Genomic DNA, 72,089 nt, shown 5'->3' on the forward strand with positions numbered 1-72,089 from the left:
GGCCGCATACATCCCAGTAGAAAACTTCATTTCGGTGACAAAAACAACAAAATGAAGGATCCCCAAGTCGAGCACATGAAAGCACGTGCAGTGTGCACCAGCGAAACAAACACGTCTTACCGCGTGGAGCTCCAGACTGGGAATCTTGAGCTATGGGCCTGGGCTGGCATGGCGGATTGAATTATCGGCGCCATGTCAGTTTGGGTGGTTTGCTCTTTGTTGTCGCTAAAGTTGATTTTCCGCTGTCAGCTTTTTTTATTAATGGCTTCATTGATCCTTGTGTGGATTTCTCGACCACACTGACTACTCTGTTTGTAATGCGATTTGACCACTGGGAGGGGGGTTTGAATAGAATTAGCTGGTTTCGTCCCGGGGGGGGGGGGGGGGGATTGAAATGGAAACTAGTCCAACTGTAGACGTATCCTGGCTGTTTGGCTCTGCGTTAAACTCAAATAGCGTGTCCAGGTTTACAAGTGCTTCCTCATCGCCTTTGATGAATGTTTCACCATTGGCGAGGCGAGTATGGAAGATAACCTCGGTCACGTTATTTTGGGTTTTCTCCTCCTGAATGGTCGCTACCGCCTGTTGCCAGTAAAAGTACTGGTAAAGAGTTGGGTTGGTCTGATTAAATAGGACTTTTCTAATTCCAACTAATTTGTTGGGCATCGGTGATGCGCCATGTTTAGTAGATCTCCTTGCCCGTTTAACTGCCCTAAACTGTGGGTTTTTCTTGGCTAGTGGTTGGAATTGGTTACTGGTTTTGATCTCAGGGTTAACCGTTTCTACATCTGCTTCTCCATCACTATCACTTTCCTCATCGGAGATTATATCTACTGCTAGATCGAGGGAGCCTCTACATTAGGTAGAGCTCCGTGGGGTGTTGAGGTTTCCTAACTTAGTAGCGGAGTTAAGCGCTAGCTTGATGGCCAAGTCAGCGGCCCTAAGTTTGGGACAGGTTGGAACGAATTCCACATTCTCGTCTATTTGGTACGTAACCGCACCGACGGCACAGGCTTCCAAGGCGGCCGCCCGTGGTTTGGTGGTCGTGGTCCTAGTCATTGGGGTTGGGTAGGTGTGTGTGTGTGGGGGGGGGGGGGGGTCTAGGTGTGTCCGTCATTTTTAACAAGGTTTCTACATTTGGTATAAGACCATTCATATTCTCGGGTTGTGGTGGGCTAGGCCCGGCAACCTGGCTAACTATGGATTGGGTGTTAGTGGCTTCCATTTCGATTGGGTTTTAATCTAAAAGTTTGGTACAGTATGTTAGGAGAGTATACAATAGATAGGCTGGCTATTATGCACTAGAGAGCGTAACACTAAAATATATGCACTTGCAAAAATACAGAGAACTACAGATAATAATAAATGTCTAAACTGAAAAGAACAAGTATACAAAATTTCAATGGAAAATGCTTACCTTGATCCTTAGTACAAGAACTGCTCCTACTTCTATGTCCACCTAATCCGTGCCTAATATATCGAAATCGCCCGATATATCTAAAATCCTATCTATTTATTCAAAAATCTCAGAGACAGCGAATATCGCCTGGGGGCACAACGCGGTACCTCACCTGTCATGTGATAGTTCCACAACTCCCAGGGACGGTATTTTCTTCTTAGATGGCCGGACTTACTGTCACCAGTTCGCTAGAAATACCCCGGTCGTAAACCGCACTACCTGAGTTATTACGTAACTACTGGCCACATGGCCTCCACACCTGGTCTAAGTGCATATTGGGACGCAGCTCTCCACGTCGCGCGGGGGGTATTACGTAACCAAGCTGCACACGGCCCTCTAAAACAATTAACATCGCCACAGGCAAAAAGATAAGAGCATGTTCCGTCACAGTGATATTTTAAACAAGTTAATATATTTAATATGTAAGTTTAATCGTAGAAATATTTTATTAGTCGGAAACATCTTACAATGCAGCAAACTCAGGAATGTCGCTTTAATACATACCTGTTTTAGTTTTAGAAGAACTAGGATCATCTAGATCATTAAGAATAAACGTCAATCTCAAGTCGCGAGATTGACATTGATGGGGATATTCTTCTCGTGACGGAACAAGAACCTTTACGTGACCACTGTCACACCCAGTAATGGCTGATGGACGATAGATTGCCAAAAACTGAGTCAACCTGGGACCATCACCAGCATCAACGATTGTTCAATTTACAGGCAGCAGGAGTCGGGGGAAAAGAGGGGGACTACCCCATCCTTACGTCAAAAGTATGGTCGCCACAATAATCCTGTGTCTTCTGTACTTTTATGGCATATTATTAAGCATTGGTGTGGCTAGGGGACATGCCCAACATTCCATCCTCCCGCCCCACAATCAAATATATTCTCTTCTTTTTTTTCTTCTTCTTCTTCTTTTTTTCAAAAACGTTTTATAATTCAGAACCACTGGAACTGAGAGATATGCCTCTCACTCACTCTTTTTAAAAATAAATTTTGTAGCACTTTGTTCATATAGATAGATGTAAAGTAAAGTAAAGTTTGTTTTATTTAACGACGCCACTAGAGCACATGATTTTTTATCTTATCATCGGCTATAATAGGTACTGGCTTCGGATCCCAGTCGAGGCATGGGATTTTTAATCCAGATACCGACTCCAAACCCTGAGTGAGTGCTCCTCAAGGCTCAATGGGTAGGTGTAAACCACTTGCACCGATCAGTGATAACTGGTTCAACAAAGGCCATGGTTTGTGCTATCCTGCCTGTGGGAAGCGCAAATAAAAAGATCCCTTGCTGCTAATCGGAAAGAGTAGCCCATGTAGTGGCGACAGCGGGTTTCCTCTCAAAATCTGTGTGGTCCTTAACCATATGTCTGACGCCATATAACCGTAGATAAAATGTATTGAGTGCGTCGTTAAATAAAACATTTCTTTCTTTCATTCCATAGAAAGCCTCAACGCTTTCTCACCGGCAGCATGCTATCTAGAATGACCTATATATCGCTACTGCGGGACGTATCTTTGTACTAGTCACTATAATAACCACTATATTCTAATAATCATGCAAGACACCAATTGACTGGTGTATCAAAGGTCATGGTATGTGCTCTCTTGTCTGTGGGAAAGTTCATATTAAAAAATCCCTTGCTGCTAATGGGAAAATGTAGCAGGTTTCCTTTGATGACTATGTGTCAGAATTACCAAATACCGATGATTAATAAATAAATCAATGTGTTCTAGTGGTGTCGTTGAACAAAATTATCAACTGTTTAACATCAAATCGGTGTAGTGGGCGGAACGTAGCCCAGTGGTAAAGCGCTCGCTTGATGCGCGGTCGGTTTAGGATATAAAAGATCCCTTGCTGCTAGTCGAAAAGAGCGACAGCGGGTTTCCTTCCTCAATATCTGTGTGGTCCTTAACCATATGTCCGACACCATATAACCGTAACTAAAATGTGTTGAGTGCGTCGTTAAATAAAACATTTCCTACCTCAGTCAGTAGAGCGCTCGAATGAGGTGCTTGCGTCGAGATATCGAATCTTCTCTGAATTACACACCCTCCCTCGCCCCGGTCCCACTTAGTGCCCCACGACTGGTATATCAAAGGCCCGAGGTATGTGACATCCTGCTATTGGGGAAACTGCATATAAAAGATCCCTTGCTTGCAATGTAGTGGTTTTTCTCTAACGACTACATGTCAGAATTACCCAATCTTTGACATCCAACATAGCCCATGATTAATAAATAAATAAATAAATGTGCTGCAGTAGTGTCGGCGAAGGGTGGTATCAATTATTGATCTGATTAAAATCGACTCCACTGGTCTGTAATTGATTTCAGTCAGATTGGTTGGGGTTCCCTGTAGTTTATGGAAAGAATATTTTGGAAAAAATATGTTCCTATCAGCGTCTATCATGTGTCGATGTACGCAGAGCCGGTTTAAGGATCCGCCAGGCATGTAGCACAAATAACAGTGGACCCCCTTCCCAGGATATATATATATATATATATATATATATATATATATATATATATATATATATATATATATATATATATATATATATATATATGCAATCCCTTCGGGGAGAGGGGAAAAATGACCTGGGCAAAATAATTGTACACATCACCGTGGGGCCCCTTGAAGCGCGGGAATCGTAGCATGTGCTACATGTGCTACTAGGAAGTTTGTTTTGTTTAACGACTAGAACACATTGATTTATTAATCATCGGCTATTGGATGTCAAACATATGGTCATTTTGACACAGTCATAGAGAGGAAACCCGCTACATTTTTTTCCATTAGTAGCAAGGGATCTTTTATATGCACCATCCCACAGACAGGATAGCACATACCACGGCCATTGATATACCAGTTGTGGTACACTGGCTGGAACGATAAATAGCCCAATGAGCCCACCGACAGAGATCAATCCCACCACGCATCATGCGAGCGCTTTACCACTGGGATACGTCCCGCCTTCTGTGCTACTGGGATAAACCGGCTCTGGATGTACGATGAAGTGACAGACTTTACACCCGAGGTGCCAGTACTTATGACGGGTACCACCAGGATATGCTCATCTTTCGCGAACACTTAATGCCATCACTGTTTTGACAGTGATTAATGAGTGCATGTCAACAGTATTTATTCCCATGAGCTCTGTCCTGTGCTAGTTTTGAAATAGTAAATTAGTCTGGGAGTGGCAGTCTTCTTTTTGGCGGTGCAGGAAGGATGTATTGTAAGTAAAGGATCTCATCGGGAGTGGCAGTCTTCTTTTTGGCGGTGCAGGAAGGATGTATTGTAAGTAAAGGATCTCATCGGGAGTGGCAGTCTTCTTTTGGCGGTGCAGGAAGGATGTATTGTAAGTAAAGGATCTCATCGGGAGTGGCAGTCCTCCCATATCACTGTGCAGAGGTGCAGTCATAATCGCTGTTTTTTGTTCAGAATAAGTAACAGTAACAATAGCCCTCTTTCAGATTCCACTGCGCATGTGCCCGTTGCGGGTTAACTCCAGGCAAACCGCGAATTTACGCGAGATCTCGCAAAAATAGACCTGCGGACAAGTTGGGGGGCATAGACAATGGGAGGCCACGTAATAGGAATGTGAATATCTCCATGATTAATTATTCTATCAGTAGAGAACCCAAAAATTCTGTCGATATCCAACAAGACTTATTGGAGACATTTGTGAATTATTGCTTAACACGAGATAAAAAATATTTTGTTGTTAACGCCCGACAAACCATCGGTTCAGATTCGTACGCAATAAATATCGGATATGGGCTGAAATAATATTAATGTGTGCGCGCGTGTATGTATGCAGATATTTATTGTATTTAACATAATTTAAATATTTATAAAGCATTATACAGATAAATACATTCAGGATTCTTATCGGGATTTCTTTTCACCAAGTTATTTAAAATTTTGTTCGATATTTGGAATAAAATTAAATGATACATATGAAAGTTGAGCTATGGTATATAAAACATTAGAATCAGGCCCGTAGGAACGATGTCTGGAGTTGGGGGAGGGAAGGGGAGGGGGCATAATCTGTAGTGGAGGGACACAGTCTAGTTGGGGGGGGGGGAGCAAAAGCCATATTTAAACCCGGTTTATAAAAGTGGGGCTATAGTCCCCCACCCACCTCCGACTTCTTGGTTGCTGCCGACCTGAGAATGGTCAGATGTAACTGTATTGCAGCTATTTAAATTCGAAGCAAGATTATTTAACCCAAGAAAGATGTAAGTTTTATTTATAACAGATTAGACTATCCGACAGCTTGATAATATAGCTACAAACTCAGGATGGTCTCTTTATTATAAACTCAAGGTTTATTATGCGCAGTCATAATGTACTTAGTTTGAAGCAAACATATTAAGTACCATGTCAGGCCCGTAAGGGGGGGGGGGGGGATCAGGAGGATCGGACGATCCCCCCACGCAGGATTGAGAGTTCCGGTCAAATAAAAAACAAAATGGGATTTTACATATAAAAGTCCTTGTCCCCAAATGACCAGGATAACGTAACGAAAGTTCGATCCTCCTCAGTGGGCCCGTTTGATTATTTCCCGTCCCAACCAATTATCCATCAAAGGACGTCGTGTATGCTATCCTGTTTGTGGGATGTGAGAAGTATGCCATGAATCATTTATTATAAATACATTGGTACGACTGAAAACAAACGGTTTCTTGTCGTGGCTCTGTGACCAGGCCATTTTATATGCAACTTGTTAACGTATATTTCGCACCAAACGTTCGTGTATTATTCTCGAGTGTAACCGGCATATATATATATATATATATATATGGGACACCCCCCCCCCCCCCCCAGTCTACGGCTCCGCGCCTTCGGCGCTCGCATTTCACGAGTTCCGTTTACATGAAATTTCGATCCCCCCCCCCCCCCCCCCCCGCGCTAATCATGCTGGCTACGGGCCTGAAGTTATATACACTATTCATAAGTTAGACCGATCGTATCGGGTTGCATGGGTCTACCACTTTGGAAACGTTGCTGCACTTTATGTTATGTATAATCATGTACGTTATAAAAACGTGTGATACTTGCATACCATATCGATATATAGGACTTCTCCCTATACTTGTAAATGTGCTGATGGTATCGCTAACGATCTCGACCAATGTTCTCAGGTATAAAATACAAAATAGTAACCAAACACTATTGTACATAAAGATATATGTTTACTTCAAACTGATCTTCATGTGAAGAAGAAGATGTCATCTTCTAAATTCTTCAAAACAAATAATGCAAACAGCATGTCAACTTTAGTTTACATCATACATGTGATGTCGAACTTTGAGCCGTGTTTTTCGGTTTCTGACGTCATGCTAAGTTGTAGGTTTTCACGTGTGACGGCTCATATATGTTTTAAAACTTCGTAAATATCGGATATTATTTCAAGTGAAGTTGTATGTATCTGATATAAATGATAGTGAAAATAAAATAAAATAATAAATAAAATAAGATAAATAAATAAGTAAATAAATAAATAAGTAAATAAATAAATAAATACATAAATAAATAAATAATTTGGGGATAGACATGTAACACTGATTAGTAGTTGTACGACTGTCTTTTTTTATGGAACGGTAAGGGGAAAATAGAGCTGTGATAAAGGTCTATGTGAGTTAGGGGTTTTGTTGGGGTTTTTTAGAGGGAAGGGGAGGCATATTTTATTAAATTTTAAATACTGATACATGTGGAGAATTAAACATCACTGGAATCCGCGTGAGTATTTAACTACAATTCTAATTGTTAAAAGTAAGAAACACATTCCACTAAAGTTAATTTTATTGCATGAATCTTTTAATTTTGCGTTGTTAAAATACCCTTGACAGGCGGCTCCAGAGACTTCGTATAAGTTAATGTTTCACTGCTTTTGGTCTTAAACCATTCCGATGTAAACTTTAGTAGACCGTTTTTCGCAGCCATTTTAACATCTTATACGAAATATGTACGTTAGTCGCTAGAGATTCACAGCTCCTACGAAGCTACTCACGACGCTCATGACAACTGTCAATCATGCCCCCCAATTTGTATATAGCCTCGATACCGTCCAATTCGGCAAGGGACGGTACTCTTTGCGCACATGCGCAATGGGAATGTGACAGAGGTCTATTGATCTAACGTAAGACACCGACTCGCCAAAGGAAAGGAATGTATTTTTAAGGACACCTCAGCACATTTTTAATGACGGTTAGTTGACGTCCAACACATCGTTGTTTTGACATTGGCAGATAGAGACAGACAAACCCAACATCGCAATATGGCTTGCTTCTTATCAATAAAGCAGCCAAGGATCTTTTATATGCACTTTCCCAGACAGGACAGTACAAACCAAGGTGTTTGATCGATCCTGCGACGTCCCGCTCCGGTAGGCGACATATACAACTAGTGATATCCGAAATGTTTACAGAAGGCTGTGTAGATTCTTAGATAGACGTCAGTTACAACTAGTGATTCTCCGAAATGTTTACAGAGGGCTGTGTAGGTTCTTAGATAGACGTCAGTTACAACTAGTGATAGTCCGAAATGTTGACAGAGGGCTGTGTAGGTTCTTAGGTTGACGTCAGTTATAACTAGTGATAGTCCGAAATGTTTACAGAGGGCTGTGTATGTTCTTAGATAGACGTCAGTTACAACTAGTGATAGTCCGAAATGTTTACAGAGGGCTGTGTAGGTTCTTAGGTAGACGTCAGTTACAACTAGTGATATTGTAAAATGTTTACAGAGGGTTGTGTAGGTTCTTAGATAGACGTCAGTTACAACTAGTGATATTGCAAAATGTTTACAGAGGGTTGTGTAGGTTCTTAGATAGACGTCAGTTACAACTAGTGATAGTCCGAAATGTTGACAGAGGGCTGTGTAGGTTCTTAGGTTGACGTCAGTTATAACTAGTGATAGTCCGAAATGTTTACAGAGGGCTGTGTATGTTCTTAGATAGACGTCAGTTACAACTAATGATAGTCCGAAATGTTTACAGAGGGCTGTGTAGGTTCTTAGGTAGACGTCAGTTACAACTAGTGATAGTCCGAAATGTTTACAGAGGGCCGTGTAGGTTCTTAGATAGACGTCAGTTACAACTAGTGATATTGTAAAATGTTTACAGAGGGTTGTGTAGGTTCTTAGATAGACGTCAGTTACAACTAGTGATATTGCAAAATGTTTACAGAGGGTTGTGTAGGTTCTTAGACAGACGTCAGTTACAATTAGTGACATTCCGAAATGTTTACAGAGGGCTATGTAGGTTCTTAGATAGACGTCAGTTACAACTAGTGATAGTCCGAAATGTTTAGAGAGGGCTGTGTAGGTTCTTAGACGTCAATTACAACTAGTGATACTCCGAAATGTTTACAGAGGGTTGTGTAGGTTCTTAGATAGACGTCAGTTACAACTAGTGATAGTCCGAAATGTTTACAGAGGGCTGTGTAGGTTCTTAGATAGACGTCAGTTAAAATTAGTAATATTGCGAAATGTTTACAGAGGGCTGTGTAGGTTCTTAGGTAGACGTCAGTTACAGCTAGTGATAGTCCGAAATGTTTACAGAGGGCTGTGTAGGTTCTTAGATAGACGTCAGTTACAATTAGTGATATTGCGAAATGTTTACAGAGGGCTGTGTAGGTTCTTAGGTAGACGTCAGTTACAACTAGTGATAGTCCGAAATGTTTACAGAGGGCTGTGTAGGTTCTTAGATAGACGTCAGTTACAACAAGTGATAGTCCGAAATGTTTACAGAGGGCTGTGTAGGTTCTTAGACAGACGTCAGTTACAACTAGTGATAGTCCGAAATGTTTACAGAGGGCTGTGTAGGTTCTTACACAGACGTCAGTTACAACAAGTGATAGTCCGAAATGTTTACAGAGGGATGTGTAGGTTCTTAGACAGACGTGAGTTACAACTAGTGATAGTCCGAAATGTTTACAGAGGGCTGTGTAGGTTCTTAGGTAGACGTCAGTTACAACTAGTGATAGTCGGAAATGTTTACAGAGGGATGTGTAGGTTCTTAGGTAGACGTCAGTTGCAACTAGTGATAGTCGGAAATGTTTACAGAGGGCTGTGTAGGTTCCTAGATAGATGTCAGTTACAACTAGTGATAGTCCGAAATGTTTACAGAGGGCTGTGTAGGTTCCTAGATAGATGTCAGTTACAACTAGTGATACTCCGAAATGTTTACAGAGGGCTGTGTAGGTTCTTAGATAGACGTCAGTTACAACTAGTGATACTCCGAAATGTTTACAGAGGGCTGTGTAGGTTCTTAGGTAGACGTCAGTTACAACTAGTGATAGTCGGAAATGTTTACAGAGGGATGTGTAGGTTCTTAGATAGACGTCAGTTACAACTAGTGATAGTCGGAAATGTTTACAGAGAGATGTATAGGTTCTTAGATAGACGTCAGTTACAACTAGTGATAGTCCGAAATGTTTACAGACAGCTGTGTAGGTTCTTAGATAGACGTCAGTTACAACTAGTGATAGTCCGAAATCTTTACAGAGAGCTGTGTAGGTTCTTAGATAGACGTCAGTTACTAAATTCAAATTATTCCTCTCAGATTACATCATGTCAGAATTTACACATTTGACATCCAATAGCCGATGATTAATAAATCAATGTGCTCAAGTGGTGTCGTAAAACAAAATAAACTTTACGTTTACGCGAGTTACGGTTTGAAGTAGCCAAAGTACTCTGACTGTAAAAGGGCTAGACGGACATTTCGAGTTATACGCCCATTACCATCAGATATCAATCTAGATATATATTCTGCGCAATCGATACCTACCAATACAAACGGTAGTCAAAGATTCCCGCTCTAATACAGTTCAACAATCCTATGTTTGACGTCAAAATGCCTTTACATCGGTCATTTTCGAGGTTCTAGATAAAAACAAAATTCACATATTAATCACTAATAAACACACTACTGGAAGAAACCTTCAGCAACTACGAATTTAACCAGAACATTATTGAAAGAGGGGGGGGGGGAGAGGTGCTGTCGGGTTTCTTCCTGTCGTGTGTGTATTATTGGTTAAAGGGACATTCCCGAGTTTGCTGCATTGTAAGATGTTTCCGACTAATAAAATATTTCTACGATTAAACTTACATATTAAAGATATTTTCTTGTTTAGAATATCAATGTCTGTACATTCAATGTGTTTCTGGTCGTCTTAATATTTGTAAAGAGCCCAAACTGGATTCTGTTTTCAAATAATTTCGTACGTACGAAAAAATTACATTTTAGGAAATAAAATGAAATTTAACCTAGTAAAAATATGAGAATGATGAGAGACGCGTTTAATATACAGCCACTAATATTTTATGCAGAAAAAAATATGTTTGATATGTAATTACAATCGTTACAAATTCTGTTAGTCGATAACATCTTAAAAGTTGCAGCAAACTCAAGGGGTGTGCGCAACCCTAACATTCTCTGTACCTGTTACCCATTAGAACAAAGAAATGTAAAGAAATGTTTTATTTAACGACGCACTCAACACATTTTATTTACGGTTATATGGCGTCAGATATATGGTTAAGGACCACACAGATTTTGAGAGGAAACCCGCTGTCGTCACTTCATGGGCTACTCTTTCCGATTAGCAGCAAGGGATCTTTTATTTGCGCTTCCCACAGGCAGGATAGCACAAACCATGGCCTTTGTTGAACCAGTTATGGATCACTGGTCGGTGCAAGTGGTTTACACCTACCCATTGAGCCTTGCGGAGAACTCACTCAGGGTTTGGAGTCAGTATCTGGATTAAAAATCCCCATGCCTCGACTGGGATCCGAACCCAGTACCTACCAGCCTGTTGACCGATGGCCTAACCACGACGCCACCGAGGCCGGTCCATTAGAACATCAAATTGTCTTGGTTTAAAATGTGCTGAGCTGTCATTATTAAACGGATATCTTGCTTGGGACGGGTTCGACCCACAAACCGTAGCGAGCGCTCTCCCACTGATCAACACACCCACTCCTAGGTTTTCAAGGCGGACATAATAACAATAATAATAATTATTATTATTATAATGTCATTGTTCGAAATAAGCACTTATCCGTTTGTCCTGACAAGTGATAATCTGCTGGGACAAGCAAAATGGACCTTAGTGGTTGTCTAGTGGACAAGTGTAAAAATGTATAATGCTATTTCATTTTGAGTAATCAAAAACATTGTCCTTCCTCTTGAATAAAACTAACAACTTATTTGGACAAGTAAAAATATTGATTGACCAGTAGATTTGTAGATGTACTTGTCTGGTGGACTAGCGAAAAATTCGGCTTAGTTCTGTTCTATCACTGTTATTATATGCATAAACAATTTAATTGTGAAAAATAAATAAACAAAAGACATAAACAAAAGACATATTGCTTAACAAAACTTTATTTGCATTTCATCCGTACTCTTTACGCAACGTTCACCATCCACCACGGTTGTCCGTGACACGTTAACATTGCCAGTCAATACCAGTAGCTATAAGACAATTGACAATTATACTGTCCACACAATACTAGAAGGAAAAAGAAAATTCCCATTCACCTTTCAGACCGATTCCGCACCCCAAAATAAACAAATATATAATCGCTTAATCACCCCACCCCGCCACCACCACCACCCGATGATTTGTATTATAAGTTACATAAACGCGGGCCTTAAAATATGACATTTTTATATGAATTTGATATTTTGTTTAAAATTCATTTTCCCCAACACAATAATAAGTTTTTTTAGTTTTTGTAATCTTGCAACTGGTTTTGCTAAAATAAAGTAACTTTCTGAGAATAATTATTTATCAAGAATGGATGATATTCAAATAAACACCTCGATAACTGTTTTGACAGTGATTCATGGGTGCATTATTGGAATAATCATTAGGAATGGTCTTATACAGATATATTATAGACGATAACGGTAAGTTTAACAATGAAATCAGATAAGAGAGCAGGGTTAGATTCTGTTGTACAAGTCGGTACAAACACTCACGGTGCTGGGGGGGGGGGGGGGGGGGGGGGGGGGTTAAAAAGAAGAAAAAAAAGGACAGATGTTCTTTTTAAAGCTAATTTCGAACCCGGTTTATAACACCAAGTCCTGCAAAGAGACATTCCTAACTTTGTAACCAGGGCCCATATTTTAAAGCTATCTTAACACAACGATATCGTAAAGCTGTCGTAGGGTAAAGTGTGTCGTAGTGATATCAAAGCTTACGATTGTTTTACGATATTGTAGCGCGCACATAGCACATTAATAACATTTCCAATAATACTGTTACTGTTACTTTGTATATTCAATATGGTTCTGTTGTCTGGTGCTTAAAAACGTTTAGAGTCTAGACTCGAGGCTGAAATAGAGTATGAGACAGTAACGTCATGATAACGCCATACAAATTGTATGCGTGTGACGTCATTAGAGATTGAGTCTGGACTCTTAACAGTTTTATAAGCACGGGGCCCGGTCTGCCAAATATTTATAGCTGCTCAAACTGGGTTGTTTGTTTGTTTGTTTGTTTGTTTGTTTGTTTGTTATTAAAATCCAGAGTGATCTACTATAAACATAGCCGTAGTATGAACGGAAACATATGTGACATAGGCCTACACACTCATATTCTGAATAAAGGTTTATTCGATAATAATAAAAAAAGACCCATTAGCTGATAACATGGCAGTAGTTACAAAGACAAGAATGTCCCTTTTCAATGACTTAAAACTTTTTCTTTTTTTTAAAAACCTCTTGTGATTTAACACGTACCCAGTTTTGTTTACTGAGAGACTGTCGTGTGAATATGTCAAGTAACAAAAACAACCTATAAAACAAAACAAAACAAAACAAACAAACACAACAAACACAACAAATTCAGAAAACAAAATTAATGATGAACCTGTTTCCAACTAGTTTAGAATTACCTTCAAGATTAATGGTAAAAATGTTCTTGAAATATAAAATATGAACACTCGCTGAACGTCATACGTAATACATTGCAGGACCGTAGGAAGGAGGAGTGGGGGGGGGGGGGGGGGCATAGTCTCTAGTCGGGAAGGCTGGGAGTACCAGCCAAATTTTTATCTTTATTTACACCGAGTAGGATAAAAATAAAAAAATAAAAAATAAAAAAAACAGAGAGAGAGAGAGAGAGAGAGAGAGAGAGAGAGAGAGAGAGAGAAAGAGACAAGCAGAGGTCCACCGAGCGCACTCCACCCCATCCCCCACCGCCGGTACGGGCCTGCATTGTATGTATGTGTGTGTATATATATATATGTGTGTGTGTGTGTGTGTGTGTGTGTGTCTGTATGTCTGTCTGTGTGTGTGTGTGTGCGTGTGTGTGTGTGTGTGTCCGTGTGTGTATGTGTGTGTCAGTCTGTATGTGTGTGTGCGTGTGTGTGTGTCCGTGTGTGTGTGTGTGTGTGTGGTGTGTGTGTGTGTGTGTGAATACTGAGAAACGTCAGTGTATTCTAAGTGTAATACTGAGTTCAAAAGTAAACTAAACCATTTGGACAAATAGTTCACAATACAATAACAAGACAGTATATAGATGGAGTATTTTTAACAGTATATAGACAGTGTAATGTTAACACAATAATAGAATACAGATGATATACATTTAACACAGAGTTTTTGCCAGAGGGTAAAATTAGATATTGAAATTTAATGGATATATTTTCATAATTTTTATATACTAGCAGATGATAGTAAAACAACTGATGTTTAAAAGATTGTCCAGTTTCAAAACATTTCAAACACATTTTACCACGGCCGTTGGGTCTGTAGGTGTATTATTAGTATCAGTCGATGGAACACTCATGCGCAATACGCTTTATTGGTTATGTATGTATGTATGTATGTATATATATATATATATATATATATATATATGAAGATAGGTAATACAGCGTAGATCGCACGCTTGTTCCGTCGACTGGTACTAATCATACACCTAGAAACTCCATTTCATTTATTTCATTTCAACTTATTTTCGTGCTTATATCCAATTAAGGTTGAAGCACGCTGTCCTAGGAACACACCTCAGCTATCTGGGCTGTCTGCCGAGGTAGTGGCCTTACACCTACCCATTGAGCCCTTAAGAACTCGCTCTGGGTTGGAGCCGGTACCGGGCTGCGAACCCTGTACCTACCAGCCTGTAGTCCGCTGGTTTAACGAGCGACGCCACCGAGGCCGGTTTAGAAACTCCCACCAGTACCCGGAACGCCCGTGCATTTAACCACTTAGTAGGGATATTATGGTCTGCTTTTATTACGTAGCCTCAAATTATACTTTTCAAAAGAAGTAGAAGAACTGTAATAAGAATTTACAATTGCCAAAATTTTAAGGTATATTAACATGTGGGGAATGGTTATATGATGATAGTGAATTAATTGGGCAAACATTACAACCGGTAGTTCGGTATTACAGTAGGTTTTATGACCACCAAGATCTTGAAGGACGATTGGGGTCAGAAGTGAAATTTGAAAGTTGACGGTTTTTTATCAGTAAATCGGAAATTCAAACAATAAAAATGACTAAAAACAAAACAATAACAACTGTATGATCAACACAATGAAAAAGATTGACAGAAATAATGTTCCACAGTGATTAATCGACCTTCCTGGAAATTGTCAAAATCGAGAATGCGTGATGCACATGATAAACAGACCTGAACGTTCTTTACTAGGATGTCTGTGGTCAAAAGGTATGTTCGGTCTAATAGTTGATATTAACATTAATATTTCAGGTTCCCCTACTTTTTTTGAAGAGTATATTTTCTGGCAGAAAGCCTCTAATAGTATATAACCGGTGCATTATAGCTGGATGATAAAATGCATATTACCATGGAGACGAAATAGTATCAGTGCAAAGACGGTGTATTTTAACAGTACACAGAAGAAAGAAGTTTAACAGTACAGACAATGATCTGTTCACACATACAGTATAAATAGTATGTGTACAGACATCTATGACATAACAGTTTAAACAATATAATTTTAACAATACACAAATTAATTTAACATTAGACAGGTGTTGTTTTTGGAAACAGTACACAGTATAATTTTTAACAGACTGTATAGAGTATCATCTTAACACAGCATAGACATTATAATTTCACTTGTACAGTATAATCAGTTAGCACAGACGGTGTATACAACATAATTTTAACAATACACAGAATACGTTTAATATTAGACAGGTGTTGTTTTTGGAAACGGTACACAGTATAATTTTAACGCACCGTATAGAGTATCATCTTAGTGCAGTATAGACAGTATAATTTCACTCATACAGTATAACCAGACGGTAAATCGGGGTGGGATTACATCTCAAGTATATTATTACTGTGAACAATGAAATGACAAACTCTAAGATTATGACATCAACACACCAGTTGTTTTGTTTTAACACACCAAACAAAGACAATACTGCAATTGGAGTATTTTAGTAGCATGTATACACAGAACTTGAACGTTTCATGCAAATCAACATGGCGTGATTTTATATTTAGCTTCAGCTAAAACGTGTGTGTGTTTGCGCGTGTGTTTCTGAATGTACGCGCGTGTCTAAATGTACGCGCGCGTGTGTGTGTATATATGTGTGTGTGTGTGTGTGTGTGTGTGTGTGAGTGAAAGTGCGCCATTGAATGCATACATTCATACATTGTCCGTGCAAGTGTGTGTAACTTAGATGTATGTATACATGCTTGCATGTTAATATGTGGAAGTACACGAGCGAATGAATTCACGCATACATACACGCGTGCGTTTCTGGGCGTGCATGTGTGTTTGTGTGACAAAAATGTGCTTCCAAATATTTCACTCATAATATATTACACACATTGAATACATAACCAATCGTAAGTACGACTGTAAGAGGCTAACAAAAGGTTAATGCCATGTAGAAATCCTTCCATTCATTTCCACGTATTTCGTATTTGAGCCAGTATAAATAATACACAGGGCCCAAATTCCATTTGTCCGCAATCCGAATGCATATATACGTTTAACGTAATCCGTATCAGTCACTTTCTACACACAAGGGTTCAGAAGATTCAATTTATGCATTCTCCATACGCGTATGCGTATCCGAGCAAGCTATGTTTTATGGATTACGTAAACGAATACGCATTACGGTCAAATAGAATTTGCGCCGAAGACAATATCACAAACAGTCGCATCCAAGCCGACTGACGTAACTAACTGACTTCCTCATTTGTCGGGGAGTTTAAAAGGGATGTGGCCCAATAATGAGGGAATACAAAATAAACTTCCAAGCTCATAGGAACGATTCCCGAAAGGGGGCACAATCTTTAGGAGGGAGGGCGAGGGTACAAGCCAGATTTTTTTCTTTATTAATATAGAGGATGAAAAACCAGAGTACATTTTCGTCTGGGTGGGTCCGAACCCCCCCCCCCCCCCCCCCCCCTTCGACCACACTAGATTCGCGCCTGCATCATTTCATTTGTTCCGTCAATTTGCATACAATCAGTCAACTTAACCATACAAAATGTATTGACTAATGACTGCCGAGAATAATATGATAATGAATATATACAGGCTCATGCATAACGTCTGGTTATTGTAAAGATAATAGTAAAAAAGAAAATACTGCTTGATAAAAGTTTTTAATTTTTCTATAGTAAAATTAAAAACATGCATTTTCACACAGAATTATATAATGTGAATGAATATATATATATATATATATATATATATATATATATATATATATATATAACAATAACATATACAATGCGTTTTTAATCACAGAAAGATATATATAAATATGAGCACTATTTTTTCATATCATAACAGTGTATCTTTAACATAATAATAATTTGCGATTTCTTTTTTCTTTTTTAGCAGAAAGATCATAGCCGGTTTAGCTGATATAGACTGAACGCGGCTCGTGCGTGCGGTCCGACTGTTGCGTCTGCGGTTTGTGTTTTGGACATATACACCCTATACGCTTATTTCATTGCAACTGGCCGCATGCGCTTTGTAGACACACACAACGCACGCACAGTCTAGACGTTCTCACTGAAACTAATATATTTAGATACGTGTTTTAGCCGGACCGCACGCATGCACCGCATTCAGTTTATTTGAGCCGTAATCTAGCTTGAAATCGCTGGAAGGGCAAACTATGTCCGATGATGTCATCTACGTGGAAAAACAATACTAGCGACCACTGCACTTCGACATAACTATAATAAAATGAAAAACAAATGGGAGAAAATGTATATAAAAGTGTGTGGAGTTATTTCCTTACTCAACCTACATCACATTCTTCTGCAACTTCGTCGAGTAGGATATTTCCATGGAGGAATGCCAGTTGTCTTCTATTTTTTTCATTTAGAGTAGAGCTTTAGAAATGTGATTAGATGAGAAGAGACAGTTTACAGTTTGTTCTGGAAAGGAACTTCTATTGGAATTCTTCAACCAAGTGTACACTTGTAACAGTAGAGAACAAATAAGATACAAATGCCCGTCATATTGTTCACCGCCTAAACAAGATCTCGTGTATATCACAGTCCGAGTCATTTAATAACATCACACTTAAGGCGCCGCTACACGATACGAGTGTCTTGTACAAGAAATAACAGATTGCGATAAATTACGATTTGATTGGTTGCTATGCAATCGGTTACACTCGGAAGAGGAACTCGTATCATTTGGCATCACCATTAAAGAGACCGACCAGAGTTTGCTGCCATTGTACACGCCTCTAAAAACAGCGAGAACGATAATTTCGTTCGCGCAAGTAAAGTTCTGCGTAACCAGTTTTTCGTTCCAGCACTAAAATTAAATGGATTACCCCAAGTTGTTTTTGCATAACTTATAAATGGTTTAAGACAATTTTCAATTTTCATAAGCTTGTTGTGAGATGTGTTACCAACTTAACGGGTCTTTCTAACGACCAAAACCACATATCAGGTACATTTTTGTATTTGTTTTAATAACGGTGTCTGTATGTCCGGTGTCTTTCTGATCGTCCTGTTGCTTGTCGTAGGTGGGCCCATTGAGCTAATGCTTGTTCCAACAAGTAGGTCGTGTTATAGACTATCCTATTTGAGGGATGGTGCATATAAAAGATCCCTTGACGCTAACTGAAAAGAGCAGCTCTCTTATTATCTGGTGGTGATTAATCATATATGCCATGTATCATTCATTCAGCACTGGCGTAGGAAGAGAATGGGGGGGGGGGGCAACGCTGCTTTATATATATATATATATATGTGTGTGTGTGTGTGTGTGTGTGCGTATATGCCACCCCCCCCCCCCCCCCACACACCCCCCACCCCACACGACACACACACACACACACACACACACACACTTTTTGGCACCTTCCTACGTCCGTGTTCAGTCAAGTCTCGGCTATACAAATAGTCTGCAATACGCCAATTAAGTTCAAGTGTAGCTGTATCAAAGACATTCGCCACAAGAGTGTAAAGTATTCAGCTGGTGTTACGAAGTTTCGCCGCATTGATGGTGCCACATTCCTCTGTCTAATCAAATTAGAACGCCGAAACCGTATTCCATTATGAAAATCGTATCTCTGCACAAGGCAGTAGTGGAGTAGTCCTTGGAGTGGCATTAACGGGTTTCTTTTCTCATTATTCAGTGTGCTTCTTAACCATATGTTCAACGCCATATAGCCTTAAGTAATGTGTCGAGTGCATCGTTAAATAAAACAATTCTTATTTGTCCTAATATGTGTAATAGCCCAAATTGGATTTTACTACCAAATATGTCAACGTCTGGATGTCGTACGTACAAAAATTTACATTAGGGAATAAAATGAACGAAGGAAATGTTTCATTTAACGACGCACTCAACATATTTTATTTACGGTTATATGGCGTCAGATATATGGTTAAGGACCACACAGATATTGAGAGAGGAAACCCGCTGTCGCCACTTCATGGGCTGCTCTTTTCGATTAGCAGCAAGGGATCTTTTATATGCACCATCCCACAGACAGGGTAGTACATACCACGGCCTCTGATATGCCAGTCGTGGTGCATTGGATGGAACGAGAAATAGTCCAATGGGCCCACCGACGGGGATCGATCCCAGACCGACCGCGCATCGAGCGAGTGCTTTACCACTGGGCTACGTCCCGCCCCGGAATGAAATTAAGTCTGGGCTGTTACAATCATTGAGACGATCAGAAATAAAATGAAGTCTGGGCTGTTGTAACCATGAAGACGCCCAGAAAAACACATCGAATATACAGCCACTGCTATTCTGAACAATAAATTGTAAATTTAACATGTAATTTTAGCCAATAACAGGACCGAATAAGAAACATTTAAATGATGTCAGCAAAATGAGGAGAGTTTCTTTAAATGGGATATAAGCATTTAAAAATCACAACGAACACACCATCACTAAAGGGGCAGACCCTAGTTTGAGCACGTGAAAATTAACACTAAGTTTAGTTAAAGGGACAGACCCTAGTTTCAGCACGTGAAAATTAACACTAAGTTAATCTACAAACCTGTAACGCATTTAGATAAAGTTACAACTGAGTGAAACATGAGTCTGTGACTTTGAAATTATGAAATGCCCTCTAAAAATAGACTAAAACTCGACTCCATAACTGTTACTTTTCAGACGCACATGCGTTTTTAAAAATATGAGAAATGCATTTTGTGATATTAAAAACACCAGGATGGCCAAAAAACACTTCGAATGTACGGAAATGGATAATCTAAGCCATAAAATCTAAGTAAACTATGATTTTAGTTATCAAATGCGGCTATAATAGTCAAGAATATGTCATAGTGTTTAAAAACTAGGGTATGTCCCTTTAAACTGGCTATCACACAGACTAGCATGCAGGATATGTCGGTAAAAAATTTCGAATCGAGGTATTATGAAATAAATGCTAATACCAGAACACAACTGGAATTGATAGAAGGCTCATATTCGTTATAATAAACATTATTCTTGACACGCGTTCTACAGCTGCCAACTTTTACTAAACAGTAAATTCCAGGAGTAAAAAAAACAAACAAAACAATAATAATAATAATAATAATAATAATAGAATAATATATATATACTGAACAAAAAAAGAAACTTCCGATTTGTACATATGGTATTTGTTGTGTTAAAGAATTCATTGTGTAATGAAATTATATAGTTAATATTAGCCTTGAGCTATATTATCAGGATTCATGAATTTTATCGATTATTTTTGCACTGTTAATCATCGACAACGTGAAATTCAATTTGCACATGCATGCATGGTTCGACATGTCCCGTGTAGTATTCGGTCAATTTATTTTACTCGTCTTACTGACATTGTTGTCAAGTGAACGAAAACGCTTAAAAATTTGTAAAAAAAATTAACGTTTTTTACATTGTAGCATTTTTAGTATGCCAAGAATACCCAATAATTTACGCGAACGGGCGATTGGCATGCTTGATGCTAGCATGTCGATAGAAGACGTTGTAAGGCATGTTGGGAGTTCTAGTCGAGCGATACGAAATCTTCGCGTAAGATTTCGAACGAAAGTAAGCACCAACGACTTGCCACCTCGTGGACGTCCGCGTGTTACAACACGTGGTCAAGACCGCTATATCATGAACACGCATTTGCGCAATCGATTCCAAACTGCCACTGCTACTGCTGCTAACAAACCTAGGCTTCACAATAACCGAATCAGTGGGCAAACTGTTCGTAATCGTCTGCGGGAGAACGGTTTACATGCACGACGTCCTTACGTCGGATGCGTTTTAACGCAACGTCATCGTCTAAATCGTCTTAATTGGGCACGTGTACACACTCGTTGGATACGGCGACGCTGGAATACCGTTCTTTTTTCGGATGAATCCCGATTTTCTTTACAACGTGGTGATGGCAGGGTGCGCGTCTACCGTTGGAAAAATGAACGCTATACTGACTGTTGTGTTCTTGAACGAGATCGTTTCGGGGGAGGGGGTTCTGTCATGGTCTGGGCAGCCATTGCCCATGGTTATCGTTCACCACTAGTCGTCATTGATGGCTATTTAAATGCTCAACGTTACCGCGATGACATTCTCGCTCATCACGTCATTCCTCTGTTCCATAACAACGCCAACATCTGGATTTTTCAGCATGATAATGCCACCTCTCATACAGCTAGAGACACTGTAAATTTTCTTAGGACAAATAACATTGATTTCATTGATGACTGGCCCACTAAAAGTCCTGATCTCAACCCCATCGAACATGTCTGGGATAGTCTGGACAGACGATTGAGGCGTCGTTCCAACCCACCCGCTAACGTCAACGAACTTCGTCAAGCGCTTATTCAGGAATGGAACAATATTCCACAGGCAGAAATCAACACTTTAGTCAATTCTATGCGCCTGTGATGCACTGCAGTGGTCAATTCAAGAGGTGGTCATACCAGTTATTAAGTGGATGTTTTTATTTTTAACCCTACCACACTTGGTCAAAATTTCTCCCAGTTTCTGTTAACCTATGGCCATGATTTTTGCACCAAACGATGCATCATGGAACACTCTTTAAACGCATATATAACAATTATTCCCCCGGTTTGTTTTCATCAAGTTATGTTCAAGCAAAGTTAGCGGAAGTTTCTTATTTTGTTCAGTATATATATAAAAAGAAATGTTTTATTTAACGACGCACTCAACACATTTTATTTACGGTTATATGGCGTCAGACATATGGTTAAGGACCACACAGATTTTGAGAGGAAACCCGCTGTCGCCACTACATGGGTTACTCTTCCGATTAGCAGCAAGGGATCTTTTATTTGCGCTTCCCACAGGCAGGATAGCACAAACCATGGCCTTTGTTGAACCAGTTATGGATCACTGGTCGGTGCAAGTGGTTTACACCTACCCATTGAGCCTTGCGGAGCACTCACTCAGGGTTTGGAGTCGGTATCTGGATTAAAAATCCCATGCCTCGACTGGGATCCGAACCCAGTACCTACCAGCCTGTAGACGCCACCGAGACCGGTAATATATATATATATATATATATATATATATATATATATATATATATATATATATACACACACACACACACACACACACACACACACATATTGGATGATATAGGGTCGAATTTACGAAGCCAGTTTCATTTAATGCTAGGTTCAAGAGCACACGTGTTCGTTACTGATGCATTCCGTAAAAATGTCGCTCCAATGCATTTACATTTTAGTGTTTACAACGGACGCTAGTAAACACTACATAGAGGATATTTCATGGATTTTTTTGTCAAATACGATTTATATCTCATCGAGTGAAGTTTGTAATCATATCTCACGAGTCGTGCTTGAGATTTGCCTTTATTTTTAAAATACCAGCAGCAAAATAGTTCCAGCTTTCTTACAGTGAAGATAACACATTTTAGAGTGAAATAGTGAAATTTTCACTCTAAAATGTGTTATCGTCATTGAGTGACTGATAACACATTTATGTCACTGATATTTAAGATATTTCACTAAATGTTATAAAATAAACTGTAAATATGTATTCGAGCGATGATTTTTTTTTTTTTACGGACCGCATCATAACGAATACGTGTGCTAGTAAACCTAGCTTAAACCTAGCTAAACACGGGTGTTTAAGCATTGTAAATGTATAATTCTAATATAGTTACACGCATGTACGACAAAAACAGGCTTTGCATTGGCGTAGGAAGCGGGCGGGGGTGGGTGGGTGCGGGTGGCAAGGGACATGTGCCCCACCACTTTGTAGCAGCAGCGATGGTTTATATATATATTTATACGTGTATTTACATATGTGTATGCCCCCACACCCCACCCCACACTGTGTGGCACCTTCCTAGCCAGTGCTTTGTAAATCCGGCCCCATATCTCTATGAAAAATCACGGAAGAAGTTTGTGGTCCATTTGTTGTCGGACCAAATGCCCAGATATCAAAACGTTTCTCACCGAACAGTGGTATTACAATAGCACCCACTCTCAGACATCGCAACATCACCCACGCAAAATATGACATACAGAAAATTGGCAAGTACGTGGCTATGGAAACGAAAGACAGAAATATTTTGTTAACAGAACAAAACATATAAAACAACCAAAATAATCGTGTGTTTTTTTTCTTGTTTTTTTTTCTTTTTTTTTCTCCATTTTTTTTCTCCATTTTTTTAATACTAAATTGTTTAAAAACATCCCTATAAAACATGCAAACATGAAGTATACTGATAATGTACATAAGGTGGAAAACAATAGAAATAGTAAAAGTATCACACTGTAACAAATAGATTCATTAACAAGAAGGGCAGCACTAACATTGTATGCATTGTTTAAAGGGACTGTCCGGAGTTTGCAGCCATTGTAAGATGTCTGCGATAACGAGAGCTTTGTTGGCGACTACCATTTCATACTAAATATATTTTCTTGATTAGAATACCAGTGTCTGTATATCGAATGTGCTTACGGACGTATACTAATGTTTGTAGTACTCAGTTTTTACTTTAATTCGTGATATATATTTTTTCGTACGTACAAAATTATTGGCAGGTAAAATCCGGTTTGGGATACTACAAGCATTGGGACAACAACAAACACCTTGTAAATACAGACACTGATATTTTAAATAAGAAAATGCATTTAATTTGTATGTTACATCATCGAAAAGCCAGTATTGGTCGGAAACATTTTACGATGGTTGTAAACTCAGGTCTGTCCCTTTAAAGCATTGATTAAAGCTAATATACGTAAGTGTGTGGCTAGTACATGTTTAAAGATTTCTACAGTGCACAAATTAATTAAATTGCCTCATGGAGGCAAAGGTGGCGAACCAGTCCAAAAACAGCCGTAATAATACTAACATCCACTGATTAATACGGCCATTATTAAACATATTCAGATAAATGAGAAGTAACCATGGAAACGGGAAGACAAAAGGACAATAATTACTCCTTACCATCCCTGCACAACGTTAATCGGCACTTCGCAGTCCAAAGTCCATATAACGATAATATAATTAACTATTGGCATTCATTTCCTATATCATCAAATCGAACTCTAGTGTTTGGGGATCCATGACCGTAAATAACTGTCATTTTTTAACCCAGCAAGCCTTTCCACATTATCATTTTGATTTTCGACACACCTTCAGGGACGAACCCGAGTATTTTTCTTGTACAACAACAGTCCAATCGCCTGTTTCATTAATATCCGGGGGGGGGGGGGGGGGGGGGGGGGGGGGGGGGGGGGGGCGTCATTAACCATCTGCTAGTGTGGATTTAACCACTACAATACATTACATAACAAAACCTGTATTTGCTATGTACATTATCACAATTCGCGCCACGTTGGTAGGAATCGTTTTGACAGAAGCTATAGAAGGGCAACCGGCCTCGGTGGCGCAGTGGTTAAGCCATCGGACCACGGGCCGGTAGATATATGGTTCCTAGCCCGATACCGACTCCCAACCCAGAGCGAGTTCTTAAGGGCTTAATGGGTAGGTGTACGGCCACTACACCCTCTCCTCTCTCACTAACCACTAACCAACTAACAACTAACCCACTGTCCTCGACAGACAGCCCAGATAGCTGAGATGTGTGTGCTCAGGACAGCATGCTTGAACCTTAATCGGATATAAGCACGAAAATAAGTTGAAATGAAATATAGAAGGGACTGCTAAATACATTGTAATTAGTGTAATGGGCGTGGAGGAACAGGGCTGTATCTAGCCGTGGGTGTTAATTACAAGTCGGCGTTTGTTATATCAGAACAGCTTTCACAGAATACAAAGGTGATTATTATAGACAGGTGCAAATGTCTAATTCATTAAAGTCTCGCGACTTTCGTCTCACAGTGCAATGCAAAAAGACTTGCAGAGATGATGCGATGATGTTTAATATTAAGAGAGATATGTGAACTAGGCCCCTGGGACTCGCTCCAAAAAGCGATCTTAGGACAGGTCATGTCAGGTCAGTGTGCTTAACGTGCACATTCAGAGCAAACTGTTGTAGCGCACAGGTGTAGGCCTCGGTCGGCTCTTCTGTCCAGGACGGGTGGAGTGGGAAGGAGGGGGCACGCCTGCACTGGCAGGTGCAAGGGAGCACCAGCAGTCCGACCGGGGCCGGTAACAGGCGGTTGGTGGTTTGGTGCTATGGAATTTGGAATGTCCCGTAGGTTCGGTTCGGTTCGGTTCATTTACAAAGCTGTAACGTTACAACAGAGTAAAACAGGAGTCTGTGACGTTGAAACGGTGAAATGTCCTTAAAAACAGACTAAAACTCGACTCAATAACCGTTACTTCTCAGACGCACGTGCGTTTTTAAAAACATGAAAAATTTATTTTGTGTTATTAGAAACACCCCGATGACCAGAAACATTTCGGTTGTTCGGAAAGGAATACTCTAAGCAATACAATATAACTAATGTTTGATGTCAGTGGTCATAAACGGCTCTAATGGTGAAAAATATGCCTTAGTGTTCAAAAACTAGTGTCTGTCCTTTTAAGGTGATCCTAAGGCTAAGATCGCTTCGTGGAACGGGGCCTTGTTGGGAATGTGGCTCAGTGTCAGCGTGACCTTCAGTCAAACATGTTGACCATCAAGTTAGTACTGATGACGTCGTGTTTCATTCTAGTATTCACCGCCGGGTTTGGTTACACCACTGATATCGAGGCTAGTCGACACTGGGTTCGCTTCCCAGCATATGCTTCAATTCATGGTGAAGAAGTTTGTTTTGTTTACCGACACCACTACAGCACATTGATTTATTAATCATCGGCTATTGGATGTCAAACATATGGTCATTTTTGACAGTCATAGAGAGGAAACCCGCTACATGTTTTTATTAGTAGCAAGGGATCTTTTATATGCACCATCCCACAGACAGGATAGTACATACCACGGCCTTTTGTGGTGCACTAGCTGGAACGAGAAATACCAATCCATGGTGAATTTTAACAGTTCAATGGGCAGGTGAAAGACCAGAGTGCGTGTACATGGAAGCGCCTCTCTAACGACTAACCTCCGTTTTAGATAACTGGTTCTAGGACAGAGTGGTTGAACATTAATGGGATACAAATCCGAACAACAAAACCCGTTATCCGTGATCAAGACTGTATCTCTGCATAACACAAGAGTCGAATGGGCATTTAGTCATTTATTTCTATAACCTCTATCTAGTGCCTCGTCTGCAGGACAGCCACTTCCAAGGAGATCCTCCATTGAACAATACATCATTTTAACCGCCAGAGGACTGCCACTCCCAGACCAGTTTATTGAATCAAACCTAGCACAGGGCAGAGATCATTGGAATAAATACATCCGTGGCGACTTGCATTCATGAACAAATACAATACAATTTTGAAAAGCAGCTGGGTAGTTGGCCAAATGTGTGTGTGACGTATGGTATAAAACCAGCCCCGGCTCTTACATTACACACTGGTATAACAACCCAACAAAGACACATTGTCTGGTGATACAATGAACGACTTGGCAAGGAGAAGGATTAGTATATGAAATGGGGTCGATGACGGGCAAATCCACGTCAAGTTTGTTGACCTGTCCTAAGCGCCTACAAAGGAAACCAATAGTTCATAGAACTCATCTAGATCACATTTACTTCTTTTATAGTTACTTTCGTGCTTATAATCAAATCAAGGTTCAAGCACGCTGTCCTGGACACACACCTCAGCTATCTGGACGTATCTATCCAGGACAGTGTGCTAGTCGTTAGTGTGTTGGAACCAGTTCCAGGGGGCGATCCCAGTACTTACCACCCTTACTTTCGATGGCTTAACCACACCATCGAGGCCAGTCTCTCAACTACACCCTCGAATTAAAAGAAAGGAATGTCTGCTTAACAAGCCAGCTCATTACACAATGAGCGGCTAGGATGGAGAAAACGAGATAAAACTTATAGTAGTCACATGGCTACTCGCATAGATTAGCATAACAGCGATTTACCTTGGTTGTTCTACCAGTTGCCTTCACCCGTGTAGGAAAACGGGAGATTAAAAACCCTTTCGTCGCTGAACTGTTAAAACCTCGTACCTGCATTTTTGTTATGTTTTTGGGAGACGATAAATGTTTTGTTAAAAGCAGATTCAGTGTAAGAAATAGCTCTCAAGAACCATAACATGAAAAATAAAGGTTTTATTTATGTTATAGCTTAGTTCCTAAGAGCCATTTCTTACACTGAATTAGCTTTTAACAAAACAGTTTTTGTCGTCTTCTACAAAAAAAACCTTCTTCCTAAACATGCAGATGCGAGGTTTCTTAGTTCAGCGACGCTATTCACTTTGATTGCAGTTTTAAAGCAATTTGTTTATTTCGCAACCTAGGTTGATAGGTATATCTCCGAGGTAACACATTCGCTTCAGGTGTGATGAACAACCGAATCATTAGGCTTTTCCAACCAGAGTTCAGTTTACTGATACCTCAAATACATGTATATTGATGGGGGAAAATAAGAGAACTCGTAAATAGTAACAGCAAAATTATATCGACAAAAACCAAAACCTTCATCCACCACAGCATCAGTCAGGAAGATAACGGTGTTGCTGACGGTCAATCCCACATACCGACACATAAGCGTACAAGTCATGGGGGCAGTGTTGGAGCAAAACCTCTAATACGGGTAAAAAGTTTACAGATTTTCGGGCAAAATTAGCTAATCTGAGACTTTTTTTTACCATATATTTCCATCATTCTACCCTCAAAATTAGTTGTGATTCATGTAAAAATAAGCAGAGATTAGTTTGCAACCCGATATAGCTGATTAAATGTTATGCAGATTCGGGCATTTTTCTTTAATTCAGGCAAAAGCCAGCATTTGGTAATTCTGCAGTCATCAGACGAAACCCACTACATGTTTTCTAATGCAGCAAGGGATCCTTTACATGCTCTTTCCCACAGACAGAAAAACACATATCACGACCTTTGTCCAGTTGTGGTGCACTGGTTGGAACGAGAAAACGTTTTGGTAATTTTTACATATAGTCCTAGAGAGAAACCCCACTATTTTTCTCCATTAGTATAAAGGAATCTTTTATATGCGTCATCCCACGGACAGGATAGCACATAACACGGCCTTCGATAAACCAGTCGTGTTGTTTAATATATATGAAAGACAGTGATATGTCCTACCTTGTCTAAAAAAGCTTAAATCTCAACCAAAAAAAAAAAGAGAAAAAAAAAGAAGTTTTATCGGGTAACTAGATTAGCCTATGGGCAAGATTCTTACCTCATTTTCTAGATCAAATTGTCAGTTAACAAGATACCCATCTAGTTCAACGCCAGTTAAATCATTAGGCGTTGCGTCCAATGTTCAGTTTATTAATACTTCACATCTGTGTAGGCCTATTTACTTTTGATACCCATCTAGCTCAACGCCAGTTAAATCATTAGGCGTTGCACCTATAGTTCAGTTTATTAATACTTCATACCTATGTAGACCTATTTACCTTTGATACTCAACAGTTGACATATCTTTTTATCAACTGTCTGTGCTTGGGCGTCATTACACACGCATTACAAAACGTGCATTAAAATATGAGACGGTGGTATGTCCTACCTTGTATGAAGACAAATTAAATCTAAGAGACTTGTTGATAACACGTAACAAGACTATGACGTCAGCAAGATTCTTGCCTCGTTTTCTGGATAAAATTATCAGTTGCCACGTAATCCATCTAGTGCAACACCAGTTAAGTAATATGCCAGTGTTGGTAAACATGTCTCGCTTTCCCTTGCTATCCAAAAACAGTTAATGACCCCAGCAACATTCCACAATAGCAACAACGGAGATAAATTCCCCTGTATTTCACACTATTAATGTCCAGCTCTATCCTATATGTAACATAGCAACCAACCAATGTAAAATATGGATTTCAGTTTTCTTTAAAATTCTTTTCTGCTTGTATATTACACTGCAATTTTTTTAATATTGTATTTTTTATAATATGATATTTAGAAATGAAAGGGCCAGCCTAGCAAGCTCATCTTGTAGCAAGCTAAAAAATTGTCTAATCCTTGTTTTAAAAACAATACAATAATGTTTAGTTAATTAATCAACTTTTTTTTTCATTGTTCAGTTCATGATCATCAGTTCATCAGAAACACAGGTTACGAACTATTCCGTTTACAGTGAAAACTACTGGTGTTAATTATATACTACACCACTGTTTTGACAACAGCGATAACTTTATGCCATTGTAGGTATGACTATACCAAATAATCCCATAGGCGACCATGTTAACGTTTGTGTTTAAAAACACTATATGTAATATATCAACCAAACTATGATCCATAAATATCAGTACTACAATCCTTACCTCATAGTATTAACTGAAGAAAACGATACCTTGCATGGCTCATTTTCGGTATAACCAGATGTATTTACAACACCCCTAGTTTCGCACAAAATGTTAGTACTTTTTTTTACAGGTATCCCATACATGTTCTAAACACAAGGCTACTTGACACAGTGGTACCAAATAAAATATAATTGCATACATTTTTAGCCCAGATGAAACTAATTGTTGTTGTTTTTTTACAACCAACACACTCACTTTTATAACCAATCACAGGACTTGTGGCGTTAACTTCTCTATGAAAAGTTCGGTGCATTTCGAACTTTGACCCAGCCGGAAATTATTTGGTTTAGTGCTACCTGTAAACTTCCACTGAACCATATTTCAAGTTTCAGGCGCATAGCAGCGATAACATTGATATTGATTTAGAATAGAAGGCAACCAAAGTAATATATTATATGCCATTAGACGTCACTTCGTCCATGCTAGAATAAACAAATCTTATCAAATGACAGGCTCTCAAAATAAAATACCGTGTTCAAGGTCAGTCTGTTTTTATATAATTTATTTATTTATTTAATTATTCAGTTTATTTGTCGTCAAGTAATTGATTTATAATTACTGTAAGCAGTCTCAATATTGCCACTGGCGGTCATTCCAACTACGGCAAAAACCTTTTAAAGTTGCAGTAGTTAACAAATTCTCTATTATACCTGTACTAGAGGTTGATGGTCAGTTCGTACCATGGTCAGTTCGTACCTAATTTGATAAGTTTCGTACCATGGCCATTTCGTATCTAATTTGATAGCTTCGTACCATGGTCATTTCGAACTATTGCAAAAGGTCCTTTTGTACCATTGCAATTTCGTACCATCATTGAAAGTCATTTAGTACCATAACGTAAAAATTAAATTTATTTAGACATAGCTCGCCAATATAATATATATATTGATTGCAGGATGTTTTGTTGTATAAAAAATGTATTCTTTCCTGCTCTGGTATATTGTTTTTCTCGTTCTTTGGTGATTAACTGATGTATAATAATATATAATAGCTCAAATTGTGACAACACAAGAAAAAACGTCAAACATTTAAAAAGTATTTGCCGATAAAAGGTCTAAAAATAAATTCATGCCACCCATCCATTACTGGATATTGCTAATTGACAACTTGTACGACTATTGTACAAAATGACTTTTCACATTGGTACGATATGACAATGATACGATATGACTATGATACGAAATGACTTCTCACGATAGTACGTAACGAAATAACTTTGGTACGAAACTACCAGGCAATATGGTACGAAATAAACATGGTACGAAATGACCACGATTCGTACCAGTTATTCTGCCACTGGCAGCCATGAACTTGAAGGATCGTGGTCATAGGAACACATGCGAGGGATGCACAAATATATATATATATATATATATATATATATATATATATATATGTATATACACACAAACACACACAGAGTAGGACAAAAGGTTAATGGTTTGAGCCTCGTGTGGTAGTGATATGTCCCACTCCCACCCCCGACAGTGTTTCTGCCAGAAAGAAATTTTTTGGGTAACTAAATACAAACACACAAAAAAAAAAGAACAAAAAAAAGAGTTAAGTTTAGGGTTAGGGTTAAGAAAATCATACTGTAATGATAAGAGTAATTAATTTTGTCAAAAGGTTAACTTAAAAAAAAATAAAAAAATTGCAAAAACATTTGGGTATGGCGTCATATCCGTTTTACCCTCTGGCAGAAACCCCGTCTTGACTAGTTCTTACGGCCTCGGGTATAACTTGTAAAACACTTCGAAATGTGGCTAAGATCCTATGTACATAACAAAACAACTACATGTAACAACTGTAATATTGGAAAAGATAGAACCCGTACGTTTTATGGCAAGATAACACCAACAGCTTCATAATGCATGGCTAGGTTAGAAAACTATAAAACGGCAAACAATTAGTACCTCCATGTCTAGTATTATTTAAACAAATACTATAAAAGACTTAATGGCGATACATTAATAATACATATACTCACCATCTTTCGTTCACACATTGAAAAACAAATTATTAAAATGAGCTTGTTAATACACGCAATATTAATATTCTCATATCTATATATATTACATATATATCGTTTCACACAGCCATGTAAATGTTCATATCACAAGATACTATATTTTAAAATAACCTCTAACACACAATTTTTCACATCAGGGAACCGGACATGAACACCGTTACCACCTTCTGAATGATCCAGTATCTGACGAAATCCATGATTGCTGTTGTTGCCAAACGTAACCTGGTCTACTTTCGTTATTATAATTATCAAATCAGGTATCCGTGGTAACCGAACTGCACAGCAGTCTTGCAGGCTTTTCTTTGTAACATATACTCCAGTAAAAAATATGGATGTGATCTAAAACCAGAACAACACGTCTTGTTTCGTATGCCATGACGATCGAATACAAACACACGCACAGATGTATCACAGGAAATGAATCCACGAATTCCCTGTATCCAACGGGATCGTTTTGCCGAAGCATTCAAATACGTAGTTCTTGCCGCCATTGTTATCCCAGTACACGGTATCTCCGGCCGTGTAGGAGACGGCGAATTCCAGCCTGGACCCCACCCCGAAATCCGCCGGGGCGACAATACTGAAGGAGAACCTGTCCGTGGGTCCGTCGCACGAGTTCTTCACGTAGGACGCCGCTATGTCGATAAAAGAGTTCCACGAATTGGTCGTGTAGCGGACTCTGACGTTCTTGTGGAAGTGAATGTTGGCCACCCTCACAAGGCCCGTGATGGTCAGATTGGAGATCACAGCGTTCTCCAGACACACCTTCCGGTCTTGTACCGTCTGCCTGAAGTCCGAGGCGCACCCCGGCTGAGCGAAACACGCGGCCAGGAACCGACTGCCCATCGCCTGGCGGTCCACCCCTAGCCCCACCTGTAGGTCGGCCATTGCCGAGGCGGGGATCCGCGGCGGGGTGTCCACATTCACGATGTTCCTCACAGATTCCAGATCCAAGCCCATAGCGTCTGCGAAGCGCACAACCTTTTTTCTGCTGGGTGTTCCTGGTGGAGTTTTGTTTGTTTTCAAAGACGAAGATTTCCTAAGTTCTGCTTTGGAAAAGTTGAATTCGCGGTCCTCGTAGTCTATCGGGCTGGTGGACGACACGAACTTGAGGAAAGCATCTGCGCTGCTGTCCAGAAGAGATTTGTTAGGATCGATGATTTCTATCTTCAATGCCGGCTTTTCGTCCAGATCGGCATTGGCAAGGGACATAACCGCCTCCTCCAGCGACGCTCGTCGGCCCTCCACCGACGTTGGGGAGTCGAAATCGCCGTCGGGGCTGTACACGGAATCCACCGAAACATCGTCTTTGATCGCCACATGGTCCAACGCTTGTACGAACTCTTCGTCGTCGTCGACCATGTTGACGAACACACCTTCCTCGCTCATCGTGTCCGAATCGGGAGTTTCCGGCATCAGAGCCGATCGTTTATACCTCGTCGTCTGTTCTGGGTGAAAAGCTTCCCCGTTTTTAATGTCGAGATTTTCCATTCGGTGCGCCATCTCTCGACATCGGTTTAGAATAATTTCCTGCTTCTGCAGTCGCTTCTCTCTTTCCTGGTTGTACAGAAACCGCGAACTGACACTGAACTCGCCGACCCTACTTTCTTGTACGTACGACAGATTTCTGGGAAGAGTGAGCGATATATCCACATCGTCTGCCAATTCACTCGACATGTTGGCACTTCCTCGTCAAGCGACAGACCCATGACGTTAACCCCACACTAACACATCGACACATATTGGGAAAGCAGTTAGTTTTCATGGGGTTTTATTGTCAAAATAACGTGTGGATACATTCACCTTATCGGTGAAGGTAGCATTACTCGCTCAAGGTCAGCGCATATTATCCAGAGAAAAACTAAATCCGCACGCGCCGATACGCTCCAGACACACGTGCCCACCTCGTGCTGCCGTCTTGTCATCTCAACAACAATAACGCACGCGCATTCTGGTACGCATTCTCAGTCCAGCGCCGCTACGAACCGTTCCAACAATGTCACTGAAGGTTGTTTTCCGTGGATGTCCCTGGCATTTTTATAGGTCGCATTACGTCACGGCCCAGAGCGAGAAAACCTTTCTATATATATCCACAGTGTAAACAAAGCATTGTGGTTCTTCTCGAGTTACTCCCGCTTGTCTCGTCCGACGTAAATAAAGTGTTATTTCACAATATAGGGATGTTCGCCGTGACGTCACATAATACACAACACATGAATGAGAGCGCGGAGATCAAACCTCGTGAAGTACCGCAAGACGGCTTTCCGTGAGGTGGCGGTCGTGCGCAAAACCCGGATCAATACTCCCGACTGTTTAACCTAAGAACTAGGTCTCCGGCACATTTACTTGATTAGTCCCGTGGCTAAAAGTCTTCAGATGATTTCAGAAACTGAATTTTATTACTGAATAAAAAAAAAATCAATGTCTTATTTGCCTTTTTTGTTTTTTTAATTATTATTATAAATAAATATTTTTAAACCGTTTTCCGTGTGATACTTAGGCTATATTACTGCTAAGATGATCTTCATTAAACAATTAGGGCTATATCTATGAATAGATGAAAGACACATTAAAATTTTTTTTTTAAAAATTCAAATAAAATGTTTATAACATTTTGGGATACGATATGTATTTTCTAAGGGGCCATCGATAAAAGTATGTACGCACAAAATCTGAGAATTTCTAACCCCCAACTTGCCTTAAATAGGCCTACCCAGTACACCTTTTATACCTTTGAACAATACCTCCCCTCCACCCAGTACATCGTTCTTTCGCTATGAAAAAAAGCAAATACATCGGATACCGTTTGGTGTTTGGCGTATGTAATCTGTCAACGAACCCTCCCCACCCCTAGCCTGAGTATTCTGGCTGTAAGAGAGACAGACGGACATTTTTCGAAAGTTATACACTGTAATGAGAGCGTATAACCTTCCAAATGTCCGTCTGGCTCTCTTACAGTTTGTTTGTTTGTTTGTTTTATTTAACGACGCCACTAGAGCACATTGATTTTTAATCTTATCATCGGCTATTGGACGTCAAACATATGGTCATTCTGACACTGTTTTTAGAGGAAACCCGCTGTCGCCACATAGGCTACTCTTCTTTACGACAGGCAGCAAGGGATATTTTATTTGCGCTTCCCACAGGCAGGATAGCACAAACCATGGCCTTTGTTGAACCAGTTATGGATCACTGGTCGGTGCAAGTGGTTTACACCTACCCATTGAGCCTTGCGGAGCACTCACTCAGGGTTTGGAGTCGGTATTTGGATTAAAAATCCCATGCCTCGACTGGGATCCGAACCCAGTACCTACCAGCCTGTAGACCGATGGCCTGCCACGACGCCACCGAGGCCGGTCGGCTCTCTTACAGAGTACTCGGGCTACCCCACCCCATACCGTCTTCGTACGTTGTTTGATACCCGACCAATCCTCAGAGTGTACGTACTTTAAGGATGGCCCCCTTAAGGCTCACACAGGATGCGGTGCGTGCGTGCGGTCCGATTGCTGCGTCTGCCGTTTTGCGTATATAAACCGCATACAATTATTTCATTGCAGCCGACAGCAGGACGCACGCATCCAGTCTAGACGCTCTCCAGTGGCGGATCCAGAAAATCCATTGGGGGGGGGGGGGGGAGACTTTGGGGGAGGTTTGGAAGGGAATCGTAAAAAACAAAAATTTAATATATAATAAAATTATATCTGTCGCAAAATTTAGGGCCCCCTTAGATCCGCCTCTGCTCATTGAAACCAATGTATGTCGATTATTTCAGCCGAACGTTTGTTTGGTAGGTATTAACGTGCTTATATCCCGAGGGTTCAAAAACGCTTACTGTGGGCACAGCCTCTGATTAGAATCTGGAATTATCTCGCCTTCGTGTAAAATACTCGAATTTCATTGGTTATTTATCCTTGGGAAAAAAATATATACCCCGCGTGAGAGGAGTCAAATCCGTTATACCCCACCTGTAACATCAGACTATTCTTATTGTATTAATGCGCCATGCAAAAGTTCGTCTGTTACCAACGTAAATAAAACATGGCTGTCAAACGATTTGCCAACCACTCGGAAAATGAAACTGAAGAAAAGCGAGCATTTTAATGTAGCTTAGCATTGTAACAATACAGCTAATATTGAATTTGTATGACGTCAGTATTCCAATGTTGTCACTTTACATCTCCTTGCTATAACACTAAACTTATTAATGCACCCGGATATGTTTGAAGAAAATCTTGTAATTAAACATGTCGGCAAGATAAATTCGTTGTAGAAGCATCGCTAAGGGTTTATGGATTGTACCCCGAGCCGAAGGCATACAGAGGGTATAAACATCCATAAACCCCTCGTGATGCTTCTACAACTTAAAAGTGTTCCCATAGTAAGTGGGGGAGGGGAACGGGAAAGCACGACAAGTAACAAGTCTATATGAGCATTCAGCCTAGCTGTTCCATCTGACCGACTGTTCTATTGTACTGTTCTAAATACGGGGCCGATATCCGGGCCAGGCCTAGCCTGTTTTAACTTGTTGTGATGCCATATGGGGGGGGGGGGGGATTCACGCGCGGCGCGTGTGTGTGTGCGTGCGCACATGCACCCTTGCTGTCTTCACTTCATGGGCTACTCTTTTCGATTAGCAGCAAGGGATCTTTTATATCCATCATCCCACAGACAGAATAGTACATACCACGACCTTTGTTACACCAGTTGTGGAGCACTGACTGGAACGAGAAATAGCCCAATGGGTCCACCAACCGGGATTGATCCCAGACCAAAGGCACATCAAGCGAACGCTTTACCACTGGGCTACGTCCCCCTTCAAACATCAGTTAGATGACTGCACTACTCTCCAGGTTCACAAACTGTGTAATCCAGCACTCTGTTTATATCAGTGCATTCCGTCTGTCTCCATCTTATCTAGTGTAAACAGAGTTTACTGTGTGTCTTCTGACACCATAATACAAAAACATAACGGGAAATACAAGATTTTATTACACACTGCTTACACAACCAGTCTAACTAACTGACATTGACTGACAAAGCTCTCCCCCCCCCCTCAGTTTTTCTCTCTCTCCCCTCCCTGTTTTGTTCTTTCTCCCCTCCATCTGTTTTGCTCTCTCCCCTCAGCCTGTTTTGCTCTCTCGCTACCTTCCTCATTCTTTCTGTTTTTGTCTCCACATTTTTCTCTCCCTCATCCTCTGATTTTGTCTCTCTTAATCAATCTCTCTATTTCTCTTTCTCACATTCATTCATTCATGCATACTCTCTCTCTCTCTCTCTCTCTCTCTCTCTCTCTCTCTCCTCCCCCTCCCTCCCTCCCTCCCTCCCCCTCCCTCCCCCTCCCTCCCTCCCTCCCTCGCTCCCTCTCTCTCTCTCTCTCTCTCTCTCTCTCTCTCTCTCTCTCTCTCTCTCTCTCTCTCTCTCTTACAGATTGTTAGCTGATATTTGGATAATGAGAATAATACAAGTCAGCAGATAGCGCCACTAAATACATACACTGTATCAGAAGTAACAGATCACAAGTCGTATTATATTCTCCGGTGTGAGTGATACACTGTCATCAAGACACGATTAATAACAAATAACAACATCAATTAGCCAACACCACTTCTCCGCACACGCATTGTTTTGGGATCAAGGCCGGTCACCGGTTGTTTGATCACCAGGCAGTTTCACTAGAACACTGGATCACGGGGCGTACCAACGTTCATCGGACATCTTGCACCTTCTCCTGAGACTCGATAATCAGTTTACCGTGTCCGTACATCTGTCCGATAATCACCTGTAATTAAAACAGGTGAGCAAAAACAGGTGAGCATAAACAGATCAAAGGAATGTTTAACACTTTTGCACGTATCTCATCATATTTAATTACTAACATATTAAATTTAAAAAGTTGGAAGATTGTTTTGTTTAATGACACCACTAGAGCACATTGCATTATTAATCATCGGTAATAGTGGCTGTCGAATATTTAGTCATTCTGACATAGTCTTAGTGAGGAAACCCACTACATTGTCTCTTTAGAATAGCACATACTACAGCCTTTGCTATACCAGTTGTGGTTCACTGGCTGGAACAAGAAATAGCCCAATGGGAATCGATCCTAGGCCGACCGCACATCAGGCGAGTGCTTTACTACTGGGCTACATCCTGCCCACAGAGTACAAAGATATTTCATATCCAAGGCAAGACTATGATTGTGCTTCTCCGGTTACATTTTTGTAAGTCATGCAAGGTTTTTGCCAGAGGGTAAAATGGGTATGTCTCCATAACTAAAAATATTTGCAGAATGTTTCTTTTTTTAAGTTAACCTTTCACAAACTTAATTACTCCTATCATTATTGTATGATTGCCTTAACCATAACCCCAAAATTAACCCATTTTCTTTCTGGGGGAGGCCCCCATTAACTGTGGTTGCATTCAATTACATAGTGCCATACCCCAAAATGTCATTCTGGCAGAAACACTATCATGTTAATACAGAAAATATCACATCAGTGTTTCTCACAGTCTGTAGTGCTGGTTGGAATGTGAAAACAATGCAGTGAAATCACCTGGGAGAATCTTTCCTATGAATTTATCACAACTGGGGAAGGGGTGGGGGTTACCACCATCTGCATCAAACTGGGGGAGGGGGTAGGGGTTACCACCAACTGCATCAAACAACTAGGGGAGGGGGTAGGGGTTACCAACACCTGCATCAAACAACTAGGGGAAGGGGTAGGGGTTACCACCAACTGCATCAAACAACTAGGGGAGGGGGTAGGGGTTACCAACACCTGCATCAAACAACTAGGGGAAGGGGTAGGGGTTACCACCAACTGCATCAAACAACTAGGGGAGGGGGTAGGGGTTACCACCAACTGCATCAAACAACTAGGGGAAGGGGTAGGGGTTACCAACACCTGCATCAAACAACTAGGAGAGGGGGTGGAGGTTACTTCCAACTACATCAACAACTGGGGAAGAGAGTGGGGTTACCACAAAAAACATCAAACAACTGAGGGAGGGGGTGTGGGTTACCACCAACTACATCAAACAACTGGGGGAGAGGTGTGGGTTACCACCAACTACATCAAACAACTGGGGGAGAGGTGTGGGTTACCACCAACTACATCAAACAACTGGGGGAGAGGTGGGGTTACCACCAACTACATCAAACAACTGGGGAAGGGGGTGGGGGTTACCACCAACTACATCAAACAACTGGGGGAGGGGGTGGGGGTGGTAGCTTCCAACAACTACATAAACAACTTGGGGAGGAGGTGGGGGTTACCACTAACTATATCAAACCAAGTAATTCCAGGCTATTAGTTGCTCAGAATCCATAACAATTACCATCTTAATTACTGCCTTGTAACTGATGTATGAAAAGACATGGTACATGCTTCCCTGTTTGTCAAAAAGTACACCAAAAAAAACCTGTATTATTGTGAGGGTGGCTAATGGCTATCTTCTTAGTACTCCAGAAAAGTGTTGCTATATCATATATATATATATATATTTTTTTTTTTTTTTTTTTTTTTTTATTCTAAAAATAATCAAACTGTCCAGTTAACAAAACAATTCATTCAATTGCAAGTATTCAGGGCTAGCTCTGGCACTCTCCAAATTCGCCAACTGTGAATTTAAAAAAAAAATGGCGGAATTTTATTTTAATTTGGCAAATTAATTTCATGTAATAATGGAAATTTTGTTACAAAATAACAGGGTTTCTGCAATTTCTGAAGTTTAATATATAATTTGGCGAAATTGTCTGTGGGGCCAGAGCTAGCCCTGAGTCAAAGGTCATAGGTCAAAGCATTATCCAATCACCACAGCAAAACTGACATTTCATGTGTAATTTAAGATGTAAAAATTTATACTTGAACTTTCTAGCAGCAATTACAAAACTATTATCATGTACATTAACTACAATATTAAGAGTTGTTATAAATGTTAAGTCTCCCCATGACATATACTCAACAACATTTATAAATTAACCTATTTTTATTAATTAGTATTCACATCTGAAATGTTTACCATTTACAAACAACATAAACTCATCAACCTTTGCCGTAACACAAGAGGAGGGCCTGGTTTTCTTTTAAGTTTATTCAACCATGGCAAATTTAGATTGCATAAAAGATATTTGCTAAACTTTCGTTGTTGAGTATATGCTGAGTAAGCAGACTCTATGTGGCATAATAATGTAAACATTTTGTTGCCATGACCCAGTTAAACAGTGCATATTTTTCCAAGGTTGTCTAAAAGTACAGCTAACCTAGTCACCTGTCATGATCAGATAACACAGTGGCTCAGCCTGGCTAGTCTCTATGCACCAACAGTGATACTGTTTACTTTTAAAATGATTCAGGGCATAACAATGGCTACCGGCCTCTGTGTTTTAGTGGTTAACAGCAGACTTAATTAAGGCTGTTAGGTACTGGGTTCATATCCGGTGCAGAGTGAGTTTAACAATCCAGTGGGTAGGTTTAAGGCCACTACACCCAGTGCCAGATTTATAAGGGGGCAATTGCCCCAGGCCCCCCTGCCAGAGGACCCCCCCCCCCCACCGGACTAAGGACTTCCTTTAAAAAAAAAAATAATAATAATCATAAAATTAGTTTTTTTTATTTGTCATGTAATTTAATTTTTATGTTGAGGGGCCCCCGAACCTGAAGTGGCCCGGGCCCCCCTAAGGTCTAAATCCGGCCCTGACTACACCGACTTCTCTCTCACTAACCACTAACCCACCGACAGACAGTCCAGATAGCTGATGTGTGTGCCAAGTAGGCCTACATCGCACAGGGCTTCTAGATTGTGGTAGCCCCACTCCCACGGCTAGTGATAGTTAATGCTGGGCTAGAAAATAACTCCTATTACCATGGCCGATGGCTAGTGAAAAACAATTTGTGAAATGTTGTAGCGGAGTCTATTTTTCAATATGAATATCCTGACCCCAACCCAATCCCCCAATGTTAGTGTTTTTAAGCTATTTCCCTCTTTAGGTAACATATCTGATTATTACTATTATTTAGTAAAATTGTATTAACATAAAGTAAAGTAGGGCTAGTGAATTTTAACCGTGGCTAGTAATTTTTTTTAAATCACTTATTCTATGGCTAGTGGACTTTAAACAAATTCTAGAAGCCCTGATCGTGCTTGAACCGTAATTGGATATAAGCAGGAAAGTAAGTATAAACAAGACAACAATGGCTGTTCCACAATAAAACTGGCAGGATCCTCTGTAGACGTAAAGGACATCACAGTTTTACTATCTTTTGAGAGTGATAATAAGATGAAGAAGTTAGTCCAGCAAACACTTTCATAGCAATAGCTTCAAAACGTATTGTTGGTAAATTGCTTAATAAAGCCAAAAGAATTTCTTTCCTTTCTTGACCAGCCTCAGTGGCATCGTGGTTAGGCAATCGGTCAACAGGCTGGTAGGTACTGGGTTTGGATCCCAGTCGAGGCATGGGATTTTTAATCCAGATACCGACTCCAAACCCTGAGTGAGTGCTCCGCAAGGCTCAATGGGTAGGTGTAAACCACTTGCACCGACCAGTGATCCATAACTGGTTCAACAAAGGCCATGGTTTGTGCTATCCTGTCTGTGGGAAATGCAAATAAAAGATCCCTTGCTGCTAATCGAAAAGAGTAGCCCATGTAGTGGCGACAGCGGATTTCCTCTCAAAATCTGTGTGGTCCTTAACCATATGTCTGATGCCATATGACTGTAAATAAAATGTGTTGAGTGCGTCGTTAAATAAAACATTTCTTTCTTCTTTCCTTTCTTCCCCATCCACCAACACTACTGTTTTAAGAGCATTAATTAGTATTGTATCCAGAGCCGGTTTAAGGATCCGCGGGGCCTGTAGCGCAAATAACACCGGGGCCCCTTTCCTTGGATATATATTTTGCAACTCCCTTGAGGGGAAAATAAATGAACACATCACCGCAGGGCCCCCTAAAGCGTGGGGCCCGTAGCACGTGCTACATGTGCTACTAGGGTAAACTTGCTCCGATTGTATCCATCAGTTACCTGTCGTTTGATTATCTCAAGATTCTTCTTGGCCTCGTTAACAAGGTCCTGAATCTTTTGTTTGTCTGCAACGGTTTTGTTTTCGTGGAACGCATCTCGTGCTCTACGCAGAGCGTAATTTCTACAAATAGAAAAAAAACTTTATTACAGAACACTGATGTAACAATTAATAATGTCAGTTTGAACCAGCAAGTAGGTTTCTTGACCCAGCTGAACACATCAAGCAGTACTTAGTAAATACATACCAGGTTTGAGAATGCATCACCAAAGCCGTACCGAGCCCAAAAACAAGTGGGGTGGTAGTACAGAAAGAAAGGTCACAGTAATAGAGAGTTCTAGTTAACTAAAAACTTAAATGGGCACTTTTTCATCTCTCTCTAGGGAAGCAAATTACCCACTGTTACGCTGTCCCCACCTTCTCCTTTCCCACCCCTCCTTTCCCACTAGCAAGGCTCACACTGGGAATTTAGTTTTAGCCCATTTTCAGATATGTCAAGAATGATTAAAAAGTGGCTAGTTTCAACATAATCATGATAATGTTATTAGCCAAAGACTAAATGTTGTAGCCACTTTTAAATATAAAAATTAGCGCCATGCACAAGATATGACCATGTTATTGTTAACTGTTGGTTTATCCAACTACTACGACACTATCCTTGTCACCAGTGCATCAAAAGCCATGGAATATACTGTCTTGCCTATAGGAAGGAGCAGTCTACATGTGCATTTCACTGTGGACTGGTATTGCTATTTTATTAATAAAATTACCAAATTGGAATTACTTACTGACCAAAAAATATTTTTTTAAAATGATGGTTGGTAAGGGGACGAGCTGAGACATGTTCAGGAGGGTGAGCGATTACAGTCCCTCGCTAGACTGGTGGTTTTTTTGTATAACTTTAGATATATGTGATGTGATAAAAAAAAAAAAAAAAACATTGTACCAGTCAAATAGTTTGCAAGCTCTTGGCCTTCTGAACATGCCACTCAAGACAATATTTATAATAAATGATCATTATGTCCATTATAAACAATATAATTATTCCTCCCATTCTATCATATATATTTATACAAAAAATCTCTTATGACACCAACTTTAGGGTTTACAGGTCTCAAAATAGCCAATTTTTAGATATACTGAATATTTCCTTGAAAAGTATTAAAATGTTGTTAATTTAAGTAATATTTTATTACCCAAAGACTAAATGTTGTAGTCACTTTGTATAAAAATTAGCAATTGGCTAATGTGACAATGCAAGGGACCCTGGGCGAGTCCTGTGTTTGGTTGAATCTGGGTAATTTCGCCCTAAAATCATTTCGAACTCTACGTTGTTTCGCCCGTAGTCCTATTCACCCAGGGTTGGTTTACCCTAAATCTCATCCGTACCGAGTCGTTTCGCCCTCCAAAATAAATAATTATATTTATTATAGTTTTGAAGGGTTTTTTAATCTTCGGTTTATTCATTATTCATTTCCAAATATTAGGTAATTTTCTGTCTTTGGATATCAATGCCTTATCAGCTGTTTACTTTTTGTCAGCTGAAGCTAGGCGAAATCAACATACCATACTTCAGCTGGGTATGTAGTATATTTAATAAGAAACCACAGCACATCAGTAGTATGCAGTGTGACTTCATAAATTAATTATTAATGGGAATACATTGTCTGTATATTATCTAAGGCCTGTACATATTTCATGTATATGGCTTGAGTAAATGATATTGGAAATAAACAAAATTATAATATTATTTTTATCTGTAAATATAAACACACAATAGAGATCGCAATGTGTGACATCTAAAAATCAATGGATATAGTCAATTATAGAACAAATCAATGAATAAATGTACTTATTAACAAAATAAAAATTAAAACATGGGGTGAGACAACTCGGTTGGAGGTTGGAATCGACCCTGCTCAAAACGAACTAGTAATATGGGTGAAACGACCTGTTACCGTTTGGTTAGGATTATGTTTCATTCAAGAACAGTAGGCCTACACTGGAAGTGTAACGCGTAAGTAGCAATGTTTAATCCAATATCACCATGCGAATTTAATACCATAAAGAGGTGAGTACGGGTGGAACTGACTACATTTTTTTATTATTTTTTTTTCATCATTATCTCCTGTCACCCACCCCAATTTCTGCGTTGGTATGGCCTTGGGTTATAATCATAATGAATTTGCTGTAACTAGTACGTAGTAGTACAAGTAACTTGATATGAGCTTGTAGTGCGTTGTTTCTGCTCTTCTAAAAATGTCAAACAAACAAACTGTGTTCACTGCACGAGTAACCCACTGTGCTATTGTTCTACGTGTATACCTGTAGTTGTAATCAGTAAACTGCCTCCCTGCTCGAAGTAAAAGTCTGTACAAACTTAATACTTCGCTCCGCGTGGCTGCGGCCATATTTCCCTCTCGAGATTTTGTTATGATTTACGACATTAAAACTAGTTTTCTTTTATTACTAATATACAATATAGTTAAGTTTTAAAGTAAGAGCGTTTAGCGACCTTGATGATTCGTAGATTATAGGTGCATACAATTTGCTTGTCTGCGGAGAGGTTTACCAGTAAAGAAGTCGTTACGGGGACTGGTATACGTTTACGTTCAAGATGGCTGCGCCCATGATTTTTTCGACCTTCCAAGTTTTTGGTCGTGTTTTCCCATTTTTAATGAAGTCATTTAACTTTTGGATTCATTTATGTTAAGATTGTTTGCTCATTTGTAAGATTATTTACTTCTGTCGAATTTAATTAAAACTTCGTAATTAATTAATTATTATTATTATTGTTGTTGTTATATTTAATTTTTATTATGCTCATTAATAGGCCTACTATCTGATATGACATGTCACCATTACAAGTTACTGTTCATAATCAATTAATTATTCTCCTTTGGTTAATTTCCAGTTTTGCTCTGATAAGTTTGATGTTAACCATATAGCTTGGGACAATGAACTTGGGTGTTCGCTAGCCCTAACCTGTCTTAATTATTTTACACACATATTTATTTTGTAGATTATGTATAATGTAGGGTTGGGTTTTTTTTTAAATTTTGACACCATAGACATTTTTATCATTGTCAAATTCATTCATAACATTAAACTTACAAAGTTAGATGCTTACAAATAAATAAAATGTTAATTCTGGGGAGACAAGTGTTTCTGTTTAATAAAACAAATTAGGGCACCAAGGCAACTTACTTTCTATCAAGTTTTATCAAGTGATTTACCCTGGTGTCTTGAAATCTAAAGTCCAAATCACACTGTTAACAACTACAATAAATTACTCTCCTACCTTTAAGTTTAATTACCATTAGATTTTGTCCAGACATAAATTGTGAAAAACCCATTAAAATGACACATGTAGATTCCAAATACTAGATTGTAACCATGTCACCTACATATATATTAACATGTAAGCATACATGTAGTTTTTTGTGGGGTGCCATTTTGCTTTTTTTATGGAATACTCTTCAAGAGGGGTGGAAGGATGTGATGTAATCTAACATTATGACATGCTCTAAGGTACATGTATAAAGCAATTGTTATTATGTTAAATTGGTTATGTCAGTTACGTTTGAGGCTTCCATCCCTCTGGAAGAGTATTCCATAAAAACAATATAACAAATGACAAAACAAAATGCATGCTTTTTGTATATATAATTTATATATATATATTTACATAATATTACAGAGTTTGCACATTCACCATTTATATATTTATCAGGAATTTATCCAGGATTTTTCACCAGGGTTCCTTGTGTGATGGGATTCATTGGGAAAATTACTGAAAATAAAGTATACTTGGGATATGTTTTCAGTCCACTGAATAACACAGAACACCACTGTTAAATTAATTTAGGAGAATTTTGGATATTTTTAGCATAGAAATTGGGAATTTTCACACAACAGAACATCTGGATAAATCTCTGTTTATATTAACATTGTTGCCGTATTTATTTTTAAATTTGTATTTCAGATGGCATCCACATATCTTACATCTGTACCTGTTTCTTTTCAGTGTTGTGTCTTTAAGAGAATCATGGCTGTTCTGGGATTAGCGACAGGTGCAGGTCACTGTGCTTCGTTTGGAACCTCGGTCAGAGTCCTCTGTCAAATGTACAGGACGGGCAACCTAACGAAAATGTTGTCCAATGTTTTAATAGCAAGACGAAACCTACACAACACGCAACAGAATCCACTGTTTGGCGATTCGGTCAACGTGTTGGGACAGACATACCAGACAGATGATTGGACAAACATTTCTCCAAAAGTATTGGCAAAAGTTGGACAAAACCTTCACAATACTCCATGCAACCCGTTAAATCTGATTAGAAAAAGAATTCAGAATTTTTTCTACAACAATTTCATCAAGGGAGGAAGGCCACTGTTTTCCGTGTATGATAAAATTAGCCCAGTTGTGACAAAAGAACAGAATTTTGATAATCTTCTTGTTCCAAAGAGCCACGTGAGTCGACTGCCTGGCGAGAGTTATTATCTCAACTCGACGTACATGCTCAGAGCACACACGTCGGCCCACCAGCTCGACTTGATACGAACCGGACTCAACAGTTTTCTCGTAATGGGCGACGTGTACAGGCGAGATGAGATAGACAGAACACACTATCCTGTGTTCCATCAGATTGAAGGGGTTCGGCTCTTCACTAGCTTTGAGGTAATGTTAATGTTGGTGTTAACAAGTTTGTTTTGTTTAACGGCACCACTAGAGCACATTGATTAATCAATCATCGGCTATTGGATGTCAAACACAGGGCTAGTTCTGGGTGAACGTAAATTTTCGCCAAATTATTTATTAAGCTTCAAAAATGACTGCAAACCAGTTCTTTTTTAATAAAATATAGTAAAATTATTTCACCAAAATAAAATTCACCAGTTGTTTTTAAAATTAACAATTTGGCGATTGCCAGAGCTAGCTCTGAAACTTTTGGTTATTCCGACTCGTAGTCATCAGAGGAAACCCGCTACATCTTTCTTAATGCAGCAAGGGATCGTTTATATGCACTTTCCCACAGACAGGATAGCACATACCACAGCCTTTAATATACCAGTCGTTGTGCACTGGCTGGAATGAGAAATAGCCCAATGGGCCCACCGACGGGGATCGATCCCACACCGACCACGCAGCGCTGTACCACTGGGGTACGTCTCGCCCCCTTTATGTTAATATTAACATTTAAATGTAGTTTCACTGGTTCTCTTCTAATAGTAACACTACAGTAGTTGTTATATATTATAACCATTATTAAATGTTATTAAATAAATATATTTCTTTACCTGCCTTCCTTCATTCATTCAGGACAGAGGGTTAGTTATTAGTGGTTAGTAAGAGACCCACTGAGTTGTTAAACTCACTAGATGGGTGGAAGCCAGTATTAATCTACAGGTGAACGAAAATGGTGCTACATTCTTTAAAGTTAAAAAGTGTGTTTTGTTTAACGCCAACACTAGAACGCATTGCAGTTTTTATGACTCAAGCACCTTAAACGAGCACTTTCCCGACTGAACTAGATCTTGTGATAAAGAAAAACAGAAAGTTGAAGTTGGTGTGGAGTGTTGGTGTTATATAATAATAATAATATCACACAAAACAATCTCTCTCTCTCTCTCTCTCTCTCTCTCTCTCTCTCTCTCTCTCTCTCTCTCTCTCTCTCTCTCTCTCTCTCTCACACACACACACACACCACCCCTACACTCTCTTTATCTCTGCAGCTGTTCCAAGATGTGCGAGACTCAACGAACCTGTCTCTGTTTGAGGATGGTCAGCGTTTGCCAGACAGACAGGAATGTCACACTATGGACGCAGTGAAACTTCTCGAACATCAGCTGAAGACGACGCTTTACAACCTGGCTCATAATCTGTTTGGTGCAGGTACACATAGACTAAGACTTAAATAGTGCATTGAAGGAAGAAAGAAATGCTTTTATGTTTAATGACATAGTCAACAAAAGTTCATTTACGATTATGTGGCATCAGACATACAGTTACAGATGTGAGGTAATCCACGGACACTACTCTGTTGGTTACTCTTCAATTTGCAGCAACGGATCTTTTATATGCACCATTTCAAAGACATGATAGTACATACCATGACCTTTGTTAAACCAGCTGTGGAGCACTGGTTGGAACATATAAATATAGAGCTCGACCTTAGCGGTGGCCCGGGATATTTTAGTTACCTATGTATCACTTGGAATACCAGTTGTCTAAACCCAGTAGTCCGCCGGGCAACTAAATTGTTTGGCATGTCTAGTCACTCCACAATCAACAAGATGTTTAATTCATCGGTGTCTGTGGGTGTTACATAGCCCAGTGGTAAAGAGCTCGCTTGATGTACAGTCGGTCTGGGATTGATCCCCGTCGGTGGGCCCATTGGGACTATTTCTTGTCCCAGCCAGTGCACCACGACTGGTATATCAAAGTCTGTGGTATGTTCTATCCTGTCTGTGGGATGGTGCATATAAAAGATCCCTTGCTGAGGGCTACAAGATTTTATAACCTGGTAGCCCGGTGGCTACCACTAAAAAAACATATGGTCAAGGCCTGAAATAGTTTATTAAAGTCACATTTCTAGAGTTTATAAACTTATAAAAACATAGGGCCATGTTTTAAAGATTTAATAACACATTTTTGTGATGAATAATCATCCAGCACTTGACTATCTGTGGTTTTATTTATCATAGATTCATTCATGTATACATTTTTTTTATTTAGTTTAGTTCAGCTAAAGACTTTGTCTCATCACCTGGATACTCATTTATATTATATATAATAGCCAAGACCTTAAAAACCTTGTGATATTAATTTGAAGCCTATGTGGTGGAATATTTGTTCATCTCTTATACAGTATGACCAGTTGTTATTTTTTAGATGTTCCATAGACATGATTTTAGTAACATACTGGGACGATGCTTGTCAAGCATTCATATTTCACAGAACCATGCTGAAATTTGTTGAGTTGACAGATACCTGTATTTTCTGCTAACCCACTCATACAAACATGAATACTTCACAGATACTGAAATTAATTGGGTCAACTGTAATTTCCGATTGACCTACCCATTCTGCATTTCATATATGTATATTAAACATTAATACTTCACCAATGCTGAAATCCGGTGGGTCGACTGTTACTTTCCATTCACCCACCCGCTCTGCATTTCATATATGTATAATATTGTATATTAAAGAAACATGAATACTTCACAGATGCTGAAATTCGGTGGGTCGACTGTTACTTCCCATTCACTCACCCATCCTGGGAGATGGAGGTGAAGTTTGACGGCCAGTGGTTAGAGGTGTTGGGTTGTGGAATCATGGAGCAGCAAATACTACATGCAGGTTAGAATTGTTTTCTTGTCTGTTCTTCCATCTGTCATGAGAACTTTACATAATGCTTGGTAGTTGGTGGACAATATTGTTTTTTAGCTGGAGTGCATAAGTACGGGATTTCCATGCAGATTGTAATATGGCAGTAGCATACGGTTTTGTTTTTAAACTTTTGGATAATGTCTGGAGAAAATTGCACTCGGACTGAAAATTCAGTGAAAAACTGAATGCAATTAATGGGAATTAGATTTAAAATAGTAATATTTCCTATTAATAATTAATTAATAATTAAGCAACAGTTGTAAAAATTACTTTTACAAAAGAATGGACTATAATGTAATTTGGTGGTACATGTATATATACTGATGGAGAGAAATAAGGGAACGCATGCTGAGACCAAATGTAATTCACTACTGGAGTAGTTAAGTCTGTATAAAATACAGAGATATATTGTGACACTGTATGTCAGTACTGTGGGGTTGACGTCCAGTAACACAGTTAATTTCCTGATACTTGTGGACGAGGATTTTGGTTGTCAACATTTGATGTTACTACTCACATGTTCCTTTATTTATTTCCATCTGATTATACAATTTCAGTGTTTGCTTGAAATGCACTGTGATCAATTCCAGTGCTCCGTGATTGCTATGTTTGATTTTTTGAAGCCTACGTCAGTTTATATTTAATCAAAGGCTGGCAACAGAATATTTATGTCATGCACAACTGAAACATGCTATTTAATTAGTATTTACCTCAGGAAATGAAACACTGTTAGAAATATGTTAATTAATTTTTAATTAGTTTGTGCATCAGAAGCTAGTAAATAAATAGTAATCTTTGTTGTGTTTTTCCCATTCCATCCATTGACAATTCTCCAGTTCAGATATAACAAGGGACGTGGTATATGCAGTCCTGTAGAAAAATGCATATAAAAGATCTCTAGCTGCTAATTAATAGTTACTGTAATAGTAGCCATATGGCAGCAACAGGTTTCTTCTCTAACAATCAATAGTACAACAGAACACATTAGAATGTTACGCAGTGATAAACAGTGTCCTGGGGTGTCATTACTCCAACATTCCTTTCTTTGGTGTGTTAACGTGTTTTCCCTGTGTTGTGTGCGGCTGTAGGTGGTGCTGGTGAAAAGGTGGGTTGGGCGTTTGGTCTCGGTCTGGAGCGACTGGCCATGAAACTCTACAACATCCCAGACATCCGTCTGTTCTCGAGTAAAGATTCGGGCTTCCTGTCTCAGTTCAACGTGGACAATCCTGATACACCAATCACATACAAGGTGACATTTCTCACAGACCAATCACATACAAGGTGACATTTCTCATATACCAATCACATACAAGGTGACATTTCTCATACACCAATCACATATACGGTGACATTCCTAATACACCAATCACATACAAGGTGACATTTCTGATTCACCAATCACATACAATTACAAGGTGACATTTCTCATAGATCAGTCATGTACAAGGTGACATTTCTTATAGACCAATCAAATTTCAGTAAACCAATCACATATTAGGTGACATTTTTGTTACACCATAATAATACACCAGTTACATATAATTTTGTATAGACTGATCCCTCTGTTTTAGACAGAACTCTGGTGTGCTTAAACAAATCATAAGCCTGATGACAGTTCCACTGTACTACACCAGTCACATTGTAGCATCATCAAAAATTAGTTTCGATGTATATAACAAACAAAATCTCTCTGAGCTATTATTTTCAAGAAAAATGTCTGTTTACTAATAGCAGTACACCATTTATTTTTATTTAAAACTTTGAAAAAGAAAATCAGATGGTTATTATGGACAATAATGCCAAACATTTTCAATGCAAACATACAATATATTACAGAAGTGAAATACAATACAATGCAATATTCTGTTATTGAACATCAAATGAAGCATTTATTAGTATCATTTCTTTTCCAGCCTATAAGTCAGTACCCACAGTGCATCAATGACATTTCCTTCTGGATCCCAGATGATTTCTCATCGAATGACTTCTATGACATAGCGCGAAACATTGGCGGTGACCTCATAGAGCAGGTGACTCTGGTGGATACGTTTTTCCACCCTAAGACACAGCGCCACAGTCATTGCTACAGGATCGTGTACCGCCATCTCGAGAAGACACTGACGCAGGGCGAGGTGAACGAAATACACAAGAATATCGAAGACACGGCAGCGTCTCGGCTCGGTGTCGAAATCAGATAAACACAGTTTTTGAGGGATGTGTGCTTGGCTAAGGAATGGAAACATTAAAAAGATACAGTTTAACATGTGTGCCACTGTTCCATGTTGAAACTAGATAAATATAGTTTTACAGGGGATTGGACTGGGCATGGGGGGGGGGGGGGGAGGATTGAGACATTACTAACACAGAGTTTATCATGTGTGCATGTGTTGGATGAAGACTTAGAAATTCTTATTCAAGAGAGTTCTAGGATTTATGTGTATCTTTTCTTGGTGTCCGAGTTGGACAGATTATATCGTAATCGTAAACTGTATTAACGTGCCTCTATCCAATTAACGTTCAGGCACACGTCTCCCACACCCAATCTCTGGCATGGCCAGTGGTTGAGTGTGGGACTGAGTATATTAGCAGTGTTTCTGCCAGAAAGAAATTTTTGGGTATGGCACTGTGGAATTGAATGCAACCACAGTCAACAAGGAGTTGGGGGGGGGGAGGGCTTCCAAAGAAAGAAAATGGGTTAAGTTTAGGGTTAAGATTAAGAAAATCCTACAGTAATGATAAGATTGATTAATTTTGTCAAAAGGTTAACTTAAAAAAAGAAATCTGCTAAAACATTTGGGTATGGCGCCATACCCGTTTTACCCTCTGGCAGAAACCCTGATTTGGGGTCCTGTTCCATAAAGCGATCTTAGCCCTAAGATCACCGTAACTGCACAGCTAACCTATGCACTTACGGTGATTTTAGCGCTAAGATCACCGTAACTGCACAGCTAACATATGCACTTAGGTGATTTTAGCGCTAAGATCACCGTAACTGCACAGCTAACATATGCACTTAGGTGATTTTAGCGCTAAGATCACCGTAACTGCACAGCTAACATATGCACTTAGGTGATTTTAGCGCTAAGATCACCGTAACTGCACAGCTAACATATGCACTTAAGGTGATTTTAGCCCTAAGATCACCGTAACTGCACAGCTAACATATGCACTTAAGGTGATTTTAGCCCTAAGATCACCGTAACTGCACAGCTAACATATGCACTTAAGGTGATTTTAGCCCTAAGATCGCTTTGTGGAACGGAGCCCAGGCTTATAGGAACAATGAGTTGTGGGGCGGGGACGCAGTCTCTAGTGAGGGCTCACAGCCTCTAGTTTTGGGAGGGACACAAGTCTTATTTTTACCTTTATTTGTATAGAGTAGGACAAAAAAAAGAGCACATTTTCCTGTGAGTGAAGAAAATAAACATGGAGGATTGGGGAAGGGGTAAACATAGAAATATCTAGGTAAAAGAGCAGCAGACATTTTGATGAATCACTACCATGCTGACAACGCCATATAACCATAGATAAAATATGTTTAGTGCGTCGTTAATAGAACATTTCCTTTCTTCCTTCCCATTACTATGTTGAAGTTAGATGAGATGGGGCAACACTTTTTTATACAGACAGTAGCAGTGTTTATGCTACATCGTTTCTCAGTGAGTAAATCAGATAATTAATCAGTGTTTATGGTGTGTTGGAGGGAAATGGGGTGGGTGATGGGTCGGAGATAGAAATAACAAAGTAACAAGAGTCAGACTGTGAACCAATCGATGAGTGTTGACAGCGTTACCATGGTGATGACCCAGAGGGTTACAGCCTCAGGCTGGATTGAGGTGACACCTGTGAACAAACCAAAAATATTAACAATTAAAACATTTGTGCTTTTCATTTTATGAATCAGTGTGGAAAAAATTACTGAAATTAAATTATTATATTTATATTTATGGGTATTCATATTCTATCATGTTATGAAATACATGTAACCTCTTATAAATCTGTGTGTGTGTGTGTGTGTGTGTGAAATGTGGGTAGTATAAAACAAACTGTCATGACATTTGAAGCCCCAAATGTTCTCTCTCATTACTATACAAACTAGTGATGGGACTCGGTTGGGATTTCATCATCAATCATTGGTTATAATCGGCTGGCTCCAACCGATCAACTTTAGATTACATAATCGGTTAGAATTCCATGACCATAAGAAGGCTTTGAATTGTAAGGACCATGTACCTATGAGGAACAGTTACAGTTCACATTTTTCCCACACCATCGATTATGGATTTTTATAATCGATCATCACATCGTAAGAGCCAGTCTGATCAATTTTCGATTATAATCGATCACTGGAACATCACTAATACAAACACTGGTTGAAATATTATGATCTGGAAAATAACTGGAGATGGGTGTACGTCCCTTCCACAACATGCTATGGGCTTGAAACCATGAGGCCACAAATGTTGATTGTCATTGCTATAAAAAATATTATTTAGTTAAAATACTATGATCCAGAAAATTTCAATTTTCCTGCCCCCACCCCCCACCCCCGCGCTATCTGCCTGGTGATGTGAGTGGACTGACTCACCAGAACAGTTGTCCAAGTGTTCATTTACAAAGACAGCGCAAGAGATCTAGTGTGTACTCTTTCCCCCACCCCCCGATATCTGCCCTGACTTACCAGAACAGTTGTCCAAGTGTTCATTTACAAAGACAGCGCAAGAGATCTAGTGTGTACTCTTTCCCCCAGCCCCCGATATCTGCCCTGACTTACCAGAACAGTTGTCCAAGTGTTCATTTACAAAGACAGCGCAAGAGATCTAGTGTGTACTCTTTCCCCCAGTGACTCACCAGAACAGTTGTCCAAGTGTTCATTTACAAAGACAGCGCAAGAGATCTAGTGTGTACTCTTTCCCCCACCCCCCGTTATCTGCCCTGACTCACCAGAACAGTTGTCCAAGTGTTCATTTACAAAGACAGCGCAAGAGATCTAGTGTGTACTCTTTCCCCCACCCCCCGTTATCTGCCCTGACTCACCAGAACAGTTGTCCAAGTGTTCATTTACAAAGACAGCGCAAGAGATCTAGTGTGTACTCTTTCCCCCACCCCCCGTTATCTGCCCTGACTCACCAGAACAGTTGTCCAAGTGTTCACTTACAAAGACAGCGCAAGAGATCTAGTGTGTACTCTTTCCCCCACCCCCCGTTATCTGCCCTGACTCACCAGAACAGTTGTCCAAGTGTTCACTTACAAAGACAGCGCAAGAGATCTAGTGTGTACTCTTTCCCCCACCCCCCGTTATCTGCCCTGACTCACCAGAACAGTTGTCCAAGTGTTCATTTACAAAGACAGCGCAAGAGATCTAGTGTGTACTCTTTCCCCCACCCCCCGTTATCTGCCCTGACTCACCAGAACAGTTGTCCAAGTGTTCATTTACAAAGACAGCGCAAGAGATCTAGTGTGTACTCTTTCCCCCACCCCCCGTTATCTGCCCTGACTCACCAGAACAGTTGTCCAAGTGTTCATTTACAAAGACAGCGCAAGAGATCTAGTGTGTACTCTTTCCCCCACCCCCCGTTATCTGCCCTGACTCACCAGAACAGTTGTCCAAGTGTTCATTTACAAAGACAGCGCAAGAGATCTAGTGTGTACTCTTTCCCCCAGCCCCCGATATCTGCCCTGACTTACCAGAACAGTTGTCCAAGTGTTCACTTACACAGACAGTGATTATCCTTACACTCCAAGTTGAGAGATCTAGTGGGTACTCTTTCCCCCACCCCCCGTTATCTGCCCTGACTCACCAGAACAGTTGTCCAAGTGTTCACTTACACAGACAGTGATTATCCTTACACTCCAAGTTGAGAGATCTAGTGGGTACTCACACACCCCCCCCCCCCCCTCCCGTTATCTGCTCTGACTCACCAGAACAGTTGTCCGAGTGTGGATCATTGAAGTAGTTTGGTTTACACAGACAGCGCTCATCTTTGCACTCGGAGTTGAAGGATCGACACTGGAGGTCTTCACTGCATGGTGACCACAGGGGCAGTTCTAAATAACAAGAGTTCGTGCCACTTTTTTTTTTTTAAATAATAAAAACATTGGTATAACAAAGTCTGCACCTTTTCTCAAATCAAAAGATTACTGTCTAATTCTAGACAAAGAATTCAAACAATTGTATTCTAGATTATGTAGATACCGAACAGCCATAGTTTAAAATGTGTTGGGATGTCATTAAGCAAATGTTGGTAGGGTGGATAGTGTGCTGTTTGAACTTTGGTTGGATACACACAACTGGCACGTGCCCAGGAATTTCAGCTTGTGAGTCTAGACTGGCAACTAAAGTTTACAGGGGGATGAGTCCGGTTTCATCGGAAACTTCATTGAGAATTTTTTTTAATTTGCTTGGGCAAGGAGGTGTTTCAACCTCGGAAGTCCTTCCCCTGCACCCGACCCTGCACAAAAGACAATAAACACAGAGCTGTAACTAGGCTGAAAGTATTGATCACGGCCCAGTACATATAATAAGCAGACTTCTACAATAGGGATATTTTAAAAACTTAACAAGAGCACATTTTGGTTGAACTGCCTACTTTCTACTGAATAAGTAGAGTGTTTAAATTAAAATGAATGGATAATTGTTTGGACTATACAGAGTTTAACTTACTGAGGAGACACGAGGAATCGTTTGAGTAGAAGTGAAAGAGTTTAATTTACTGAGGAGACACGAGGACTCGTTGGTGTAGAAGTGAAAGAGTTTAACTTACCGAGGAGACACGAGGACTCGTTGGTGTAGAAGTGAAAGAGTTTAACTTACCGAGGAGACACGAGGACTCGTTGTGTAGAAGTGAAAGAGTTTAACTTACTGAGGAGACACGAGGACTCGTTGGTGTAGAAGTGAAAGAGTTTAACTTACTGAGGAGACACGAGGACTCGTTGGTGTAGAAGTGAAATAGTTTAACTTACTGAGGAGACACGAGGACTCGTTGGTGTAGAAGTGAAATAGTTTAACTTACTGAGGAGACACGAGGACTCGTTGGTGTAGAAGTGAAAGAGTTTAACTTACTGAGGAGACACGAGGACTCGTTGGTGTAGATGTGAAAGAGTTTAACTTACTGAGGAGACACGAGGACTCGTTGGTGTAGAAGTGAAAGAGTTTAACTTACTGAGGAGACATGAGGACCCGTTGGTGTAGAAGTGAGAGAGTTTAACTTACTGAGGAGACACGAGGACTCGTCGGAGTAGAAGTGAAAGAGTTTAACTTACAGAGGAGACACGAGGACTCGTTTGAGTAGAAGTGAGAGAGTTTAATTTACTGAGGAGACACGAGGACTCCTAGAAGTGAAAGAGTTTAACTTACTGAGGAGACACGAGGACTCGTTTGAGTAGAAGTGAGACAGTTTAATTTACTGAGGAGACATGAGGACTCATTGGTGTAGAAGTGAAAGAGTTTAACTTACTGAGGAGACACGAGGACTCGGTGTAGAAGTGAAAGAGTTTAACTTGATGAGGAGACACGAGGACTCGTTTGAATAGAAGTGAGATAGTTTAACCTACTGAGGAGACACGAGGACTCCTAGAAGTGAGAGAGTTTTAACTTACTGAAGAGACACGAGGACTCGTTGGAGTAGAAGGGAAAGAGTTTAACTTACTGACGAGACTCGTTGGAGTAGAAGTGAAAGAGTTTAACTTACAGAGGAGACTCATTGGAGTAGAAGTGAAAGAGTTTAACTTACTGAGGAGACACGAGGACTCGTTGGAGTAGAAGTGAAAGAGTTTAACTTACAGAGGAGACTCATTGGAGTAGAAGTGAACGAGTTTAACTTACTGAGGAGACACGAGGACTCGTTGGAGTAGAAGTGAAAGAGTTTAACTTACTGAGGAGACACGAGGACTCGTTGGAGTAGAAGTGAAAGAGTTTAACTTACTGAGGAGACTCATTGGAGTAGAAGTGAAAGAGTTTAACTTACTGAGGAGACTCATTGGAGTAGAAGTGAAAGAGTTTAACTTACTGAGGAGACTCATTGGAGTAGAAGTGAAAGAGTTTAACTTACTGAGGAGACACGAGTACTCGTTGGAGTAGAAGTGAAAGAGTTTAACTTACTGAGGAGACTCATTGGAGTAGAAGTGAAAGAGTTTAACTTACTGAGGAGACTCATTGGAGTAGAAGTGAAAGAGTTTAACTTACTGAGGAGACACGAGGACTCGTTGGAGTAGAAGTGAAAGAGTTTAAATTACAGAGGAGACTCATTGGAGTAGAAGTGAAAGAGTTTAACTTACTGAGGAGACTCGAGGACTCATTGGAGTAGAAGTGAAAGAGTTTAACTTACTGAGGAGACTCACTGGAGTAGAAGTGAAAGAGTTTAACTTACTGAGGAGACACGAGGACTCATTGGAGTAGAAGTGAAAGAGTTTAACTTACTGAGGAGACTCACTGGAGTAGAAGTGAAAGAGTTTAACTTACTGAGGAGACACGAGGACTCATTGGAGTAGAAGTGTTCACCACACCTACAGAAGCCAGACTGGCAGAACGCGCTAGTGGGAAGACAGTGCTCGTCAGTGGAACACGGCCCGCCTACATCACTCACTGAAACAGAAACAGAGTTATTAGACGATGTTAAAGTAGTATGTTGAATTTTAATTTTTAATATGTTCGACCAAGTCTAAAATATGGGTCAATGCTTATAAAACTTTTGAGTCTAGACTCAAATCTTGTTTAATGTCACATGCATGCAATTTGTACTCTGTATTGATTGACGAACTTTTTTTTCATCTAAGCATGCTAGCACTAGTCTGAAACTAATCTCTACGTATGTCAATAATGATAAAAAAATTTTTATTTAAAAATATCAAATCAAGCTAGTAGTGGTCTAAAACTCTTCTACTTGGGCTAGTAGTGGTCTAAGACTATTCTACTCAAGTTAGTAATGGTCTAACTCTGCTCATGATAGTAATGTTCTAAAACTCTTCTACTCGTGTTAATAATGGTCTAAAACTCTTCTCTACTCATGCTAGTGGTTTTAAAATATCTTCTCTACTCATGCTAGTAATGGTCTAAATCTTTACTCCTTCTAGTAGTGATCTAAAACGCACCCCTACTCATACTAGTGGATTTAAAATGTCTTCTCTTCTCATGCTAACAATAGTCTAAATCTCTACGCATGTAGTGGTCAGAAACAAATCTACTCATGCTTTTAATGGTTGTAAAAGAAAGAAGAAAAACCGTCTGAACTGACTTCTCCTGCAGGTGGCGCCCACTCGGTACGTCTTATCCACGCACACGCACTGTTTGCCGCCGGAGGGCCTCGTGGTCGTGCAGGTCATCTCGGCTGACCCCTGGACACAGCTCATACTGCTCTGACACGCCTTGTCCACTCCCGTCTGGTCAACTGAGATCGTGAAGAAAAAACCCCACCCATAAAATATATATTGAAAACGAAATAACAATTATTAAGTTTTATATTTGGGCGTTGTCAAAGCTCGAAATTGACGGACCAGAGGGCAGTTGCCGCTCAAAATACCAGATGCGAAGCTAGGGTAGCAGCCCCCCCCCCCCCCCCCTAAATTTTGCGACAATTGTAATTTTATTATATATTAATTTTCATTTTTTTAATTTATTTTTTTACGATCCCCTCCAAACCTCCCCCAAAATTCCATTGGCATTTCGCCTCATGTCACTAGGCCCCCTAAATGGATTTTCTGGATCTGCCACTGAATACAATATATATACTTTGTGATAATTTCACAAGCAGCTTCCTTTTCATCTTTAAGTAGTATACAGAATTTATATTAATAATTTGTTCTAGAACTACTATCAACTTCTAGCCTTTGTTTCAAGCTTAAAATTTTGAAAGGAAACATTGCTTCTCACTAGACAAAATGGAATTTCGAATCTTGGTTGTAAATGTGCAAGGATTTTCCTAATATACTTTCTCACAGCAGAATTATCCTTTGATGTACCATATATCAGTTGGCCGGAGCACTGCTCAGAATGGGAGTAACCCAATGAGTCACTGAGGATTATCAAGCTCATGGCCTGTCACTCTATATACAGTCGCACTTCGATAACTCAAACTTTGATATTTCGAAAACTACGATCTCTCAAACTGATGCCACGATCTCGACCGAATTGCTATACAAATTAGCAATAACAGACTTCGAAAACGTATTATTAAGTATATTGACGACAAGGATTATCCACGTCTCAAGCTGCTAAATCAAACTACATAATATTAAATATATACTAACGGAAATAGGTAACTGTTCATCATTAACAGTGGTATATTTATTTCAGTTTAGAAAATAACATGATAATTAGGAATTCGTGTTATAAATGTTTACTTATTGAGAATTCAACTTCAAAACCCATACATGTTAACGCTAGGCACTGTTGCACGGCTTAAAAGAGGGGTGGTATGAAAGGTTAATACACAGAGTCAGTATCGTGTGTGACCACCATTAGTGTTGATACAGGCTTAGCAACGGCGACGCATAGGCAACACCAGACGGTTAAAAAAGGCTTGTTGGATGCTGTTCCATATCTGAATCAAAGCTTGCCCCAACTGGGCGAGCATTATCGGCTGATTCTGGTCACGACGTAAACGTCGATCCATTTCTTCCCAGACATGTTCAATGGGTGACAGGTCTGGAGAAACAGGCGGCCAGGGTAGTACAGCAATGTTCTGTTATCTTAAAAAGTCTGTTACAACACTTGCGATGTGTGGGCGGGCATTGTCCTGTTGCAACAAGATGTTACGTCCCTGCGCTTGAACAAAGGGTGGAACGTGAGGTCGAATGATGTCATCCCGGTAGCGTATACCAGTCAAAATGCCATTAACAATGACAAGTTGTGTCCGTCCATGAGATGTGATGCCATCCCAAATCATCACACTTCCCCCGCCTCAAAACTGATGACGTTGAATAACACAAGGGTCGACAAAACGTTACCCTTGACGTCTGTGGACCCTTGCACACCTATCAGAGCTGTTCAGATGAAACCTGGACTCGTCTGTGAACAGTACACCGTCCCAGTCTTGTTGTCTGAACTTCAGATGTTGTCGACACCACGTTAAGTGTGCCTGCCGATGACGTGGAAGTAAAACTGGGCGTATCGCTGGTCGTCGGGGCCGGATGTTGTGCTCCTGCAACCGATTCTGTACCGTCCTGGCACTAATTGGTCTTAACCCAGGAATGGTCCGAGCTGTTATACTGGTAGTTTGGGACCGATTTCGCAGATGCACCAGCCGAATATGGTTATTTTGTTGACGTGACGTCACACTTGGACGACCGGCCCGTGGCAAGTCCTGGCCTGGTACTTATAAAACTTTGAGAGTCTTAAACTCGAGACTCTATAGTCTGAGACACTAATGTCATGATAACGCCATACAACGTGTATGCGTGTGACATCATCTGAGATTGAGTCGGGACTCTAAAAAGTTTTATAACCACGGGCCCTGGGTGTTGCCAAGTTGTTGATAGCGTCTCCATAAAGATATTATCGTGTTTCGTTATACACCAAAACGTCGGCCATTCCTATTTGCAGCATACCCATGGCGCGAAAACGTTGGTTTTCGGAAAGCCGTGGCATGACGTAACCTTTGTATTCTATTAAACAAAAGTGTTTTTCTGAGTAGTAAATGGTTAACCAACCATTGTGTGTTTTTCACTTCCAAAAAAGTGTGTGAGTATCATGCGGCCCACAAACACGCATAACAAAAAAAATTGCAACCTGCATGAAATGCACGTGCGACCTGTGAATCATGACCAAATAGTGAAAGAGAATGCCTTCATAAATTTATATATATTAAATTTTCTTTTCTGTAATTTCAGAAAATGTGTAATTTTATGACACTTTATATATCATGCACAGTTACTTTTTTCCGTTAGTATAATATACTGTATGCCAAGTTACCACTGGTCTTTTAAGGACCCGAGTGACAAACGTTGATCTATCTGACCCGCTTCCCAACTTGCACATTACTTACTAAGTCCATATCCAGCATTGCAGTAGTCTGAGGAACAGCAAATTGTGTTTCCAAGGCAACGTGAACTGGACGTACAGCCCTTTTCAATTTGGTTATTTTCTGGGACAGGTGAAGTATAGCATCTATTCTGAATATCAAAAGAGAAAGAGAGAAATTTAATTGTGCCTATAAACAACCGTAGAGAATAGAAAATATAATAAAAAGTTAAGGGCATATTAAAAAGATCCTATTAATCAGAAAAAGGGGCGGGATTTAGCTCAATCAGTTGACTGCTTGCTTGAGGTGCTTGCGTCGCAGGATCGAACTATCTTGGTGGATCCATTCAGTTGATTGGATTTTTTCTCTCGTTCCAACCAGTGCACCACAACTGGACAAAGGCCGTGGTATATGCTTTCCTGTCTGCGGGAAAGTGCATATAAAAGATCCCTTGCTGCATTATAACAAAATGTAGCGGGTTTCCTCCGATGACTAAGAATTACCAAATGTTTGACTTTTTATAGCCGATGATTAATTAATCAATGTGCTTCAGTGCGGTGTCGTTAAACAAAATAATTTTACCTTTATTCAGAAAAGAAAGAGGTTTATTTAATAAGCTCCTAATATATATATATACTACTCAAAAGAATTTAAGGGTCAGACGATATTTTAGACATTATTTTCTGAATGTCAATTATATTAGCTAGACCATAATGTCACGCATGGTATTGTTCCATTTTGATGAAAGCGGGTCTAAGCAACCCATAAATGAATTAAAATCCACTGTCATTGACACTGTCGACTAGTTCAAATGGCGAAAACATGCTTACATTTGCACGTAAATTAGGGCGAAAGCGAAAGGTCTGCTAAGTGCCCATAACTTGCTTTTTCACAAAGCGCTTCATTTGCACACTTTTGCATGTGTATTCCATGTTCCCAATGCTGAATTTCCGTATAATTGGAGCTTGCGTTCGTGTACAGTGCACACTCCAAATTCGACAATGGTACGACGTCAACTGACTATCGAAGATCGAGGAAGGGCTATTGCTTGGCTTCAGGATGGCAATACGCAAAGAAATGTTGCTCTGAGACTTGGCGTCAGTCAGTGTCGTTGGCCGACTGTGGCAACGGTACCAAGCAACGAATTCTGTTCGAAATCGTCCACGTTCGGGAAGACCCCGAAGCACTACAAATAGAGAGGACCGCTACATCACCAATATGGCTCTACGTCAACGCACAACCACTGCACGCCGATTACGTGACAATCTGCGGACTGCTACTGGAACTCCAGTGTCTGATCAAACCATACGCAATCATCTGAGAGCCAATAATCTACGCTGCCGTCGCCAGGCTGTTCGACCACCACTCCTGCCACGTCACAGAACGGCCAGACGTCACTGGTGCACACTTCATCTGCGGTGGCAACGTGTTCAGTGGGGTCGAGTGATGTTCACTGATGAGTCCAGGTTTAGTCTCCAGTTCAACGACGGTCGGGTTCGTGTCTACAGACGTCCTGGGGAGCGCTTCGCTGACGTTAACGTTAGACAATGTCACCGGTTCGGTGGTGGCAGCGTCATGGTGTGGGGCGGCATCTCTATCCACCACAGGACCCCCCTCTATGTGGTGGATGGCAATCTGAATTGGAATACGCTATCTGAATGAGATTATCCGGCCGTTGGTTCTCCCAGGCCTTCAGCAGATTGGTGGCGGGGCAGTTCTGCAGGATGACAATGCCAGACCCCACCGCGCCAGGGTGGTAACGGACTTTCTCAGACAACAAGGTATCGCCAGGATGGATTGGCCAGCATATTCGCCTGACTTGGCCCCAATAGAGAACTCCTGGGACGAATTAGGCAGGAGAGTTCGGGATAACCATGCCCCTCCGGCCAACCTTCATGATCTGGGTCAACTTCTTATGGCAGAGTGGCAGGCCATTCCCCAAGAGTTCTTCAGACGTCTGATCAACAGCATGAGGCAACGATGTGTCGAGTGTATTCGCGCCAGGGGTGGATTCACACAGTATTAAACGAATGTTCTAATGTGTAAAATCCATGTTTGACAACCTTCAACTTTGACAGCATGTCATGTGACTTTCTTGTATACAGTGACGTTTATTTGTGGTTTTTTGTAAATATGGAACAATAAATTAAATTTTTGGTGTAGTTTACATCATCAATCTAATACACTCTGAAACTTGTTTGGTTATAAATTTTTGACCCTTAAATTCTTTTGAGTAGTATTATATATATTCGGTTGTAGGCCTACGAATATAACTAGAAGATAAATTATTGAATTATCTTACTTTTAAAACCGCTTTTACTATGACAACACTGAATAGAAACGATATTTGATAATATAAAATAACTGACCTCTCGTCTCGGACATGGCATCTCGGTGGCGTTTTGTAGACATTTCAGGTTGGCGGCGTACAAAGAATTCGATGACGTCAAGGGGCATCGGTAGCACTGCAAAGAGGCTGACAAAGAAACAAGGAAATCAAATCTAAGCACAGAAGTTCGTATATGCATTTATGAATGTTTAAAAACTCAGTGTCAACTGACAGGATTCGAACCTACTGTATCGATTTCCATGGCTTCTGACAGTCCCGAGGGGCGGGACGTAGCCCAGTGGTAAAGCGTTGGCTTGATGCGCGGTCGGTCTGGGATCGATCCCCGTCGGTGGGCCCATTGGACTATTTCTCGTACCAGCCAATGCACCACGACCGGTATATCAAAGGCCGTGGTATGTGCTGTCCTGTCTGTGGGAAAGTGCATATAAAAGATCCCTTGCTGCATTAGGAAAAAATGTAACGGGTTTCCTCTGATGACTACGTGTCAGAATTACCAAATATTTGACATCCAATAGCCGATGATTAATTAATCAATGTGCTCCAGTGGTGTCGTTAAATAAAACAAACTTGTTGATAGTCCGCTTCTTTAACCGTTCGGCTAAAAACATTCCCATGTTGTAGGCCCCTGACTAGTGGGGGGGGGGGGGGGGGGGGGGGGGGGGGGGGGGAGAGGCAGTGGTTCAGTTGTTTCGAAAAAAATAAACTTTCGCAACTTACGATATATTACGTGTGATTTTTCAATAGCGTGTGAACGGTCAGGGCATGAACCTCATTCTCTTTCCAGTTAAAAAATGATTTTTCAAATTGACTTTTGCAAGTTCTGTTGACCTTATTGACTTCCATTGTTACCGTATTCTGGTAAACAGAAGTTCCAGCATACCGTGATCTGAATAGCTAGTAAAACTGTCGGCGACATCAAAGGTACTCCTCGCTGTTACGTGTATATAGTATACTGATAAACGGAACTAGATTTCAGAAGTGGTGTTAAACGGAAGTCTATTCGTGTTCATTGTAAATGATATTTCAAAGAAAGTTTGCTTTAAAACAATGACGTGTTTGTCCGTAGGGGGACTTGAGCTCTAGCGGACAAACTGTGTTTACCGCGTAACACACTAACATATATTAAGAAATTAGCTGGGGGTAAACTCAACGTTATAGTACATGGTCGACGTCATTTTGATCAATGTGAACAAGACAGCCTGTTTGTAGTGGAAGGCTTTTGAGGGGTCGATCCCACCACCTGCTCAAGCAGTTGTTTTTTCTTTATAATATATTTCCAGGGGAGCATGACTCGACCCCTCTACAGACACCGCGGGGCCTGATGTACAAATAACAGCGCTGCCCCATTCCCAGGATATATACTTCGTATTTTGCAACCCGCTCGGGAAGAGGGGAAAAATTACTTGGGCAAAATAAATGTACACATCACCGTGGGGCCCCTTGAAGCACGGGGATCGTAGCACGTGCTACGTGTGCTACTAGGATAAACTGGCTCTGCCCCTCTATAACATTCGGTCGCCGCAGTCTAGATCCAACCCCCTGCTGAAATGCTTGCATACTCGCTTGGTTTTCGGTACCAAATTAAGGGCCTTATGAATCCCTTGCTCGTGACCTCAAACATTCTAAATAAACAGCGATCATCTGCAAAGAACTTGAAAGAATTTATTTTTTTCAAGCAACAATATCGCTGTACCAACTCCAGTGGGGCCACCCACCCACTCACTCACCCACCCACCCACCCTCTCACCCACTCACCCTCCCACTCACCCACTCACTCACCCACCCACTCACCCTCTCACCCACCCTCTCACTCACCCACTCACCCACCCTCTCACCCACTCACCCACCCACCCTCTCAGGGACTTAATGGTACAATGCTCGCCTGGGGTGGGCCCATTGGACTATTTCTCTTTCCAGATAGTGAACCATGACTATCGTGTCTGTGGGATGGTGCATATAAAAGAGCCCTTGCTACTAATAGGAAAAAAATAACGGGTTATCTTTCTAAGACTATATATCAAACTTACCAAATGTTTGATATCTAATAGCATATGATAAATAAATTGAAAACAAAATAATACAAATTTTAATTGCTAGTATTCTTCTTGTCATTATTTTGAGGTGTCTATATATATATATATATCTCTATATATCTATATATACATATATACATATATATATAATATATATATATATATATATATATAATATATATATTATATATACATATACATATACATATACATATACATATATATTATATATATATATATATATATATATATATATAATATATATATATATATATATATATATATATATATATATATATATATATATATATATATATATATATATATATATATATATATATATATATATATATATATACATAAAACTGCTGTTTCTTTAATTCTCTTGGTAAGATTTCCACCTGGACACTGGGCAGGTAATCAACTGATTAAGAAGATAAAATGAAATTCTATCTCATTGTGAAGGTTGTTATCAGCATGGCATATTTCATGGCTCATAAGTTACACCTGTTATCTACACTTCAGATAACGGTAAATATAATTATAGCTGATAGGAAAAGTCCACTACCTTTTATTGAATTGCAATCAACTCCAGAATAACGGACCGAAGTAATAATGACTTTCCATTTCTATTAACCACGTCCAGAGAAAGAGAGAGAGAGAGAGAGAGAGAGAGAGAGAGAGAGAGAGAGAGAGAGAGAGAGAGAGAGAGAGAGAGAGAGAGAGAGAGTGTTAGTGAGTTAGTTTTGTAAATGTTATTATTATAAACACCAAGACCCTACAACAACTTCGACTTTCTGTTTTTCTTTATCACGAGATCTAGTTCAGTCGAGAAAGCGCTCGCTTGAGGTGCTTGCGTCGTAGAAACCTCAATGGATCCATTGTCTGATTTGGGGGTTTTCCTGTCCAGACCGGTGCATAATGACTGGTATATCAAAGGCAGTGGTATGTGCTGTCCTGTCCGTGAGGAAGTGCATATAAAAGATCCCTTGCTAATAATGAAAACATATAGTCGGTGTCCTCCAAGAATCACTAAATGTTTGACAGTATTCGATGACTAATAAATCAATGTGCTTTAGTGGTGTCGTTAAAGAACACTGTAATTGACAGAGAGAGAGAGAGAGAGAGAGAGAGAGAGAGAGAGAGAGAGAGAGAGAGAGAGAGAGAGAGAGAGAGAGAGGGGGGGGAGGTCTAAATCATGGTCATTGAAGATAATTTGGAACTGGTAGAGTGGGGTGAGGTGTCACTGTGGGAGGTTATAATAATTAATAAATAAAACCGTCAGCTGACGTCTATTTATTGTTCTGTGATCTTATTCTAACCTATATTCTTCTTCTTTTGTACAATGGATGACTCGTCATCTCTCCTAATATACTGAATTGTCTGAATATTATGGGAAAGTTTGTTTTGTTTAATGACACCACTAGAGCACATTGATTTATTAATCATCGGCTATTGGATGTCAAACATTTTATCATTCTGCTGGGATCGGTCCCCGTCGGTGGGCCCATTGGGCTATTTCTCGTTGCAGCCAGTGCACCACGACTGGTACATCAAAGGCCGTGATATGTACTATCCTGTCTGTGGGATGGTGCATATAAAAGATCCCTTGCTGCTAATCGAAAAACAGTAGCCCATGAAGTGGCGACAGCGGGTTTACTCTCTCTATATCTGTGTGGTCCTTAACCACATGTCCGACGCCATATAACCATAAATAAAAAAAATGTGTTGAGTGCGTCGTTAAATAAAACATTTCTTTCTTTCTTTCTTTCTTTTATCATTCTGACACGTAGTCTTCAGAGAAACCCGCTCCATTAGCAGCAAGGAATCTTTTATATCTTATTTCTCATTAACAATATCCATTAAACTATGTTCTGCGTGGACAGAAAGTTTAGATATCCCAAGGGTGCTCAGGACAGCGTGTTCGAATCTTAATTGGATTTTTATAAGCACAAAAGTCAAGTTAATCATGTGGACCTTGTGTCATCTAATCGGGGAATTTGGAGACATTACTCAAGGCAGATCGTTGTTGCATCTTTCTATCTATGTAAACACGTGCCAAATTCATGTAATTAATTAAACATTTATTGAAATTAAACGATAATTCACTTGTGGGACACGGTAGGACTAATTTTTAAAACATGTATGGCCAACGTGGGGAAATTAAAATAGCTGATGGCAACCGGTTTCCCATTCAGCACTAATATATATCCCTTTGACTTGGATAACCTTGCCTAATAATTATTGGGGTTTTTTGTATGCCTTTTGTATGTTTATTTGTTTGTTTATTTGTTTGTTTGTTTGTTTGTTTTCATTCTTTGTGTTAACCAACGTAATGGACACATTCAGAAGTTAATCATATTTTTTAAATAAGGTGGGTGGTGGTTTCGAAACCTTCGGTGGATATGGCCATGTTAAATTTGTTTGAATTTGGATTTGGCTTATCAATTGAAGTATACTTATTTTTCATTCAAGTCGGTCAATAACGAATTAGTTTTAAAACGTTTATAATTCATGATACATTTACCAAAAGCACAGGATTTCTGCCAGACGGTAAAACGGTTATGGCGCCATATCCAAAACAATTTGCAGAGGGTTTTTTAAAAGTTAACCTTTTGACAAAATGAATTACTCTTATTATTACTGTTTGATTTTCTTAACCCTAACCCTAAACTTAACCCATTTTCTTTATGGATGAGCCCCCTACCCCCAATAACCTCTGTTGACTGTGGTTGCAGTCATTTTCATAGCGCCATACCCAAACATTTCTTTCTGGCAGAAACACTACAAGCAAGATGTTATTTTTCTATTTAGAAATACTAAATATGTATACTTTTAAATCACTTAATAAGTTTATAATTATTAATCATATTTTCTTCTAAAAAAATAAATAATTAATCATTACTAATTAAATAATCCTGCCCTTATAAAAACACAGTCTCCACTATACTTACCAGCTGTGTGGATAAAACTTATAAAGACGGCTGTTTCCAGAAATCCCATAATTAACTATGCGACAGGACGGACTCCAGTGGGTGCTTCAATACTCTGACTTTCAAGACTTACTGGTGAAATTTAAGAGTGTGTGTCATATGTGTAAGATGTGACGCCGCCCATAGAGCAAGCATATACACGTTAACGTGATCCGAACCACGACCTGCGTGTGTTCTCGCAGTTTAATTTGTTCCACTGGATTGATTACAACTAAAATGTTCCACATTTGGGTGGAAAAGTGGGGTCTCTAATCTTTAAAGATTGCCATGTTTAATTTTATATTCTTGAAGTGATTACATTTCTAATTACGGTAATGGAATTCCTATTCTGTACTGTTTGTAGTTAGGTCTGAAAACAACGAACGACCGAGCAAACGAACGAACAAAACAAAAGAAGCAAATAAATATTATTAAAATAACATATAATTAAGCGAACAAACAAACAAAAATAAATATAAAAAAAATAAAAAAATAAAATTAACTTTAATTAATTCAACATATAAATAAATAAATAAATAAATAAGTAAATAAATAAGTAAATAAATATAAAAGAAAAGAGAAGAGAAAAAAAAGGAATATTAAAAAACGTACTTACTTATAAATATTTGACGTGCCTATATCCAATTAAGATTCAAGCACGCTGTCCTGGACAGCCTGGACTGTCTCACCAGAACAAAAAGGGGGTTTGATAAAAGGTGCTATGGTTTTGTTTGGTTAATTAGTGATCTATAGCCTAATCGATAAAATTAGTGGGTGTATGTTTTGTTTTTTTAAAAGAAGAAGAGAAGCATGATTATATGGAATAAATAACGGGCCTGTTGCAAGTTTTTCTCTTTGCTAAAAGAGATCAACTCTCTCGAGTTTGTGATCATTGCAACACATTTTTGGTCAATAAAAAAAGTTTCAGTATTTTTAAAATTTACAAAATGCAGGTAGCCTCTTAATTTCAAAGTTTGATTGTCTTAGTCCCCAAAGGCGGATTCAGGGGTGGGCCCAGGGGCCCGGGCCCCCCTAAATTTTTGTGATAGTTATAATTTTATTATATATTAAAGCGGCAGTATCCGGAATATTTTTATTATTTAAGCATATAGAACAGAAAATCCAATTACGTTTGGTGCATATATGACGTCGCACTCCGCATTGGTTTCACTACGCTGGCTTATCCAGGTCAAAAACAAAGCCAGTATTTTGAAAGTGGGACACTTTTGACGGGCTTGTACCGATCTCGGTTTTCATTGGCTTGTCACAAGTATAGAATTCTTCAACAAGAGATCACGCGAGAGTTCGCAATTTTCGAACAAATTTAACAGTCTTGATTGAGGGGTCGTCTCATATCTCCAAAACATATTTATATCCATAGAGGTATGGTACAACGCCTTTCCAGGGGTCGGTGGGTGGGGGATTTGCCTTGAAATTTTGACAGTGGCCAGCTGTTGGAATACGCGTTACATGTAAGGGGGTGTTACTAATTACGTAACGCTGTAGGGGTAGAGGAAGAGGGTACTGTGTTCGATTTACATAACATTGTTCAAGACTATATGTTATTTTTATTCATTACTTAGACCTAAAAAGGTGTTTTTTGGAAATGCTCGGTCAGTCTAGGATCGATCCCCATCGGCGGGTATATAAAAGACCATGGTATGTGATATCCTGTCTGTGGGATGGTACATATAAACGATCCCTTGCTAAAAAAAAAAAAAAAAAAAAAAATGTATCGGGTTTCCAAGGCGCGTGTGCAGGGATTTCAGCGAGGTTGGGGTTATAGACTGTGTTGAGCGAAGTTTATATGGGGCCATGCTCCCCCAACAAATATATTTCTATTTTTTTCACCGGCCTCGGTGGCGCAGTGGTTAAGCCATCGGACTACAGGCTGGTAGGTACAGGGTTCGCAGCCCGGTACCGGCTCCAACCCAGAGCGAGTTCTTAAGGGCTCAATGGGTAGGTGTAAGGCCACTACTCCCTCTTCTCTCTCACTAACGACTAACCAACTAACAACTAACCCACTGTCCTGGACAGACAGCCCAGATAGCTGAGGTGTGTGCCCAGGACAGCGTGCTTGAACCTTAATTGGATATAAGCACGAAAATAAGTTCAAAAATAAAAAATCTATTTTTTTCAAGCTTGGGCAAGTAAGGGTTTCGACCTCTAATACCCTCCCCCTGCACATTCACCCGATTCCTCTCTAAGATTATGTGCTAAAATTACCAAATGTTAGACATCCAACAGCAGATGGAAGGAAGGATAGGATATGTTTTATTTAACGACGCACTCAACACATTTTATTTACGGTTGTATGGGATCGGATGATTATTAAATCAATATGCTTTATCTTTGATGTCGTTAAACACACTCCCACCCCCACCCCCCCTAACTTTACCCTTTCCAAACGAAATAATATTTATTTGAATTTGTCGATTTTAACACGTAAAATTAAGAAGTGAAAACGTTCATTGTCTACTTTAGTATATTGTGTTTTAAAAATATATACATGATTAATGTGTTGTATACAAACTAAACTTTGAAAGTTCTACTAACACTTTATAAAAGATCAATTCTGAAATAGGAAGGTACGACTGTCGATAATACGTTGTCAAGATCAAACCGGTTTCAACTAAGGACTCTAGTACCATATCCTCAACCGAACGTTCTTCGTACAGCGCAAGATTTCTCTTTTAATTTTTTTAGACGAACCCTACAATTTGAAATCGGCAAACGCACGTGTTAACTGAAACTGACAACAGGCTGTCGTTTGTGCTTTGCCGAGCTATGGCGGCACAGGCGACGAATCAAGCATATACGTTTGACGATATCCGTTCATAGCGAACACACACGACTTTTTTAAAAGTGCATATTGAGCTTGTATTTCACATTTGTACATGATGTTATAATATGGTAACCAGAGAATGTAACTATTTTTTTTTTTTTTTTTTTTAAGATCCCTCTCCAAACCTCCCCCAAAGTTCCCTTGACATTCCATCTCATGTTACTGCCCCCCCCCCCCCATGGATTTTCTGGATCCGCCACTGGTCCCTCTATTTACGTGACTATATCAATTTAATATTCAGTTATGCACGTCCGTCCTGTGCGCCAGTGAATAGGTCTGGGATGAATTTTGTTTTTAGAATATGAAAATTCGCATTGCATTTCTAATTATTTTAGGCTAATGGTTTGTAATAACAAATTAAGCTGATCAGTATAAATTTGTGTCTAAAACAATTTTGTAAATAACAATTTATTTTCCTTTCAACTACAAATTAATATTTGAACGGACAAAACAAAACAAGCAAATAAATAGTTTTTAAAAAACACACAATGAAACAAACAAACAAGCAAGCAATTTATATTTTAAGCAGTTATCTTTCCTGAAAAAGCAACGGTTTTATTACCCAATTATTACAATCATTGTTGCCTATGACTTAAGAAAACTGTACACATTTTCTCGGCGTATATAATATATAATGTTCAAAGTTAAATGTTTTTGTTTTTTTCAAGAACACTAATATTAG

The 72,089-nt window shown here is 39.8% G+C and overlaps 3 protein-coding genes across 5 annotated transcripts; 1 reads left to right on the forward strand and 2 right to left on the reverse strand.

The window, feature by feature from the left end:
• Positions 1 to 30,288: 30,288 nt before the first annotated feature.
• LOC121388980 (glycogen-binding subunit 76A-like) lies at positions 30,289 to 34,712 on the reverse strand. Its single transcript, XM_041520543.1, has one exon. The coding sequence runs from the start codon at positions 33,507 to 33,509 to the stop codon at positions 32,241 to 32,243; it is 1,269 nt and encodes a 422-aa protein (XP_041376477.1). The 5' UTR covers positions 33,510 to 34,712; the 3' UTR covers positions 30,289 to 32,240.
• A 2,662-nt stretch (positions 34,713 to 37,374) lies between these two features.
• On the reverse strand, positions 37,375 to 44,336 carry LOC121388990 (LYR motif-containing protein 4-like). The gene is made up of 3 exons (XM_041520575.1): positions 44,180 to 44,336; positions 41,857 to 41,977; positions 37,375 to 37,611 (listed from the first exon to the last, which is right to left on the reverse strand). The coding sequence occupies exons 1-3, from the start codon at positions 44,263 to 44,265 to the stop codon at positions 37,537 to 37,539; spliced, it is 282 nt and encodes a 93-aa protein (XP_041376509.1). The 5' UTR covers positions 44,266 to 44,336; the 3' UTR covers positions 37,375 to 37,536.
• A 132-nt stretch (positions 44,337 to 44,468) lies between these two features.
• LOC121388989 (phenylalanine--tRNA ligase, mitochondrial-like) lies at positions 44,469 to 51,517 on the forward strand. Of its 3 annotated transcripts, none has more exons than XM_041520572.1 (6): positions 44,469 to 44,583; positions 45,882 to 46,535; positions 47,591 to 47,750; positions 49,089 to 49,220; positions 50,339 to 50,499; positions 51,164 to 51,517. In XM_041520572.1, exons 2-6 carry the CDS (start codon positions 45,903 to 45,905, stop codon positions 51,446 to 51,448), a joined length of 1,371 nt encoding a protein of 456 aa, XP_041376506.1. In that variant the 5' UTR covers positions 44,469 to 44,583; positions 45,882 to 45,902; the 3' UTR covers positions 51,449 to 51,517. The 3 variants fall into 3 exon arrangements, with proteins under 3 accessions (XP_041376506.1, XP_041376507.1, XP_041376508.1); XM_041520573.1 differs by having other exon boundaries at positions 44,475 to 44,562; XM_041520574.1 differs by lacking the exon at positions 44,469 to 44,583 and adding an exon at positions 44,599 to 44,622.
• Positions 51,518 to 72,089: the final 20,572 nt, after the last annotated feature.

This window comes from Gigantopelta aegis, chromosome 14 (genome assembly GCF_016097555.1).
Source record: "Gigantopelta aegis isolate Gae_Host chromosome 14, Gae_host_genome, whole genome shotgun sequence".
NCBI lineage: Eukaryota > Metazoa > Mollusca > Gastropoda > Neomphalida > Peltospiridae > Gigantopelta > Gigantopelta aegis.

Excerpts from the sequence above, each read along its gene's own strand:
- LOC121388980 (XM_041520543.1), bottom strand. The coding sequence starts at position 33,509 with ATGTCGAGTGAATTGGCAGACGATGTGGATATATCGCTCACTCTTCCC.
- LOC121388990 (XM_041520575.1), bottom strand. The coding sequence starts at position 44,265 with ATGGCCGCAGCCACGCGGAGCGAAGTATTAAGTTTGTACAGACTTTTA. Across the intron at positions 41,978-44,179 it reads TTTACTGATTACAACTACAG|AAATTACGCTCTGCGTAGAG; the intron begins GTATACACGTAG and ends TTCTATTTGTAG. Across the intron at positions 37,612-41,856 it reads TTGAGATAATCAAACGACAG|GTGATTATCGGACAGATGTA; the intron begins GTAACTGATGGA and ends TTTTAATTACAG.
- LOC121388989 (XM_041520572.1), top strand. The coding sequence starts at position 45,903 with ATGGCTGTTCTGGGATTAGCGACAGGTGCAGGTCACTGTGCTTCGTTT. Across the intron at positions 47,751-49,088 it reads TCATAATCTGTTTGGTGCAG|ATGCTGAAATTCGGTGGGTC; the intron begins GTACACATAGAC and ends AATACTTCACAG. Across the intron at positions 49,221-50,338 it reads GCAGCAAATACTACATGCAG|GTGGTGCTGGTGAAAAGGTG; the intron begins GTTAGAATTGTT and ends GTGCGGCTGTAG.